At 38.9% G+C, this 60948-nt stretch overlaps 2 protein-coding genes across 5 annotated transcripts; one reads left to right on the forward strand and one right to left on the reverse strand.

The window, feature by feature from the left end:
* Positions 1-18865: 18865 nt before the first annotated feature.
* On the forward strand, positions 18866-48121 carry CIBAR1 (CBY1 interacting BAR domain containing 1). Its single transcript, XM_055303335.1, has 9 exons — positions 18866-18995; positions 19478-19712; positions 22031-22099; positions 22966-23067; positions 25168-25173; positions 27119-27223; positions 37713-37826; positions 43556-43675; positions 45306-48121. The coding sequence occupies exons 1-9, from the start codon at positions 18970-18972 to the stop codon at positions 45393-45395; spliced, it is 867 nt and encodes a 288-aa protein (XP_055159310.1). The 5' UTR covers positions 18866-18969; the 3' UTR covers positions 45396-48121.
* Positions 48122-48214: 93 nt separating this feature from the next.
* RBM12B (RNA binding motif protein 12B) lies at positions 48215-57261 on the reverse strand. Of its 4 annotated transcripts, none has more exons than XM_055303334.1 (3): positions 57070-57261; positions 53607-53654; positions 48215-52958 (listed from the first exon to the last, which is right to left on the reverse strand). In XM_055303334.1, exon 3 carries the CDS (start codon positions 52928-52930, stop codon positions 49946-49948), a length of 2985 nt encoding a protein of 994 aa, XP_055159309.1. In that variant the 5' UTR covers positions 52931-52958; positions 53607-53654; positions 57070-57261; the 3' UTR covers positions 48215-49945. The 4 variants fall into 4 exon arrangements, with proteins under 4 accessions (XP_055159309.1, XP_055159307.1, XP_055159306.1 ...); XM_055303332.1 differs by having other exon boundaries at positions 53607-56794; XM_055303331.1 differs by having other exon boundaries at positions 54395-57261.
* Positions 57262-60948: the final 3687 nt, after the last annotated feature.

Here is a 60948-nt window from a genome sequence, read left to right on the forward strand (position 1 = left end):
TCATCTTTGAACCCAGTACTTCACATAAGAGACGCATATTGAAGACTTGGCAAATGACCATTACCATAACCAACAAGAAAGAGATGAACGTGTGCCCCAGATGTGATACTCTGAGAAGAACACACCATCTACAATGCAATCTTTTTGCCAAGAATGCATAACCTCAGTCTTTTATGAGAAAACATCAGACAAGCACAAAATAATGAACGTTCTACTAAAAATGTGGGACATGGGGGGATTACACCCTCACAAAATGTCAATGTCATAAAAGACAAAGAAAGGCTATGGAAATGTTCCATATTAAAGAAGGCTAAAGAGACATGGTCATTAAATGCAATACCTTACCCTAGACTGGATCTTTTATTGGAAAGGAAAAAATGCTATCAAGGACATTATAAGGTCAATGAACAAATCTGGAATATGAGTGATAAAGTATATCAATGTTAATATGAATTTGATAGCTGTATGTGGTTCCATAAAAAAGTATCCCTATTGTTAAGAAGATAAATATATGATAGTCCTTTATTCTTAAATATCTCTATGCATATTTCTTAAGAATCTTACACACAGGGATCCCTGAGTGGTGCAGCGGTTTGGCGCCTACCTTTGGCCCAGGGCACGATCCTGGAGACCCGGGATCGAATCCCACGTCGGGCTCCCGGTGCATGGAGCCTGCTTCTCCCTCTGCCTGAGTCTCTGCCTCTCTCTCTCTCTCTCTCTGTGTGTGACTATCATAAATAAATAAAAAAATTAAAAAAAAAGAATCTTACACACATAGAGACACACATACATGCAAACATGCACAAAGAGAGCAAATGACAAAGCATATGGAACCAAATGTTAGCAATAGATGAACCTGGATAAAGAGTATATTTATGTTCCTTGTACTGTTTTTCTATTTCTGGCTTTGAAATTATTTCCAAATGAAACGTTTTTTAAAAGATTTAAAAATATATATATTTAAAAAGATGATCAACTTCACTACTATCTAAAGGAATAAACAAAACAATAAGAAGGCATTATTCACTATTGGCAAAAATTTTAAGGCAAGGGTGTAAAAAAAACTAGTACTGTCTCTCACATTTTTAATTAAAAAATAAATGTATGTCATTGTATGTTTTTATACTAATAGAAAAGCAATATGTATTTCTTTTCTGTTGGCTAGAGTTTTAGATGAGATAATTACTACACTGCATATATTTATAAATAGGGATATGTGGGACTTTTAAAAAGCTCCTTAAAAGGGGAACAAAGGGGCAGCCCTGGGTGGCTCAGCAGTTTAGCCCCACTTTTGGCCCCGGGGTGTGATCCTAGAGTCTCTGGATTGAGGCTGCTTCTCCCTCTGCCTGTGTCTCTGCCTCTCATGAATAAATAAATAAAATCTTTTTAAAAGGGGGGGGCAAACCCTTAGGGAAAGACTTTTTGCCCTTCAATACCTCCATAAATTGTTGGAAGCCAAAAATCTGTATATAATGACTGGACTGCTGTCCTGTTGCAAAGAAAGAAAGAAGTGTGCATTCTAGATAACTTTATTTATCCTCCAGACAAGCCATGGACTGTCTACCTTGGTACTTCTTTTATGTGAGAGAAAAATTAATTTCTATCTTGTCTGAGTCACTCTCACCCCTGTTGCCTGCTGCTTAATGCAATTCCCAGAGCAAATCACCAGGATTTTTTATTTTTGTTTTTAATTGAAACTGTTTTCATAGGGCAGACTTGGCAACACAGAGATAGCTGGGAGTTCAAACATGGCCCAAAGCTCAGTGATTGCTCTCACTGTTCTGGGCAAATTCAACATTTCTGGAGCAAAATGTGCACTAGTAAAAAGCAGGTATAGGGTCAAGAACACTTTTGTGATTTAGAATTCTGGTTCCATTCCTAGACACATATTTTAGAGAGGCGTCCTTGAGACCAATAAGAGAAAAAGAAAAACATGGAGCCCCAAGTCATCAGAGAAGGCATGTATTAAATCAATGGTACTGGGTAAAATGGCTAATTAGACATACTGGCCACACTGGCATTTAACACTGTTCCCTCCCAACTTAGAATTAAAGAAATTTTTAGTTTTAGGTTTTTTAAAGATTTTTTATTTATTTATTTGACAGAGAGAGCACAAGAAGGGGAGCAGCAGAGGGAGAGGGACAAGCAGACTCCCTGCTGAGCAGAGAGCCGATGTAGGGCTCCATCCCAGGACTCCAGGATCACAACCTGAGCAGACACTTAACCAACTGAGTCACCCAGGTGCCCCGAATTAAATAAATTTGTAAATGATTCAAGAGTTAAAGACATAAAATGAAACCTTATAAAAGCTATGAGGAAGAAAAGGTGAATATTTAATTGATCTCAAATTGGAAAAGGGCTTTCAAAATATGAAAGTAAATTACAGTGATAAATACTGCTAAAACGGACCACATAAATGTAATTACCTGCTCTAAAGCATAAATTTAAGAGGCAAGTTACAAATTAGAGAAAAATATTTTTAGCAAATATAATTTGTTCAACAAAAATCTATTGACCGTCTATTACATGTACGACAACATTCTAGCTCCTGGGCACGCAGTGGTGAATGACATAGCGTGGTGTTTGCACACATGTAGTCTATATACTAGCAGGACAGACAGACACAATAGTACCCATTGCCCAATCAAGTGTTTACTTATAATTGTGATCAGTGCTACAGAGCAGTATGAGGTATCAAATAGAGAATGATTAACAGTCATTCTGCATCTTACAGGCTATCTAATATATATATATATATATATATATATATATATATATATATATATATGAATATAGTAGCTTTTATAATAATAACAAGGCAATAAATATGTAAGAATTTTTAAATAAAATAAAAGCTTGGGGTACATTCTTCTTTAATATTAAAATATACATTTTTCTATAATATTATCTAGATAAAAAGAAAATGTGTCTGAAAATTATTTCAGTGCTTCAGTTACTTCCTGAATATAGATCTGGACATATTCTCATAAATGACTGAACTTTTCACTCCACGGTATTTGTCATAGAAACACTGCATTTATTAGATTCTGCTATCAAAATAAGAAGTATTTCCAAACACTGGTGTTCTGAAGAGACATTACTCTTTTTTCCCATTAGGCTAGGCCTGTTAAACTGCACAAAATTGTCTCTAATATAAATACAGTCTTAAACAGACTATTTTAAAATTTTGCTTCTTTAGGTTGAAAGTATAAGAGCACAATGAGTTATGATTGAATCTATATTTTGACTATGATATTCTTTGTTAAAAAGAGAAACGTATTGTTTCAGTGACCATTATAGTTAATAGTCAAAATAGATACTCTCGATTCTTCACTCAGCAGGTGAGCTATTCCCAAAACAATCTCAAGAAAATGCTTCAGTAAGAAATTTGGAGTTTTCAGGGGTTTTTTGTTTTGTTTTGTTTTTTGTTTTTTAAAGATTTTATCTATTTATTCATGAGAGACAGAAAGAGAGAGAGAGAGAGGCAGAGACATGGGCAGAGGGAGAAGCAGGCTCCATGCAGGGAGCCTGACATGGGACTCGAGGGCGGGTCTCCAGGATCACGCCCTGGGCTGAAGGCAGCACTAAACTGCTGAGCCACCTGGGCAAGGCAGCCCTGGAGTTTTCAGTTTAAAGGGATGTCTAGCTGTTTCGTGGAGAACTGGCTGATTCCATGTCTGGAGAAGAGTAGGCACAAGGTGGGTCTGGGACGTCTTGTGCCAGAACCCAACACATTTAAGAAGAGTGGGGACATGTCAAACATAGGAGCCAGCTAAAAGGGCTCCCATTGACCAACTCTTGGGTAACTGGAAAATCAAAAAGAATAATGGCTGCAATCACTTATAATTTGACTAAGTAAAATCCAACTGCTCATTAAAAATATCTGTGAAGACTCAGAAAAAAACAATATCAACACTAAAAACCAATAAAGAAAAAAATTCATATGGACAGAAGTATGAAGCTAATATGTGAAATACAACTGGTTACTAACATATGCTTTTATGGAAGATAATCTTCCAGTCTAAAGGACAAAAAAATAGTTATAAAGTATGCCCAAAATATAGTAGTTTGAAAATGTTTAAATTTATGTCAGAAAAAAAAGGTAATTTATATTTAATTTAACCTTTTAAAAAGTTAATAGGGCCAAGACATGAAATTAATGGGCCATGAGTAGAATATAGCTACTATCTTCATATTCATGGGTGATATTTAATATAGAGCAATTATTATTAGCTAACAGTCATTGAACACTTACTTTCTAGGCATTGTGCAAAATGTCTTACATACATTCTTTCATTTAATCTCCACAGCAACATATGAGGTAGATACCAGTATTGTCTCCTTTGTGTGGCTGAAGAAGCCTAAAAATCTATAAAATGAGGAAATCTACTACTACAGTAGTAATAGTAGTAGTTGTTGCAACAACTACTTCATAAGGTCATTGTGAAAATTAGAGAAAATAGTATAATACAATAAAAAATGTAAGGACTTCCAGGAAAAGATGACAGAATAAAGTTGAATCGCAGAATCCTTTTCCTCCAATATCTGACTAAATAAACATAAACAAACAAACAAAGGTTGAAAACCTAGCCAAAAAATTACAAGCAAAATGTAAAACACAGTAAAGGATACTAAATCATGTAATAAACCTTTAAAAGTTTCAGCCATGCCTGGATCATAATCCCACACCTTCTTCCCAGGAATAGTTATAAGGGGAAATACTGAGGTCAACTAAGTCCTAGGAATTCTCCCTTTTATCCACAAAGTTTTAGAGAAGTGAGAAAAGACAGAAGGGGGCAGCTCAGAGAAGCATCAAGGAAAATCAATGAGTAGAATGTGCTACTTTTCACTCAAGATTTCCCAGAGATTGCAACCTAATTCACATTAGAATCACCTGGGAAGCTTTTAAAATGATCAAATCCAGGCTGCATTCCAGTTAAGTTAAATTACTATTTTTATTGGTAGGACACAGGCATTGGAATATTCGATAGCCACTCAGGTATTTCTAACATGCATCCAGAGTTGAGCACCACTACACTAGAGGAATCTCTTACAGTAACTGCATCTCATGGCCATATGAGGAACTTGATTTCCCCCACCACAGGCATAGGATCTACAATTGCATGGAGAAAGCCCTGATACAGGATATTAACAAAGACATCAAAAAATAACAGGATCTAGGTCTTCCAACAAAGGAGATATGGAATATATAAAAAACAACTAGCAAATGGTAGATTTTGATATGACTATATCAATTATTACATTAAATGTAAATGGTCTAAATAAATCAAAAGCAGAAATTATTAAGTGGATAAATCAAAACCTAACTATAGAAGAAACTCATTTTAAATAAAAATATATAGATAAGTTAAAAGTGAAAGGAAGGGAAAAGTTATACCATGATAACACTAATGAAAAGTATATTAATATCAGACAAAATAGTCTTCAGATTAAGGAATAGTACCAGGGATAAAGAACGATATTATACAATCATTAAAGGGTCATTTAATCAAGAAGATATATCAATATGTTACATATCTAAATATATATGAAACTAACAACACAGATGCAAAATGAATGAACAAAAGCTGATAAAACTGAAAGGAGAAAAAGACAAATCTATAATTACAGTTAGAGACTTCAACATTCTTATTTCAATAAAGGGCAGAACAAGTAGAAAGAAATTCAGGAAAGTTATAGAAAATCTATAATACAATGCTACTAATTACTTGACCTAATCGACATTTATATAACATTCAACTCAACAGCAGAGTACAAATTATTTTCAAAAGCATATGAAACATTCATCAATATAGATAATATTCTGAGCCATTAAAAAATCCTTCAGGTGTGCTTGCCTAGCTTAGTCAGTAAAGCATGTGACTCGATTTCAGGGTCATGAGTTCAAGCCCCACGTTGTGCATAGAGATAGAAATTACATTTAAAAAAATCCTTCAACAAATTTGAAAGAACCAAGATCATAAGATGTATATACTCTGATTATAACAGAATTAAACTAAAAATCAAAAACAGAAATAGAACTGGAAAATGTGAAAATTATGTAACATACCTCTAAATAATCTGTGAGTCAAAGAGGGATCCACAAGGAAAATTAGAAAATATATCTAATAAGATGAAAAGAAAAACACAACATATTAAAATTTGTGGATATAGCAAAAGCAATGCTTGAGAAAACTGCATACCATTTATATAGCATTAAATTCATATATTAAAAAAGAAGAAAGGTCTAAATATCATGATCTAAGCTTCTATTTTAAGAAACTGCGGGGGGTGGGAAGCAAAACAAATTAACCCTGTAACAAGCAGGAGGTAGAAAATAAAAAACGAAAGGGAGAACAGAAAGATAGAGAAAAGAAACCAAATGGGACCAAAAGCTAGTTTGAAAAGATCATTATAATTTATATACCTCTAGCCAGATTAATCAAGGAAAAAAAAAAAGAGAAGACACAAATTACAAATCTCATAACTGAAACAAGGACCATCATTACCTGCCCCACAGACATTAAAAAACTGATAGTAAAATATGACATCAACTTTGAGCTTATAAAGTCAGTAACTTAGATGAAATGGACTGATAGGGAGCATTGAGTCAATGTAAATGTACAACCCAGACTAAGCCATTGTATGGGTTATAGTTTCAAACATATTATTAGTAATATTGATAATATAAAATAATAGTATTATCAATAAAAACAGAATGTGGGGAAAAGGGAAGTGATAGAAAGTATAAAGATGCTAATTGCGGGGATCCCTGGGTGGCTCAGTGGTTTGGCACCTGCCTTTCGCCCAGAGCGCGATCCTGGAGTCCCAGGATCGAGTCCCACGTCGGGCTCCCTGCATGGAGCCTGCTTCTCCCTCTGCCTGTGTCTCTGCCTCTCTCTCTTTCTCTATATCTATCATAAATAAATAAATAAATAAATAAATAAATAAATAAATAAATAAATAAATAAATAAATAAATAAATCTTTTTAAAAAGATGATAATTGCTTTATTTTTTATAGCAGAGTTAATCATAGAATCTGAAAATGAACCACATGTTTACAAAATATAAAAACTTCAGTTCTTAATGACATCTGTAATATTCCCTTTTCAAATCTTAGATCTTTTAAGAGCTAGCATCTTGTGGGATGGGAAAGTTATTTTCTAAATCAAGACATCCTTATGCTCTATTTTTTTCCTCTCTCATTAAATTCAATAAAATTAAAGTTATTTTAATTAAAAACCATATTTTAAAAATATCCTATTTTCCCCCAATTTCAAAACTTACAACCACAAAACTTACTACAAAATTGTAGTAATCAGCACAGCACAGTAACGGCATAGGGATCAAGATATATATCATGTAAGTCAACATAAAAATAAATGGAAGAGAACTAAGATCCAGAAATAAACCCTTATACTAATGGCCTGTTGATTTTCAACAGGGTGCCAAAATAGTTCAGTAGGGAAAAAAATAGTTCCTTCAATGATGTTCTCAGACAACTCGATATTCACATGCAAAAGAATAAAATTCAACCCCTTCCCTACACTGTACTAAAAATTAACTCAAAATTGACCATAGACAGAAATGTAGGTGCCAAAACTATAAAACTCTTAAAAGAAAATATAGGAGTGATTCTTTATGACCTTAGGTTAAACAAAGTTGTCTATGTTAAAAAACAAAGGCAACAAAAGAAAAATTAGGTGAATTGGATTTCATCAAAATTAAAACCTCTTGTACTTCAAAAGACACCATCAAGAAAGTGAAAACACAATCCATATAGTGGAAGAAAATATTTGCAAATCATTTACCTGATAAGGGATTTGTATCTAGAATATAAAAAGAATATTCGTAATCCAGTAACAAAAAGAATAACCAATTTTAAAAATGGGCAAAGGATCTACAGAGATATTTCTCCAAAGAAGATAAACAAATGACCAATAACATCCAAAATATATTAAGAACTTACACAACTCAATGCCAAAAACAACAACAAAAAAAAACTGCCCCAATAATCCAATTAAAAAATGGGCAGAGGACCGGAATAGACATTTTTCCAAAGAAGACATACAGAAGACCAACAGACACATGAAAAATGCTCAACAGCACTAATCATCAGGGAAATGCAAATCAAATCAAAACCACAATGATATATCACCATATGCCTGTCAGAAAGGCTAGTCTCAAAAAGACAAGAAATAACAAGGATGCAGAGAAAAAGGCACCCTTGTACACTATTGGTGGGAATTCGAATTGGTGCAACCACTGTGGAGAATAGTAGGGAGATTCTCCCAAATATCAACAATAGAATTACCATATGATCCAGTAATTCCACTACTGGGTATCCACCCTCTCAAAAATGAACGCACTAATTCAAAAAGATATACACACTCCTATGTTTATTGCAGCATATTTTATAACATCCAAGATATGGAAACAGCCCAAGGTCCATCCATAAATAAATGGATAAGGATGTGAGATAGATAGATAGATAGATAGATAGATAGATAGATAGATAGATATAAGGATGTGAGATATATATGTGATATGTTTAAAGATATGAAATATATATGGAGATATAAACTATATATGGTATCATGTTATTCAGCCATAAAAAAGAATTGGGACCTTGTCATTTCTAACAACATAGATAGACCCAGAGGGTATAATGCTAAGTGAAATAAGTCAGACAGACAAAGACAAATACCATATGATTTCACTCATATGTGGAATTTAAGAGACAAAACAAATGAACAAAGGAAAAAGAGAGAGAAGCAGACAAAAAAAAAAAAACAGACTCAAATACAGAGAACAAATTGGTGGTTGCCAGGAGGAAGTAGGTGGAGAGATGAGTGAGATAGAGGGGAGTAAGAGTACACTTCTTGTGATGAGCACTGAGTACAATACATTGCTCTATACTGAGTAATGTACAGAATTATTGAATCATTATCACCTGAACCTAATACAACACTATGTTAATTATACCTCAATTTAGAAACTCCAAAAAAAGAAAGACAAATGGCTAATAAGGACATGAAAAGATGCTTATTATTAGCCATCAGGCAAATGGTAATCAAAACCATTATGAGCTATCATTTTTTTCCCCGCTAAGATGGCTAAAATCAATAAAGTCAGAAAATAACAAATGTTGCAGGGTTCCTGGGTGGCTCAGTTGGTTAAGCATCTGCCTTCGGCTCAGGTCATGATCCCAGGGTCCTGGCACTGCCTCAGCGGAGAACCTGCTTCTCCTTCTGCCCCTCTCCACCCCACCCTCTCTCTCAAATAAATAAAATCTTAAAAGGAAAATAACATATATTGCAAATCATGTGGAGAAATTGGAGCCCCAATGCACTATTAGTGGGAATGTAAAACGGTGCAGCCACTTTGCAAAACAGTCTGGAAGTTCATCAAAAGGTTAAATGTACTGTTACCATATGATCCAGCAATTCAACTCCTGGGTATATACTCAAGAAATACAAACCTATGTCTACACAAAAACTTGTACAGAAATGTTTACAGCAGCACTATTCATAATAGACAGAAAGTGGAAATAACCCAACACCTATCAATCGATGAATGGGTAAATCAAATTGGTATATCCATACAATAGATTATTACTCAGCAATAAAAAGAATAAAATACTAATACAGGTTACAGCATGAATGAACCTTGAAAACATTATGCTACGTGAAAGGTCAACCACAGAAGACCACACATTGTATAACTCCATTCATATGACAGGTCAAAAAGAGGCAAGTCTCTAGAAACAGAAAGTAGATTACTGATTGCCTAGGGCTGGGAGGATTGAGAAGAAATGGAGAGTGATTGCTAATGTGTATGGAGCTTCTTTTTGAGGTGATAAAAATGCTCCAGGATGGACTGTGGTAATGATTGCACAAATCTGTGAATATACTCAAAGTGATTGAATGGCACACTTAATTTTTTTTTTACGATTCTACTTATTTATTTGACACAGAGATAGAGACCATAAGCAGAGGAGCCCCAGAAGGAGAGGGGGAAAGCAGTCTCTCTGTTGAGCAGGGAGTCCAAAGCAGAAGTTGAACCTAGGACCCTGGGATCATGACCTGAGCTGAACACAGACTCTTGACCGACTAAGCCACCGGGGGCCCCTGAATTGCACACTTTAAATCAGTGAATTATATGCTATGTAAATTATATGTCAATGAAGCTATCTAAAAAAGGAGGATTAGGAAAATAAATTGTAGTCACATCCATTAGAAAAAATTTTTTGTCACATTAAGGCCAATTTAATCTGTCTTACAGATCTATAGGCAAGTTTCTCTTGGTTTCAAGTAATTTGACCCATTCAAAATATTCCTAATTAAATATATATATATATATATATATATATATATATATATATATTCCTAATTAAAATGGTTTAGAATTGGCCTGGCTATGACCAAATAGGTCAATGAATAGAATGTCTACTAAAGGCCAAAATATGTACGGGAACTTGGCATGTGACACAAGTAGTAATAAAAATCAGTTGGGATGGGGGTAGGGGATAAATAATTCAATAAATTAATCTGGTATGAGCAGTTATCCATTTGGAAGAAAATAAAATTAGATCCTCCCCTCTAGTACATACAAAAATAGATTCCAACTAGGTTAAAGGCCTAATATTCAAAATTTTTGTTCTGTAAAAGTTATTGCAAACAACATGAAAAGGTAAGCCATCTCTGCATAGATACTCTAGGGAAAATAAAATACATATACAGTGCAGCATGAAAAACTGGAAACAGCCTATATTCACCAGAAGAATACAAACACTGTGGTTTATTCATACAATAGAAACCTACACAGCACTAAATGTAACAATATGGATAAACCTCTGAAACATAATGTTGTGTTAAAAGGTAAATTTCAGGGACGCCTGGGTGGCTCAGCGGTTGAGTATCTGCCTTTGGCCCAGGGCATGATTCTGGGATCCAGGATCGAGTCCCACATCTGGCTCCTTGCAGGGAGCCTGCTTCTCCCTCTGCCTGTGTCTCTGCCTCTCTCTCTCTCTCTGTGTGTGTCTCTCATGAGTAAATAAATAAAATCTTAAAAAATAAAAGGTAAATTTCAAAAAGGTATGTAAATATTATACCAATTACAAAAAATTTAAAAACATAAAAAATACCGTATCATTGATGAATACACATATAAAGTAGAAGTATATAAACAGACATGGAAAGAATATGCACCACTTTGAAGATAGTGATTATCTTGAGAAAAAGGAAAAGAGAGGACAAGATGAAGGAGTAGGGCTTTAACTTATCTGGAACTTCTGTTTATTACAAAAATTTTGAAGCGAATATGGTAAAATCTGCCCAATGAACATATAGAGGTCAGTTAATTATTTTCTGTGTGCTTGATATGTTTCATAATGTAAAAAAAATTAAATAATGCCTGAAATAAAAATCTGAGACACACAAAGATTCTATTTCTATATGATTATTTGCCTTCATGTCTACTCTATATATGTAATGTATATATGTATGTGTATGCTCGACCTCTACCTATCAATAGCTAGATAGATTAATCAATCTAGAAAAATAGATAGATCTGGAAAAATGTTCACCTAATATTAACATAATATTTTATCATAGAACACTGGCATTTTTATTATACTTCTCAAGTTTTGATGGAACTTTTAATAATGGATATGTATTATTTTTTTTCTAAAAGTCAAAGACCTTTGCTTAACTTTTTTCCATGTTTTATTCAGACTTCCTTAGTTTTTACTTTTTTACCTAACGTCCATTTCCTGTCCCAGGATCCTATACAGGATACCACATTACACAGCTTTTGGCTGTGGCAGCTTCTCAGACTTTCCTATTTTTAATGACTTGACAGTTTTCAGGATATTTTGTAAAATGTCCCTGTACTTGAATTCCTCTGCTGTGTTTCTCACAATCACCCTGAGGTTACGGATTTTGAGGAAGAAGGCCACAAGTGTACCAGTGCCAGTAACATTACACCACGTAACAGGTGCACACTTGTAACAGGACTTATCACTGTCGGTATTGACCTCAGTCACCTGGCTGGGGTGGTGGTTGTTCACTACTACTTTAAAGTAACTCTTTTTCCCCTTTGTTTAGAAAGAAGTCACTCCGGGCTGCCTACATTTAAGGAGTGGGCAGGTAGGCTTCACCTCTTTGAGGACATACCTTGCTGTCCTCCACATGGGGGATCTGTCTCTTCTTCCCCCCCGTGTACTTATGCACTCCTTCCTTCTTTCTTTCAATCGTTGATCTCAGCTTGGACTCGGGGATGTTGGTTTTTCACTGGGGTTATAATCTAATACTACTGTATTTCATTGCTCAAATTTTTCCAGCTTTGGCCATTGGGAGCTCTTTCAATTGGCCCCTGTATTCATCTGACATGCCCCCCTTCGGTGTGTGGTTTTTGTTTCATTTTATCAATTTTTCAATGCAATATGCAGAAAGGCTAACATATTAATAATGAGAGAGATATTAATAGACCTATTAATAGTGCTTAGTACAGTGTCAAGCACAAAGACCTTAATCATAAGCAAAATCACGGATATAACTTAGTGACAATATTAGCTCAACAATATTATTAAAAAGTTCTACCTATTGTTCAAATTCAAAATCGTTGACGGATCTCTGATATCCATAGGAGCTAACTTTTGTGGAGCACTCACTCAGGTACCCTGCTAAGCACTTACCATCTCCTGCCCCATTAATCCTCACAACAACCCTGCGGTTAACCTTGAGAGACGTAAGGCTTAGTTTCATCACTCAGGGAGTTAAGGATCATGCTTCTCAGAGTGTGGGGTTTGAAAGAGGACTTGACTTGCTTTTTTCCCTTAGTCTATGCTTTCTAACTAGTTCAGTTCTTCCCAACTTAAGTTTTAACTCAGGCAAAGCACCTCATGACGGGAACCGAAACTACCCCCTCAAGCAATAAGGCCTGCCCTGGCACCAGCAAGACCCCCAAGGTCAACCCCAAGACAACGACTGACCCGACCTGCACTGCCCACCTACACGTACCCACCGACCTCTGTCCCACATTTCCCTACATAAACCTAGCAGTCTTTTCAGCACTTTGGAGACAGTCTTTGGGATATTAGTCTGCTGTCTTCCCGGTGTCGGCCTCAGTGATAAATCATTTCTTATTTCACCACATCTCATTTCTGTGCCTCTGGATTTTGTCAGCTGGGAGTGGTGACCCCTGGAGCCAGGTGTTCTAGTACCCTTGGGCCCTGGCTACAGTCCCTGGATCAGCAGCATCACTCCTGAGAATTTGTTATAAGTGTACATTCTTGGCTCTCACCCTAGACTTCCTAAATCAGAAACTCAGGCGGGGGGCCTAGAAAGCTGTGTCTTAACGTGCCCTCTAGGTGACTTTGATGCATGCCAGTCCTCAAGAGAGTGATCAAGCCAGCCTTTAAATCGAGGTGTGAGGCCTCAGAGCCTACCAAAGCCCATGTGCTTCATCACTTAATGATATTCACTCCTCAAGATACTGGGAAGGCCAGTTATAGGAGAATTCTACTCAAAAACTGATCATAAAGAGATAGGAGTCTGGGCCCGTTTCATCCTATCCCCTTGGCTTTTAGGGCTTGATCAAATGATTTTAACTACTACATTTACCACTAGAGGGAGTCCTTATATCCCCTCAAATATTGAATCGCCAAGGAGTAAAAAAATAAAATAAAATAAAACAAATAATAAACAAAATCATTTGCTAGAAAGAAGTTTGGTTTTTTTAAAAATCAGCATTAAAATAATTTCCTAAAGCTATCTAACATGAAACTGCTACATCTGAAGGTATATTGCTTAGGCATTAACGGCAAATACAATAGATCACGGTTGTTCACTTAACATCTTCATTTCTAGAATGGGACAAAGGTGGAGGGGAGGGGAAAGCTAAGATTAAGAAAAGAATAACACAACTTAAATAAATTAAATAAACATATCAAACAATCTAAACTATATCATCCATCACCTCGAAAGTTCCAAAGAAATATGATTGGAAAAAAAAAATAAAAAACTGATCCAGTTATGTGTATAAGTTTTCTGTCTCCTTCCACCTCATGCAGGGCATTTGGGTTAAAAAATGGTAAATCCAGGGGTGCCTTGGGGGCTCAGTTAAGCATCTGCTTTCAGCTCAGATCATGATCCCAGGGACCTGGGATCTAGCCTTGCATCGGGCTCCCTGCTCAGCAAGGAGTCTGCTTCTCCCTCCCCCTATTCGTGTTCTCTCTCTCTCTCTCTCTCTCTCTCTCTCTCTCTCTCCTCTCAAATAAATAAAATCTTTTTTTTTATTTATTTATGATAGTCACACAGAGAGAGAGAGAGGCAGAGACATAGGCAGAGGGAGAAGCAGGCTCCATGCACTGGGATCCCGACGTGGGACTCGATCCCGGGTCTCCAGGATCACGCCCTGGGCCAAAGGCAGACGCCAAACCGCTGTGCCACCCAGGGATCCCAATAAATAAAATCTTAAAAAGAAAAAATCTACCTGGTAGATTTACTAGGTAAATCTAGCACCTGGTACAGGACAAGTTCTCAGTAAATAGTGCTGAATAAACGAGTGAATGAGGTTAATGTAACTCTTTGCCTCCACTGGACTTTTCTTAAACCAACCTAAGTAAGTTGGAATTCATTCAATGTTAACGAAAAATAAGATTGTGCCGGTTTCACCATAAATATACAAATATGTAGTAGTTTAAGAAAAGCCACTAAAAAGTCAGGTTACACTGGAACGATAATTCCCAAAGATTTTGGAATGCTACACCCATGATGGACTGACCATGGGCACATACGCTCCTTATCCCAAATATGGAATGACATACTTAAAGTAATTTAATTTTTACATTTGTTTAAGAACTTTGCAAAAAAATCATAACGTGTGTTGTGTGTGTGTGAGACAGAGAGAGATGTATATATCTAAAGATAGTGGAAAGAGCACTGGAAGGAGCAGACAGAGGTAATTCCAGCTCCTCTACTATTTCGTCATGTGTTAATGGCCAAAGCACTTGGCCTTCTCAGGCCCCCGGCTGCTCTTGTATGAGATGATAGGTACCAGGAGAAAGTATAGCCTTTTATATAAAAGTTCCTCCAAGTGTTGACAAGGTTTAAGAACAATTATGTTGATACATGTTTTGAAATGTCTGTTGACAAAAGAGTAAAGAGTAAGACCAAAGAAGAGCCCAGAGCTCAGGAGAATGGTTCCTAGAACATATTCATTCCGTATGTTCGGTGGAGGCTGGAAGAGTACAATACATATTCGTTCAAAATTTTTACGTGAGGCCTTTGCTTAAAGATTTAAAAGTTTGGGGCACTTGAGTGGCTCAGCGGTTGAGCATCTGCCTTTGGCTCAGGGTGTGACCCTGGGGTCCCGGGATCGAGTCCCACATTGGGCTCCTCGTAGGGAGCCTGCTTCTCCCTCTGCCTGTGTCTCTGCCTCTCTGCATCTCTCATGAATAAATAAAATCTTAAAAAAAAAAAAAGATTTAAAAGTTACATGATGAATAAGGTAGTTGCTGCTGTAAAATACTAAGATAAAGACTGTGATCCTTAATTTGTGTCAACTTGACCGTGGCCACAGGATGCCCAGACTTTTGGCCAAACATTACCAAAATGTGTCTGTGAGGTGTGTCTGTGAGGATGTGTCTGTGAGGATGTTTCAGAGTGAGATGACCCCTTGAACCAGTAGACTGTGTAAAGCAGATTGTCCTCCCTAATGTAGGTAAGCCTCATCCAATCAATTTAAGACCTGACCAGAACAAAAAAATCTGAGGGAGAAGAAACGCTTTCCACCTGACTGCTTAAACTTAAAATAGCTTAAAAAAGCTTAAAATATTGCTTTTTTTTTTTTTTTCTCTCTCCAGCCTTCAGACTCAGCCACAAGTACCAGGTCTTGAGTCTGCCAGTTTTGAGCCTGGAATTCATCCCATCAGCTCTCCTGGGTCTCCAGCTTGCTGACCTCCCGTCTTGGGACTTAGCCTCCATGTCACATGAGCCAATTCTTTATAATAAAGCGCACGGATGGATGGATAGATGGTAAGAACGCGGACGCACCCCCTATCTGGTATGTATACGTATACACTATCGCTTCTGTTTCTCTGAAGCCCTCTGATGCAAGGACCAAATCCTTACTTGGCAGGGCTGAAATGCCTTCTATGACCTGACCCCTTCCCGCCACTCCAACTATGTCACCTTCATGATGCCCGCCGCCTCCACTCCAGCTTCATGGATTTTCTCCTATTTCCTCAAACACCCCTTGCTTTCGCTCTCATGGGGTTTTCACTCATCCATTTTTCCTTTGGTAAGTTCAACTAATTACTGAGTTCCCACTACAAATCAAGGACTTTGGTGGTGCAGAGAGCACAACGTGAACAAGATAGCAAAGTGCCTAGTTGTGTGCAGAACACAAGTTGTGTGTATTCTAGTCATGGGAGCCAGAAACGGCCTATACACAAATAGGTCAACGTCCAGAGTGGCATGTGCTTCGGAGGAAACAAAACAGGGTGATATGGTAATAATTTGGTGGTCAGAGAGCACCTGACTCTGTGCCTAGGGAACTCTAGGGACCAGAAGGGGGCAGCCATGTGGAGATCTAAGTGGAGAGTGTTCTAAACAGAAAATCACAAACACAAAACTGAGTCTACAATGAGCTTGCTGCATGCTAGGAACAGAAAGAGAGATACCGTAGCTCTAACATAGTGGCGCAGTGAGAGTGGATGGGTAAGCAAGCCTCATGGCCAGGGTCAAGATTTAAAATTTGATTTTATGCATAGTGGGTGTCTGTCTTAGCCATGTAAGCTGCTATCGCAAGCAAACAAAGAACCCAAAACCAATAACAAAAAAAACAAAAACAAAACCCCATAAGCCAGGTAGCTTATAAAAAGCAGACATTTGCTTCTCACAGTTCTGGAGGCACTAGCCGTGAGCCGTGAGGGCCTCTTGCTCCTCCTCCCAGTGTAACAAGGCAGGAGGAGCCCCAGAGCTCTCTGGAGCCGCCTTTACAAAGAGCACTAACCAAGGGCCCCCTGCGCCCCCCACCCCGGGGGCCTCACCTCCTAATACCATCACCTTTGGTCTTAGGCATTCAGCATCTGAATTTGGGGGAGACATAAACATTCAGATGATGGGGCAGAGGCTTTGAAAGGCTAGCAGGATCTGCTCTCCACGTTCTGCATGGCAATGTTCAACTGTGGGTGCAGAGACCCCAATAAGGGGGGCTGCGGTGAAGGTGAAGGACGGCAGTAGCTGGGATTAGGGATGCAGGAGAGATGGAAGGAATGGAGGCAGGGGACGTGGAGGTTAGGGGAAACGGAACCGGAACGGGGCGGGGGTGGGAGGGAGGGAATCTGCCTCTACCGTCCCTCCTCCCACACCCAGTCAACCCCACCGCAGTCCTGGGGCCTCAGCTCAAATGTCACTTTTCAATGAAATACTTTCCCCCAAGTAGTTCTAAGCAGACTTCTGTATCAAGTACGGGCGACCCTGGCACCATGCACTTTGCTTAGTGCCCGTGTGGTAGTGTGCAAGAGCTCACTGGCTGCTGACAGCCTTCCCACCCCGACACTTGCCAGCGAGGCCATTCTACCACCCAGCCACCGGCTGACCCCCAGGTGGCCGGGAGGCTGTAGGAGAGCCCATCGGAGCAGAGCAGAGCAGACGACCCACGCAGCCCACTCGTGGTGCCGAGTCAGCCGAAGGGCCGGTTCAGGCCACCGCCTTAGGCCGCGGGTTGTCACCTACAGGGGGACGCAGGTCGCGGTGACCTCATGTGCGTTTGTCTGATTGGTGTCCATCCGTCCGAGGAGACAGCTCTGAGAGCGTCGAACTGTTCTGATTTTGCTTTACCGTCGGTGTTCGGAGCTCAGCCCAGGACCTGGAACCCAAGGGGCGCCTGGGGAAGCAGTGCAACGGGGAGCAGAAGGGAGGCCGCAGCCACGCGAGGGCCACCGGGGCCCAGCGCAGGAGCACAGGGGAGGCCGCAGGAACTGGAGGGCCGCCGGGGCCCCGCGCAGGAGCAGAGGACAGGGGAGGCCGCAGGAACGGGAGGGCCGCCGGGGTTCAGCCGAGAAGCCGACGGGAGGCCGCAGCCAGGGGAGAGCCGCCGCGTCCAGGGCCGGCGGTGGAGGGTCCAAGAGGAACGTCTGTCATGGTAAAGCCTCGGGAATCCAAGGCCCAAACCAGGCGGCCTCTCCCCAGGAGCTCAGGGTAGACGAGGGGCGACAGCGCACAATCCAGACGAGACAGCACGGAGGGCAGCCCCGGCGCCGCCGTCAGGGAGGCAGAGCCCTGAGCGCAGGGCTGGCGGCCAGGGCCCGGGAGGCTCAAGGCCAACCTGCGAGCTCCTGCCTCGGGGCTCGCTGCGCAGCAGCCTGGTGGCTGTCAGCTCGCGGAACTCTCAGGGCCCTCGGGATGGGGCTCCGTCCTTCCTGGCTTTGTAGGAGCCCGGTGTCGCACCCAATCTCGTCCAGAAAATGGGACTCAACAAACCCCCGCAGGAAGAAGCCGAGTTCAGCAGGAGCCCCAGGGCCCGGGTGCCAGGTTCCTCGCGGGGTCCACCCAGGCCTCTCGGCAGGCTTCCCGCTGGAGGGGGGGGTGGGGGGGGCGGGGAGGGGGGGCGGCGTCCGGGGGACGGAGGGCGCCAGGCGAGCGGCCACCGCGGCTCGGGCTCAGCGTGGCCCTGGCCCGCGCCCCCCGCCCCGCGCCCCGCGCCTCCTCTCCTCGCCGCCCTCCTCTCCTCCTCCCTCCGTCCCCCTCCTCGCCCGTCCTAGCCCCTGCCGCCGCCGCCGCGGGCCCTGAGCGCGGGGACGCGCCGCGTTGCCGTGGAAACGCCGGGGCCGGCGCGGCGGCGCGCGGGGCGGGCTCTGGGCTGCAGGAGGCGGCGGCTCGCGGCGGGGCGCTCGCTCCGGCGCCGCGGAGCCCGGGTCGTTGGGCCCAGGCCAGGGTCCCCGGCGGGCGCAAGGCGACATGTTGAGGCGCAGCTTGGAAAACCGGTAACGGCCCCGGGGCCTCGGCTGACCGGGGGCCGACACGCGGGGGCTCGGGTGGGGGCAGGGCGGCCCGTCTCCGGGGGCCTCGGTGGGGCCTCGATGGGGCCTCCGCGCCGCCCCCGCCGCGCCCTGGGGCCTACCTCCCCGGGCGGCAGCGAGCGCGGAGGCGCGGAGGCCCGGAGGCCCGGAGGCGCGGAGGCCGGGGCTGGGACGGGCCCTCCCGGGGCCGCGGGGCACCGCGCGGAGCAGCCCCAGCAGCGCCCCCCGCCGCCCGGCACGGAGGCGCCTCCGTGCGCCTAGGCTGTGGGGCACCGAGGCCAGGCCCCGAGAGGCCACCTGGAGGGCCACCGCCGGCCCCGCCGATGGTTCGCGCCCCTAAGCTGCGGCGTGCCCCTGGAACGCTGGCCTGTCCCGGGACCGTGGAGATGAAGCCACCTCCTCTCTAATGAGAACGATCCGCCTTTTGTGTCCCCTTTTTTCCCCAGGGACGCTCAAACCAAACAACTGCAAGATGCTGTCACAAATGTGGAGAAGCACTTCGGGGAGCTGTGCCAAATCTTTGCTGCTTATGTGCGGAAAACGGCCAGGCTGCGAGACAAAGCGGACCTCCTGGTGAATGAAATCAACGCGTACGCCTCCACAGAGACCCCAAATTTAAAGCAGGGCCTGAAAAACTTTGCTGATGAGTTTGCCAAACTCCAGGATTACCGACAGGCAGAGGTATGGAGGTCACAGCGTCATTGTTAGGAATGAGCCCTGAACTGGTGCATGAAGGACCCGTGAAGACTGTCACTTGTAATCCACCTAACTGCAGTGGCGAACACACACTTGATGATAAACCTACATTTTCATGTAACATTGTGTGAGTCTATTAAAGGGAAGCTTCCTGTGATTTGTTGATTTTACCGTTTTCAAACTAAACTGTTAGGGTGTCCTGAAGTCCTGAAATTTCCCCACTTCATTTGCCAGCTTTTGGCCAAGGGGTGGCTATTTACAGGGGGTAGTAAACGTAGTGCCCGTGGGGAAGAAAAGGAGCGTGACTGGTGTCTTGTATGCACGTAAGTATATTTTAAAGTATGTCTGCAGATGAAGCATGGGGAGAGTGGTAATGTCAGTGATTAAGTAGTAAACGGACAAGAGATCTATGCTGCTTCAGTGCTCGGGGAAGTGACCAATATTTCATTGACAAAAAGAAAAGCAGCATTGATTTCCTGATTTATATCATAGATACTGGTAATGAGACTTCCTGGAGTGGTTTTGGGGTTTGTTGTTGTTTTTTGCTTTGGAAGGGAGGGAAAAAGGTGGTGTTGTAACTGTTTTCTTTCTAAAAGCTCATTTTCACTTTTAGTATCTCATAAGCATTTTCACTAATAGATATTTTAGGTTTCAAGATACAGGTTAAGTATTAGAAGTTGCCCAGTTAGAAGCCGCAGCACTGCTTCTCTTGTACTCCTCTCATCAGTGCTTTTGGTACTTTTTAAAAGCCTTGTACAGAAATTTCAGTCATTAAAAAAAAAAAAAAAAAAACAACTCACAAAACAAAGTGAAGATAATGATCTTTGAACCTCTACTTGCTATTCATACAGAAATTTGAGTAGTAATTACATTTTGGGGGTACTTTCGGGAAAAGTTGAGTTCTTGTCATGTGATAGTCTACAACAAACAAGCAACTCTCAGTTACACGTAACTGGGGACTTCAAAAATAATTTATACTCACTGATATAACCTTAAAAACCCATAAGACAATAACTTCAATGCCCCTTTCTAGAAAACCTTTATGCTATTAAATAGCAAAGTGAATTTGATTTACATTTGTTCTCCTTTTTTATTTCCCTTGCTTACCAAATGGTGGAGGTGCTAATGAACAATGAACAAAAGGTAGGCAACAAAAAGGAGAACAGGAAAAAAAGACTTGGATAATCCTTGCACTGAATGGTCAGCGTATGGATTATCTGAAATGGTACAGATTGAACTATTCTGATTATTCGTGGTTTTGATTTAGGATTCCTAATATTTAAATGCTCAATGACAACTTATTTTTTTCATTTTCCTAGAATCTTTTAAAGTGAAACATTCATCTACATTTTGTTTATATAAAAACCAATATGAAATGAAACATACTATATAAACATGTATCCTCAAAAAAAAAGCCTTCTTCCTGCTGCTAAAATAACATGTTCATTTTAAACAATTAGATAATGTCATCTTGTATTACCTGTCCTGATAAGGAAAATTTGAACATCCAGGAGTTATTTTTCTTATGCTGTATCTGCCTTTAAAAACCCCATTTCTTCAGTGTCTTCTACTAGCGCTATTAATTGAAGGTGTAATTACTCAAAATATGATAAAAATGATAATGTTTAAGAAAAGCAGTTTAATTCTAAATAAAAGATCAACCATGCAGTTTCACAGCTCAGCAACACTGAGACCATTTATCTTGTTCTCCAAACATTGGTAATTTACAAATGGCTTCCCAGAAAAGAATTGCACCTAATACAATGGTCTTTAAGCTTCTTTTGCTTTTAAGGATTGTCACTAATTTTTTCCAACATGCTGCATCTTTCAACTTCAATTTTCTTATCTGGAAAGTTGGACTATTACATTTTGGAGATAATATAATGTAAAATATCCAACACTGGGCCAATCACACTGAAAGTGGTAGCTGTAAAATTTGAGATGGCTTAAAACTTACCCAAAAGCTACTATAAGGAAGAAAAATAATAAAGAGATGATCTTGTGGCAGAGATAAGCTTCTTAGAAACCCGAGAGGTTTTCTTGTCAGATTGCACACTAGGTACTTTTCTGCTTTGTTACTCTACGACTTAGCAAGTTTTATTGTGTTTAAGATTCTGAGTTTTATCAATTTCTAGTGATTATTCTTTTACTTACAAAGATAAATTCTAACATTTTAAACATTTTAAAACATTACTCTGTGTATTAATTATGTTTGGGTTAAATAGCCCAGGTTTTATTTCAGAATTTAAGTTTTGATATATCTATGTTTCTTTTCAGTTATATTTTATAATAATTTTCAATAGGTTGAAAGACTTGAAGCCAAAGTAGTTGAACCTTTGAAAGCTTATGGAACCATTGTAAAAATGAAACGAGTAAGTAAATTCATTTTTCCTACTATTATTAACTCTGGTGGCAAAGAGTAATTGTCCTCTTAATAAAAAGTACAATGTAGTGTTACACTAAGTAATAACATGAAGCAGTATTTTATTGTAGAAACTTTAAGATATTTAATATTTGTAGTCATGAAGAATATATGGACGGAACTTATTTTACTAAATGAATGCTTATATTTTCATTTTAAAGTAGGCAGTAACATGTAGATTAAAAGTGTGACAAAGTTGTTGTTTTTTTTTTTACTGAGGTGTAACTGACTAGTTTCAAGTGGACAACATAATGATTGAATATAAATATTGTGAAATGATCACAAGTCTATTTAACATCCAACACCATACATAGCTAGAAATGTTTTTTCTTTTAAGACTTTTAAGATAAACTTTTAGCAACTTTCAAATATGCAGTAGTGTTAGTAACAATAGCCACCATACTGTATGTTACAACCCCAAGTTCTGTTTTTTCAACCAACTTTGAGGTATAATTTACAGGCAATAAAATTCTCCTGTTTTAAGTGTTCACTGAAATTTGACAAATGTGTATACACATATAACCACCACCACAACCAAAATTATATATATATATATATATATATATATATATATATATATATATATATATTTGGTTATAGGTTTACATTGAAATTATCTGTATCATCATTTGAGAAGGTATTAAACACACACATGCACACTCTCACACAAGACACACACTGATCCTGCAATAGTAATAATTCCTCTGGTAATGATGCCTGGACCAAACAGGAGTGTTCTCTCATTCTTAAAACAGAGTGTATGTATTTTATTTCTTAAATCAGAGATTTTTGTTAATCAACAATGCTTATTTTCAGGATGACCTCAAAGCAACGTTAACAGCAAGGAATCGAGAAGCTAAACAGTTAAATCAGTTAGAAAGAACACGTCAGCGAAACCCATCTGATCGACATGTTATTGTATCCTTTGACTTTTGATCTTTAAAAAAATGTTTTGTAAGGTATGCTGTACAAAAGTAAATATATATGGAAAATATGCATTTTACTTTTAAATGTGCTGAAAATTTGAATATAAAGGTTGAAAAGAAACACATTTACAAATTATCATTACAGAGATAAACTAATTTTAAACAAACTGTACCACTAATTCATTCCCCTTTTGTTTTCCATAATAGATATTCAAAAAATAAAACACTTAAAAATGTTGATGTTTTTATAGAAAGTTCAAAATTCTGAGTTGTTTTTCCACATGATGACTGAATATTAATTATAAAATCAATTTAAACATCTATCATGAATCCTAATATATGAATGCCCTGTCTGCCCTGCTTTTGAACAAAGGAAGGAAAAGTCATTTTTCCCCAGTATAATTCCCTTCACCTTTCAAAACAATAATGTGAAACCACAATTGTGACTAGCAGCAAAAGACCTTCAGAGTCTTCTAGAGTAAAACTGAGGTCTGTAGCTGGACACAAAAGAATCTAGATAGGGCTGTCTCCTGTAACAAGGCTTTTCTGTTAAGGTTGACCCTTAAACTAGAATGTGCCTTGATGATTAAAGAAAAGGATAGAAAATAGTGCCTGGCTAATTCCCAGCAACTGGGATAGGTGCAGCTGTAGAGAAAGTACTAATCTATCCCGCTGCCTCTCTTTCCCGTTCCTTCTTATGTCTCCTTCCTACTTCCTGAAGGTTTTAACTGCCCAGCTCAGCCAGAAACCACATGAGGAATGGCTCAATGGGGGCATTTGAGGTTCCAGAACACCTCCATTCCTGAGGGGAATCCCTCGAGCAGTGATTTGGGGTTGCATCAAATGCCTGGTCCTCCTTCCTTTGGACCAAAGGTACATATGCCCAAGCACGCAATAAAGAAAAATAGGCAGCCATAGGGCTTGGGAGTGCCCACTGGAGGCTGGGACGGGAACATCTCATTGAGGCTTAACATCTACAACTAGATTACAGAACCTGGCTTTTAAGCAAGTCAGGTAAACCAGAGAATGCTGGAAAATTTATGACTGACAACTAGGGTTGTCACCAGTTTTTAAGAAGTAAACCAGAGGTCAAAATTTTATTGTTTAATTTGGAGGAAAATACTTAAAGGCAGAAAAAAATGTCATGTCTGTAGGATTGAATCAGGGGTATTAGTATGGAGACTCAACACAGAGATGAATATTCCTAAGGTAAAGGTGTTTCTGACTGAGATGGTCTGTTGTGAACACTGCTATGGAAGAGGTAGTCTTAAACTGTAGATGAAATCGGTCTTTGGGTTCACATGGGGGGAAATAAAATGCAGCAACAGGATAGATCATTGCTGTAGGTGAACTGCTGTGCTCAATGGGAAAGTGAGTGGGTTTTGACAACTTAAGACTAGAAGATAAAGGATATAAATGTATTTAATATAAATATAAGAATATTCACTCATAGCATTACAGAACATTTACCAGGATGGACCCTTAAAATTCATCTGACAATTCAAAAGAAGGATGTTAAAGTCCAGTAAGTAAAATAACTTGAGTAGCCCTGATACAAGAGGATGGGGTAAAAAAGAATCTCAGGGCTCTGTGCTCATCCTGGAAGACTCTGGGGGGCCCCTGAAAAAGCTTCCTGTAACACGGTTTGAAAAACACCAGTCTGGCTCACTGTTTTACAAGGCATTTTGCATTCAGGACTCATTTCGTTAAATATACTGATACCTCTCCTCATAAAGTCGTATCATAGTATTTTAATTAAAAGCATTTCCTACTCGAATTGATCCAATATAGAATTTTGAAGAATTTTCAGAGAAAAAAAAAAAGAAGAAATAGAAACCTATATCCTCTTTGCTAAAAATAGCTGTATGACTTCGGGTGAGTTGCTATGCCTCAGTAAAAGGATATGAGACTTTCAGAAATGAATACTAGTTGCTGGAGGGCAGTAGAAGATTAAGATGTCCCAGCTGTTAGCTTTTGCTTCCCCTTCCCGTGGTTTAGGCAATTCTATCTACTTATCTAAATTAAAAAAAAAAAAATTGAAACTACCAATAAAATGGGGAGGGCAAAGACATGATAAGTCGAAAGGAAGTAGTCACAAGTAAAGAATCGTATGAGTCAAGTGTAATAGTATTAGTCTACTTGGGTATTCTCAGTAGTGGAAGGTTAACATGCCATCAAATAGCTGTTAGACATGTTTTCATACAAATCTATAAAGGGGCTCTATTTTATTTTTGAATTTCCATGATAGTTATATTTTTAAAATCTCAAGCCCAGTAATATAGAAAGTTACTTTTGATCACTGGGTATGATTAAAAGTTAAAAGTTTATATGGTTTTTAAAAACTTTAAACCCTATATGGCAAATGTACACAGACACACACAAATATTTTTTTATACTTAGTATCTTAAAATCATGTATTTGAATTAACCTAAATGTGAGAATACATAATCACTATAAAGTTATAATTAATGTATAATCTAATTGCAAGATCATATAATTCCATGAGTATATGATTTTATTTTAAAAAATATTCTCTTTGAAATGTATTTTTTCCTTTATGAAAAATTTCAGTCACAGGTGGGTAATAAAGTGGTGTGTCAAGAAATGGATCCTTATAGTAAACTCTTTTACTTATTTCAATTTATACATTTTCTTGAAAAAAGGAAGCAAAGGCTAAATGTCAGATTAGTATGTGTCACTAGGCTTTGATGAGAAATGTACATTTTTCCCATGGATTAATTATTAAATGATGATATGTGATACTTTTGAGCAAATATACTACTAGGATAGGAAACAAAACTATTGGAATTTAATCAAAATTAGGCTATGCTTTTTAAAACTTGTTTAATAAAATATTTTAAATATTTTAAACATAATTTATAATAAATATTTTAAATATTTATTAAATATTTGTGGGCAACTACTATTCTAAAGTAAGAGTTTTTTTTTTAGAGGAATACATAAGTAGATTGGAAGTGTTTTGCACTTTACAGTAACCACTACCAATATATGGCTGCTGAGCTCTTGAAATGCAACTAGAGTAAATGACGATACAGTTTTTAAATTTTCATTTAATCTTAATACAAATAGCCACATGTGGCTACTGTCCACCATATTGATCATACAACACAGATCCAGGTAGTACAAGTACTTGTCATTACAATATATGAAGCTAAGCACTAGATTTGTCATCTAATTTATTACCTGTATATATATTTTTTTGTACTAAGCCTTAACTAAATGGTAACAATGTAATATTATTTAATATTATTAGCCTCTAAGAAGAATATACATATATATATTATATACATGCTGAAATAAATATTTGTAGTGTATATTCTACTATATCTGATGAGGATATTACAAGATTAGAAACATTTAATGCAGGGATCCCTGGGTGGCTCAGCGGTTTGGTGCCTGCCTTTGGCCCAGGGCGCGATCCTGGGGTCTCGGGATCAAGTCCCGTGTTGGGTTCCTGGCATGGAGCCTGCTTCTCCCTCTGCCTGTGTCTCTGCCTCTCTCTCTCTTTCTCTATCATTCATAAATAAATAAATAAATAAATAAATAAATAAATAAAATCTTAAAAAAAAACATTTAATGCATTTGAAGAAATAGAAAACTGAAAATACTTCAGTCACAGATCTTTTTTTGAAGAGAAGGTGTTAAAGGGGAAAGAATGAGAAGAAAAAGAATAGAACGATAAGTGGAACAGACAGTGAAATACGTGAAAGCAGTAGAAAATATAGAAAATTGTTTTACAGTAAACAATCCAAGGACGATATAGGGGAAAAAATTGTTTTGTAGAAAGAGAGGGTTTTCTTTGGTTTGAGGTCAAGAATCCTATCACTTAATAGATTTAAAGCTCTTTATTTCTGCACGTGCTTATTATACAGATCATCTTATTTTATGTGATAAAATGTATTATTGAACAGTTTACAGTGGCCAAAAAGCCAGTAGTGCAATGGTAACATTTACAGATAGGCTCAGTTGATTGGATTCTAACTTGAACTTTTTATATCTTTGATTGGGGAATACTTTTGCAGGCAGAAACTGAATTGCAGAGAGCTACGATGGATGCTACCCGGACAACTCGTCATCTAGAGGAGACTATTGACAATTTCGAAAAGCAGAAAATAAAGGATATAAAGGTAATAAAGTAATTGTTAAAGTTTGATACATGTTCCCTAATCTTATTTTTTGTTTTATTTAAATGTATGAAAACTTGGGGTGCCTGGGTAGTTCAGTTGATTAAGCGGCTGCCTTTGGCTTAGGTTGTGGGATTGAGCCCTGCATTGGGCACCCTCCTCAGCGGGCAGCCTGCTTCTCTCTCTCCTCCCCACTCCTGCTCTCTGTTGCTACCTCTCTCCCTCCCTCCTTCCGTGTCTCTCTCTCTCTCTCTCTTCCCCTCTCAAATAAATAAATAAATACAATCTTTTAAAAAATAAATGTATGAAATATTTCCTGATTTTTTTAGCCCATAGTCTATATGAAAAAGATACTATAAATAAAAAGTATCAAGTGTTATTTTCCTCTTTCCTCAGATATTCAGCTTATTATCACAAGTACTATTTAATCAAAGGAAACTAACATTTACTATGTTTTTGTGCACCCAGGCTGTTACAGGCACTATATATGTATTATCTTTTAATCTTTACAGCAACCTCGTAAGAGGTGGTGTTATCCATATATTATATGAAATTTAAGCAGAGCTATAATTTACCTAAAGTATCATAGCCAATAATCTGAACTATAAACCAATTATATGTTTAAAAAATCTAAAAAAAAATCTGTTTTCCATTATGATGTATTCTCATTAAATGCTCTCTAGTAACTCCATATTATAAATGAATAGGCAAGAGTAGCCAACCACATAAACTTGCACCCACCATGATAGGATCTCACAAGAATTGCCTTATTTTATTGTAAAATGCTTCAGAAGGTGTTCAGTGACTTTTTCATAGGCACCTGGAAAGATTTGGAGGATTGCTTATGACCATATTAAGTCCTTTAAAACAAATCATCTAGGAGATGTTTTGGCTCACTGCAAATTTTCCAGGAACAAGCTTCAAAGAAAAATATTCTTGTCATTTTACAACCATTAACAACCATTAACGAAAGCATCCTGCTTTCAAAAGTTATGTTCCTTTTTTTTTTTTTTAAGATTTTATTTATTTGAAAGACTGAGCCTGAGTGGGGGTGCTCAGAGAGAGGGAGAAGCAGACTCCCTGCTGAGCTGGGAGCCCATCACAGGGGCTCCATCCCAGGACCTGGGTTCATGACCTCAGCTGAAGGCAGATGCTTAACCGACTGAGCCACCCAGGGGCCCCTAAGTTACATTCTTAATAAAATAAGCAACATCTGACACAATATTATCATCATTCCTCTTTACAATCCACAAAACAATATTCATTTGCACCCCACCCCCATCACAGGTTCAAAGGATCTCAGAAATTTGATTTTTCTGATAGCCATTCTCAGAAGTCTCTGGTTTGGTCCTGAAAACCAAAAACCTTTTTTTAAAAGCCTCTCAATTCACTTTGTGCTCTAGTGTGTAATATAGTAGATTGCTACTCTTGAAGAGAATCTCAGAAAGCTGCCCTGAGACAGACTCCGTTTACTGAGTTGGGAGTGTGGGCAGGATATAACGTTTTACACCTGCTGACACCATCTCTTCAACTGAGGGAGAAAGGAAGGAAGGTTATTAAAATAATTAGCTTTAACCTGAATGATGAAAATGGAGACTTGTGAGGTATGCTTGATTCCATTGCCACCGTAAGGCTACGTCAGTGATGGCAGCCTGATTTCCTTGCACCACTCCAGCTCCTCATGCCTACAAAATTTTCTTTTACATGTGGTAATCTGGGTCTCTCATCTGTGGGTTCAGTTCAGCGGCAGACTACCTCTATAGAGGTTTTTAATGCCCCAAGCAACCACCCGTTACAAAATGGGCAGAGAGAGTGGAGAATTCCCAACTGCAATTCCTACTACCTGGGATTTCCTGAAGCATTAGGACAGAGAGAGAGGGACCGCAGACGGGAGGGTGCGCAGAGAGGGAAAGGGCTTCCAAGCTTTTCTCTTTGCCTACTTCATCATGCCCCTGGAAGGAAGTCTCTTGGTAGTCACCAAAAGTGTAAGACATGAAAAAAACCTTTTTTAATAAATTGAGATAGAATTCATACACCAATACAATTCACCCATTTAAAATGTACAACTAGTGATTTTTTAGTGCCTTCCAGTAGGTGCAACCATCACCACTCAATTTTAGAACATTATCATCAGCCACAGGAAGACCTACTACTTTGTTGCTTCCCACACCCCTACCCACCCTGCCCCAGCCCTAAGCAGCCACCACTAATCTGAAATCTCTGGATTTGGCTCTTCTGGCCATTTCACGTGAATAGAATCATAACATGGTTTTTGTGACTGGCTTCTTTGGCTTAGCATGCTTTCATTATTAGCTGTATATATGTGTGTGCTATATGTTAGCTATAATATGCTTTAATATAGTATGTGTTCTATCAGTGTAATTCATTCTTTTTTACGGCCAAATATCCCATTGTATGGATATAACTTCATTTTCTTTATCCATTCATCAAGTGATGGACATTTGGGTTGTTTTCTACCTTCTGGTTATTGTGATTCATGTGCAAGTTTTTGTATGGACATAGATTTTCATTTTTCTTAGGTATATATCTAATTAAATTGCTGGACCAGGGCCCCTAGGTGGCTCAGCGGTTGAGCATCTGCCTTTGGCTCAGGTCGTGATCCCGGTGTCCTGGGATCGAGTCCCTCATCGGGCTCCCTGCAGGGAACCTGCTTCTCCCTCTGCCTCTCTGTGTCTCTCATGAATAAATAAAATCTTTTAAAATGCTGGATCATATGCTAGCCCTATATTTAATCATTTGAGAAACTTCCTGCACCATTCTGCATTCCCACCAGTAAAAAACAAGGGTTCGAATTTTTCTGCATCCTCACCAGTACTTGCTGTTCATCACTTTTTCAGTACAGCCATTGAAATGGCAGCTCGTTGTGGTTTCGAGTTGCATTTCCCTGCTAATGCTTATTGGCCATTTGCATATCTTCCTTGAAGAAAGGTCTATTCAGGTCTAATCCTTGAAAGAAAGGATTCAGATCCTTTGCCCATATTTTAGTTGGATTGTCTTTTTATTATTGAATGGCAAAAGTTCTTTATTCTGGATACAAGTCCCTTTTCAGATCTTTGATTTGATATTATTTTCTCCCATTCTTAGGGTTCTTTTCAATATCTTGATGGTGCTCCTTGAAGCAGAACAGTTTGTAATTCTGATGAAGTCCAATGTTTCTTTTGTTGCATGTTTCCAGCGTAATATCTAACAATCCACTGCCAAATCTGAGATCTTGAAGATTTATCCCTGTTTTCTTCTAATAGTTGTATAGTTTTAATGTTTCATATAATAAGCCTTTGATCCATTTGAGTTAATTTTTATGTATGGTGTGAGCTGAAAAATAAACTTCATCTCTTTGCATGGGACTGTCCTGTTGCCCAAGCACCATTTATTAAAGATGCTATTCTTTGCCATTGAATAGTCTTGGAACTATTCTTGAAGATCAGTTGACATAGTTTTGTTTCTGGACTTTCATGATCTACAGGTAGGTCTATCCTTATGCCAGTACTACACTATCTTGATGAGCATTGCTTTATAATGCATTTTAAAATCACGGTGTGTGAGTGCTTCTACTTTGTTCTTTTTATTTTTTTTTAAGATTTTATTTATTCATGAGAAACACAGAGAGAGAGAGAGAGAGAGAGAGAGAAAGAGGTGCAGAGACACAGGCAGAGGGAGAAGCAGGCTCCATGCAGGGAACCCCACCTGGGACTTGATCCCAGGTCTTCAGGATCACACCCTGGGCTGAAGGTGGCGCTAAACCACTGAGCTACCCGGGCTGCCCCTACTTTGTTCTTTTTAAAGATTGTTTTGACTATTCTGGATCTGTTGCAATTCTATATGAATTTTAGAATCAGCTTGTCAGTTTTTTTTTTTTAAGGTTTTATTTACTCGTGAGAGACACACACACAGAGAGAGGCAGAGGCACAGGCAGAGGGAGAAGCAGGCTCCATGCAGGGAGCCCAGTGTGGGACTGGATCCCCAGATCCCGACCTGAGCTAAAGGCAGACGCTCAATGGCTGAGCCACCCGGGCTCCCCAGCTTGTTAGTTTCTATAAAGAAGTCGGGTGGGATTCTGGTAGGGATTGCCTCCAATCTGTAAATCCACTTGGGGGAGTACTGCCATCTTACAATTAATTTTTCTATTCCATGAACATGGGTTATTTTTCCATTTATTTAAATATTCCTTAATTTGTTTTAACCACGTTGGTAGTTTTCAGAGTATAAGTTTTGTTCTTCTTAAAGTTTTTCCTAAGTATTTTATCATTCTTGATGCTATTATAAATGGAATTGTTTAATTTCATTTTCAGATTGTTCGGTGCAAGTGCACACAAATATAACTGACTTTTGCACAATGATCTTACGTTCTGCAACATGGCAGAACTCCTTTATAAGCAATGACAATTTTTTAGTAGATTCCTTAGGATTTTCTACATACAAGATGATGTCATGTGTGACAACCTATACTCTAAATGCAGACTCCTATGATCTAACAAACTTCCAGAAATGGGTTCCAGAGGTCAGTATCAAACAAGGCTCTGAAACCTCATTTTCTACATCTTTCCTCCTTACTATCAAATTGTTTCTTTTCCAAGTCAGGCCTCATTTGAGATCTTTTATGATAAAGAGGGATGGACAAATCTCATACTAGAAGCCTTCTGACAAGTTAAAAAAGAGTTAAATTACTGTCACCCTATGTTGAGGTTAGCATGTCTCACATTTCTGTTTATGAGAAAAATTCTTGGAAAAGTAAGAATCATTGATGCCACTCAATTTTGAGAGAAACAAAGGACCTGTTATCAGGCTACTGCTTCAGATGGGGACAGAGCTTCTGTCTCCTTCCTTAACCTCTGTGGGGGCAGAAATGAGTGAGCACTACTGATAACCGTACTACTGTGTTGTTGGGTTTAACTTACAAGTCCATCTGAGTTTTGGTAGCAGCATTAATCAGCAAGGTAGCACAATTTTTAGATAAAAGACTTCACAGGAACCTTGCAAAAAATTTGAGCAAAGTTGGTATGGAACTTACTGTACACAATGTGAATGAAAAATCACAACCCCTGGGGCGCCTGGGTGACTCAGTTGGTTAAGCAGTTAAAAATTCCGACTCTTAATTTCGGCTCAGGTCATGGCTCCATGCTGTGCTTAGAGCCTGCTTAAGATACTCTCTCTCTCCCTCTCCACCCCTCCTCCCTCTGTCCTGCTCATTCTTGTTCTCTTTAAAAAAAAAAAAAAAAAATCGTGGGGTTCCTGGATGGCTCAGTCGGTTAAGCATCTGGCTGCAGCTCAGGTCATGATCCCAGGGTCCTGGGATGGAGCCCTGCATTGGGGTCCCTGGTCAGTGGGGAGTTTGCTTCTCCCTCTCCCTCTCCACCCCAATCATGCTCTCTCGGTCTCTCATATAATTTTTTTTTAAATCCCATTCATTTCCCATGTTAATAGGAAAAGTCATCATTTAAATGGTGGGTGTCAAGGGAATTTCAGACCTTCAGAAAGGATCTTGACCAGGGGTCACTCCTAGAACAGAGGGACAGGAATGTAGTATGTGGCAAAGTAGCTGACATGAGCAAGAAACATCTAAATTAATTTTTAAAAGCTTTATTTTTCTTATAGCTAAATATAAAGTCACCATAGTTTGTTTTTTTTAATACAACCATTGAGAAAAATGTAATCCTACTATTCAGAAATAATCAGCACTCTGGTTTATATCATTCTGATGTTCTTCTATGCACATATACACAAGAGACATGATAGTAACAAGTATTTCTTAGGTGTTATGTCACATATCCTGTGTACTTTATATGGATATAAACTCATACTCCTCACAACATCCTTATGAGGAACATAGTATCATTACCCCATATAGCTATATTGAAGTGGACCACACTATGTATAGCATCTCTTTTTAAAATTTAATATATCCTGGACATATGTGCCAAGAAACAGAGATGGAGATCATCCTTTTTGGTATCCTCATAGTATTTCGCTATGGCTATATCTAACCAGTCCTTATGTGGTTATTATCTAGGTTATTTTTTGCAATTATAAATCTCACCGCCACTAAACATTGGCCTTTGTTGATCCAGCTATTCTTCTGAGATAAATTACCAGAGTGGTATTTCTGATTCAAAGAGCATACACCCTTTAAAGTTTGATACTTTCTATCCACAGATCTTTAAACTTCACAAAATTTTAACAAGTTTATATTTCTACAAAACTTTGCATGGGCTCCCCAGTGTACCAATGAAGAGTAGCAGTATTTTTAATAACTAATCTGATAGGTGAAAAAATCAGTGTCATCTTAACTTGCAGTTACTGCAGTTAAGACAGAATATTTTCATATATTTAAGGACAAATTTCTTTAGTAAATGACCCACACTTGTTAGCCTATATTTTTATTGAATATTGGCAGTTTTCTTATTAATGTGTAAAAAACTATATAGAGAAAATTAACCCTCATGTTGCGAAATGTATTTTCCCATTTTGTTGTTCATGGTGTGTTTTTGCCCTAAAGTTTTATTTTTTTTGCCAGGTCTATTAATGGTTTTCCCCTTTTTGGTTTCTGACTTTGTGTCATGCTTAGAAAGGTTGTTTTCATCCTAAAGATTGTATACTTGGTTATATTTTCTTCTAGTAAATGTGATATTTAAAATTTTTTTAAGTATTTAAACATTTTATCTAGTAGTTGTGTTCTGACATGGTATGAGGTAGGTATTAACTTCATTCTTTTCAAGTAGATAAATTTCTCCTGACATCATTTATTGGAGAGACTCTATTCTGGAGAACATGATTTCCCCTTTATTTGCCAAAATGTTAGTATGACCTTTTATGACTTGTTAAAAGTCTTGCTTGCTAATTAAATCAGATGGAGGCTTTAATATTAGGAAAAGGAACATTTTCTAACTTAGCAAGTTTACTTCTTGAGTAATAAAAATAGCTAACGTGTGTTGAGCACTTACTCCAAACCAGTTTCCATACTATACCTTTTCTTGGATCATCTCATTTAATCCTTGAGGATTAATCCTGTGAGGTTGACACTGTTGTCATCCCCATTGTACAGATGAAAGAAATTAGGAGAAAGAATAGGTGAACTGCTCAATATTTTATAGCTCTTAGGTTTCAGTCATGATTGGAACCCAGATTTATCTTAATCCAGAGCCCATGTTCTTAACTACTAAATTAAGAACTCTCCTGCTTTAGAGAATACTTGCCAACAGGTAGAGGATTTCAGATTAGCTCCCTCAGCCCTCAGATTAAAAATTAAGCATGCACCCAAATTGTCTTCTAGTCACACAAAATAAAAATTGAAAGGGGGGGGGGAAGTAACTCATTAATGCTTCTGTCCTTGATTATACTGACTCATTCCAGATAAGGTTACATGAGATCCCTGAAAGTTAGCTGTATTTATTTGAGGAAAATTATTTCTAAATATGACTGGTTCCTAGAAAGTTCCGCCACCCTTCTAGTCATTCACTGAAAATATTCTATTTCAAAAACATGCATTTTATATTCTTTCTTATATTAGTCATCACCTAGCTTTTATGTTCCTTGCTATTATTCTTCTTCCTTCTGCCTATTTTCACATATTTTATGATATTCTAACTAGGAAGAGCATAATTGGCAGTATTGTCTCCTGACTCTACTCAAGGATACAACTCTCCTCTGTGATAATCTTTAGGCCTCATGACTCTTGGGTCAGAGATTGTAAGTCTGGGATACTAGGTTACCAGAACTACTGATTTCCCATTTCCCATTCTGATAGAAAAACAGTATAAAAAAACAGTAGGGCCATTCTCATCTTATTTAGTGAGTGTGATAGGTTTTGTCAAGAAATAAAAATTCAAACCATAGACGACTAAACCAAAGTATCACAAAACTTAAGACTGATTTCCCCATCTTCCAAGTAGTAAATAACAGACGTTGATACAGATAATTTGTAAAGTACTTGTCACTAATTGAAACTAAATTTTGAGATTGGGAAATGGTAACAGACTAAAAACTGATCAGTGTCTTAAAATGAGGATGCAGTAGTTTCTCTTAACAGACGATATGAATAAATAAAAATAATGTATCTTTCTTCATTGACAGACATATCTACATATTTTTCAGGGCTTATGAGCTAAGGGGAATGTAAATCCTATAAAATGTTGGTATTAAATAAATGTTAGTTCAGAGATGACACATTGAGAGATTTTTAACCATCAGAAATTTAATAACTGGGCAGCCTGGATGGCTCAGTGGTTTAGTGCCTGCCTTTGGCCCAGGGCCTGATCCTGGAGTCCTGGGATCGAGTCCCACGTCGGGCTCCCTGCACGGAGCCTGCTTCTCCCTCTGCCTGTGTCTCTGCCTCTCTCTCTCTCTCTCTCTCTCTCTCTCTCTCTGTGTGTGTGTGTGTGTGTGTATGTGTCTCTCGTGAATGAATAAATAAAATCTTTAAAAAATTTAATAACTATATTCAAATATTTGAAAAATATTTAAAGAGGTTTGCATATTCCATAAAGTTACCACAGTGAAATAGACTTGAATTAAGCCTAAATCTACAGATTTAGGTGTAATAACATTGTAAATGTGTGGATTCCACTAGTTATTAGTGTGCCAGTCTTAAAGATTTAGAATATCCATCTGTGGAAATATTTAAAAACAGGAATAACACCTAACTCGAGTGTTGAAACTTAATTCCTTATTTGAGGCTCTTTATTTCTTAGGTACTTTTATAGCATGCCTTCTCTTCTCTCTCCACATAAGTAAACAGATGGTCTGGAAATATCCAAGGAAAACTAAAACAGAGTTGACTATGTAACATTGTAAAATACAATTCTCTACCTCCCTCTGTACTTAACCTGAAACAAGTTTAAGGGTTTACTGTAGAATTCTAAGCCTAAGTAAATGAAAAACTTTTCTGTTTCAGCCTTGAATAAAGTCAAACTATGTATTTTTTAACATAGTTCCTTACTTACTAAATGTTGAAAAATCCCTAAATTTAAGATTCAGAAGAAAAGATGTAAGCCGTGCTTGACTGTCCCATTACCTAAAAAGAGCTGCAGACCAAGAAGCAAGTAGGAGTCTTCAGTGCTCTGCTGCTCTTCTAACGGGCACTCCTTTCTAGCTCACCAGCTCTCTTAGGAAGACTGAGAACTAAGTAAGTCCCAGTCCTAATCAAAAGCCAGTTCACCTCTAAGATATTTCCTGAGTATCTGGAGATCCTTAGGCATAATGCTGCATATTAGTCAGGTGCTGTTCCAGTAGACCAGAATCCTCTGTGACCTATATGAACTGACAGTAAGGGTCACTGTTGAGTCATAGCTGCCTCTCATCCCAGAGCCCAATATTTGCAGGCCAGAAGGGATCCTTTTCAACTACAGATCTGCTTACATTGAGTAGTGATCAGAAGCCTATTCATATTCCCATAAATATTCTTGTAATTCTGAAGAAAGAATGGAGATGGGGGCAGGAGGAACCATGGGACAATAGGGATACCTGTAACACTGTCTTCCAAAGTGTAGGGTCACTCCTATCTGGGTGGTTAACACAGGAGAGCAGGAACGAGGAGAAAGGGACATCTGACTCTTGTCTTCTATAACCCATCTCTTCTCTCTTGCCCCTTGAAGGACAGTGAATGAGTATTTTCTACCTTGTTCTTATTCTGCCTACTTCTCTCCACTTTAATGCTCTGATTTATTTTGATGAGGAACAAGATAACAAAAGGAGAAGATCCTATTTTATGAAACACTTGTCTGGTTTGTATCTTTTCTTATACCAATTATCTCACCCCTGCTTAGATCAACATGTCTATCCTCATTCTCTTAACCCATGATTTTACTTGTCATACGTTGTCATCATGCTCAGAGTCTACGTGCAGTTTATTTGTGAGAGAAATTATTGATTCCAGCAAGAATAGCACAGTACAAGAGCTATAGCCTTTGAAGAATCAGACCCAAGTTTCAACATTCTAGCTGTGAGCGACACTTGCCAAGTCCTATGCAAATGCACGATGCTATTATCAGTGGTAACAATATAATTACTAATTCCTTTGTGGTTAGAGAATACAAGTAACACATAGAAATAGGACTGAATATAATTCCTGTCTAAAAGACATTGTTGTTTAAACATCAGTTTGAATTACTAAAACACCAGGTTTAGAACTGACCTGTTTTACCTAATAATTATAGGCATATGGCAACAGGGTACATAATGGTATACATTTTAATCGGATCTTTTCTTTTTAAATCACAAATGTCAATTCCAAGGTGTACAAAGAACTAAATAAGAGGAAGTAAATGGTAAGATAGGAAATACTGTGTGTAATTTCAAGGTTGTGCTGCCAAAGGTCTTTGCAACTATTTTTATACCCGTTATCTTTTGTACTTCATTTGCCCTGTGGAAAAAGAGATACCTCTATATTTCATAAAATGCCAAGACTATAGTAAGCAATAAATTTACTAAATCCACAGGTTCATATGATTGTTTAAATTCCAATCTGTTTTTTTTTCAGACTATATTTTCAGAATTTATCACTATTGAAATGTTATTTCATGGCAAAGCTTTAGAGGTCTACACTGCTGCCTACCAAAACATACAAAAGATTGATGAAGAAGAAGATTTGGAGGTAGGACTATGTCTATCTAAATTCAGTTCTTCTGTTAAGATGGAAACGGTTAAAAGAAAGCACTGGTTGTGTGGGCAAAAATATCTTTTGACTTTGAGCATTACAGTGGTTTATATTACTGTATGCAGTCCCAAATAGTTTAACTTTCATGATTTTCTTAAGTAAGCATTTTTGACTTTTCAGATTAGCCATAGTAAAGTTTCAAGGATTAATTTATTAATAGCTAGTTAACAGGGTCATTACATGAAATAATGTGTCATTTTGACTAGTGATGTAAGCCAGTGTGCTAACCATAATACTGATTTGTGCTATGCAAAATACTCAGAGCTTCACATGCATTTTCTCATTCACTTCTCACACAATCCTGTAAGGTACAAGCTGTTGTTATTCTCATCTTTACAACTACAAAAACAGGTTTAGAGGCTTTCAGTAACTTAGCGTGACCATGGACACTTAGCTGTAAGTAGCAGAATCAGGATTCTAACCAGTTTTGTGTGACTTAATCAGGCTTGTTTTGTACTGAGAATTCAAGTCCAGCTGGCCAACTAATGTTAGAGCACCTAAATCAAAACCTGGCTTCAACAAGCATTATCTGAAGAGTGAATAATGTCATACACCCCTACCTTCTAAAAGGGAGGAAAAATGGCAGAAAAGTATTTTTGCTGAAACAGCTAGAATATTGGAGACATACTTTGTCCATATTATCTCTATAGTAGAAGTGAGAAAGGCCAGGTCATCTCAAGATAGAACCAGAATTCTTTATTGATAGAATTTGAGAGTATCTGCCACTTGACAATTGTGAAGAATCCCCAAGTTGTTTATTTATTAAACTGTCCATTATAAAGTGACCCCCGGGGCCTTCTCTTCTCACTACCCCATTGATTCCAAGAAACTTAATTGAGTAAAATCAGATTACAGTTTGACAAAAATGAAGAAAGGTACGTGTGTGTGTGTATGTGTGTGTGTGTGTACATACATATATTTTCCAACGCCAGGAATCTCACAGTTTTCTATCAGTTATGCATACATGATATTTCTGCTTTTTGTTTCTCAATAAATGGCTTCCTAAGGGACCATTCCTTCCAAATACTAAAGCTAAGATTTCTTAATTTTCACTATTTTCATGTACTCTGTAAAAAAAAAAAAAATAGATCGAGCTTTTGTCATCTGTAAAATGAAAAAATAACAAATGTTTATATAGTGATTACTCTGGGCAGCTACTGACCTACGCATTTTAATTATATTTTAATTCCTCCATCTACTTTGATAGAGGTACTTAATTGTCTTCATTTCTATGGAAGAGAAAAACTGAGGCAGAATGAGGTTAAGAAACGTCCCAGAGGGGCCCACAACTAATAAGTAATATAGCTGGGAGCCAAACCCAGAAGTCTGACTACTGACACGGTGTTTGTATCCTCTCTATCCTGTGAAAAATGATGTTCAGATTCCCTCCAAGAAACATCACAGCATTCAGTGGCAGGTTCAGAATTTGTCCCCCACTTTTCGTACAAGACTGGAGTCCTCATTACAAGCATTTCCATTCTCCTTTTTCTGATGCCCTTGACATGCCATTTGTTAACAGTCACCAAAGTCCCTTCACTTCCTCTGGACCCCAACATTTTCCTTCTCATCCCAGTGGTCCCAGCTAGGTGTTTGGTCACACCACTTCTCTTACTGCTATTCTTAGGCAACACACTAGGTAGCTCATGAGAAGAGAGATTCATAAAAAAAAACTAAAGATCTCAGGGCTGTGTGGTAGATATGTTTTTTGACAAGGTATCAACTTCCCCACTTTGTCGTGGGGCAATATTAAGCAAGTTCTTCATAATTCAGCTTCCTTATCTCTAAAATAGAGATACAGCATTTACCTCATAAAATGTTCATTCAGCAACTTTTTATTGAGCGCCTGTTATATGCCAGGCACCATTCTAAGTTCTGAGGATTAAACATTGTAAGTCAGAAATGGTCTGACTTAAGCAAAAACTTAAGAAATCTAGTTCAGATATTAAAAACATATACAGGCATACCTCAGAGAGATTGCAGTATTCCAGATCTCTGCAACAAAAGGAATATCACAATAAAGCAAGTCAAATGAATATTTTAGTTTCCCAGTACATATAAAAGTTATGTTTAAACTATAGTCTATTTTTTAAGTTTATTTTAATTCCAGTATAATTAATATACAGCATTACATACTATAGTTTAAATGTGCAATAGCATTTTAGATCTTTAAAAAAAAGTGTACATATCTAAATTAAATATTTTATTGCTAAAAGATGCTAACCATCATCTGAGCTATCAGTCATAATCACTAATCGCAGGTCACCATAACACATGTAGTAATAATAATAATGAAAAAGTTTAAACTATTACAATAATTACCAAGATGTGACACAGAGACACGAAGTGAGCAAATGCTATTGGAAAAATGGCATCAAGACTTGCTTAAAGCAGTATTGCCACAAACCTTCAATTCATAAAAAAACAGAGTATGTGTGAAGCACGATACAGTGGAATACAATAAGACCAGGTATGCCTACACTGTGTAACTATTTTAAGTTTTATAATACGACCAGTCTCATAAAGTATATAGTGTGCTATGAATGTATGTTTTGGAGAATTCAAAATAGTCTGGAGAATCAAAGAATGGTTTCTTGATTAGAAGTTTGAGGGATGTGTTGGAGGACCCCTGGCAACACCCTTTAGGCGAAGGATACAGATAGATACACAAAGGTCCTGAGGCATGAGGAACTACTGACATAAACTGTTACTATTATGCCATATAGAGATTATGGAGAGGAAGGGAGTCCAGGGACAGTTGTGGGACCAGGGGACATAAAATAATAAACAGGTATCAAAAAGGAAAAGGATCCTTTAAATACAGGGTTTCTTGGAAACAAGTAGAGAAAATATGAAGAGAGGAACAGAAATAGAACTTGTTGCTCTTAGGTAGTCTATGCTTTACGAGAGCTGCTGAGACTTATTCTGGCAGCAGCTAATTTTTTTTGCAGTTAGGTATCTAGTTATATCACAAACCATCTTACCTTATTTGTTCTTCATTTAAAAAAGCATTGTCAGGCTCATTTCCCCTTCAAAAGATCACCTCTGCGCAATCACTTCAGAACATCTCGAGACTCACTCCTAGAAGAGATCTTGGACCATATTGGGAAATGGATTATTGCCAATAAATATTCCTCTAAATCTGTTGCCCTGCATTGAGATTAATTTTAATATTTAACTGGTTTAGAATTTTATCTTGTGGGTGTATACTGTCTTCCATTTTCCATTTTTAACCTCATCTTTGCTGGAACAGTTAAAAAAAGAAATGTTCTACCAAAAATGTATCCTTTCCAAGTACCAGCTAATTAATGAGTCATCTAGTCTTTATATCATACTAGGATGCCAGTGTTCCATATCTGGCACCAGAACATAACTGAGTCCTCAGTAACATGTTAAATAACCTAACATGCTAAGCATGCCTGAATTGCCCTACAACACAAGTCTCACCTGTAGGGTTAAGTTTCATCTCTCAATTTCTTTTGTGTCTTGCACTTACTTCTCTAAGGTTTAAAGGAACGTATAAAGACATCCCTTAGTGGAGTCTTTTTTTCCCCTAGAACATAGGGATTAAGATCATGTTAACGTCACTTATCATGTTACTGTCTTAAGGTGGAGGAGTTGCAAAGATAAAACAGGGCTCCTTACTCTATAGGAACTTAAAACTGGGAGGAGAGATAGATGTGTAATTACAGAACAATGAAATGAAAGCTGTATTGAGGGTATGGACAACAGGAGCTACTGTTGACATTTGACTTGTCTCTTGGAATTTTGCTGGAATTCCAGGCTGAGGAATCAGCACTGCAAAGGGAGAGTAGTACATGTTCTACATACAGGGACATTGGCTAGAGGTGAAGAGTGGTGGGCAGGTTTGAGTGATTAAGATCATTTGATGACATGGAGGTCACCTAAAGAATTTGGACCCTGGGTAGTCAGGAGCCACTGAGTTTTTTAATAACATATTTTGGTCTTCAGTAAGATAATTCTAAGTAAGCTACAAAGAAAGACGCGTGGAGTCAAAAAACTAAGAAGTACCTCAGATGAGAAATTTAGGGGACAATGGCCAGGGTTTTAGTTTTTGGTCTACTAAATTGTATGGTAACATCATTCATTGGTAAGGTGAATGCAGAGCTACACTGTCCAATACAGTAGCTAGCCACTGTGGCTAAAATAAAAAATTTGAAGTTCCTTATTCACATGAACCACATGTGAGCCCTTGAAAAGGGCTCAGGAACCACATGTTGCCTTTTTGAACAGCACAAGATAGCAAGCATTTCCCTTATCTTAGAAAATTCTACTAGACATTATTGGTCTAGGAAAACAGAAGGTAGTTGGGCACGTAAGTATGGCTATCAAGAGAGAGCCTATAGAGAATTGGTTGAAAGGTAGCCATTAAACACTGTATTTATCTTAATCTTTCAGAGAAAGGTATAAATAAAACAACCACCCATGGCCTAAGGGAAACCCTTTATAAAAATATTTAAGGTATAAGCAGTAGAAAAGGAGATGTGAAGAAATAGGGCAGCTAGCCCATGAACGGTTTAGAAATGGCATGCGTGAAAAAGAAGTTTCATAACAAGGTCAGTAAAGACCAAGACAGAAAGATGACCTTGGTGATTTTTGGCAAGAGCAATCTCAGTAGAAGGTGAAAGACTACTTGTGGGTTTTTGACAAATGGAGATGAAGTAGAATATTTGAGAAGTTTTTTAAGGAATAAAGTTATACCTTGAAGTAATTTAAAAAAAAAAAAAAAGATTGATCTTGGCTTGTTTGCTGGGGGAAGGAACTGTGGAGAAAGCAAGCTTTTTGTTTTTTAAGTTTTGGTTATAGGATATATGTACCTTGGAAAATATCAGAATGACATTTGACCCTGACCATGACAGGGTGAAGAGCTGAGGGAAAAAAAGAGTGAAGTTATCACATCTGATAATCTTACCAGTTACTAGTCTGTATGTTAGAGAAATGGGGGAAGACAAAGATACAGAGAGGCTTAAGAGAGTGGTATTTGGAACTGTTGCTTTAAGGCAAAAAACTGACAAAGGGATTCTAGATTCTAGTGAAACTGGAGTGCAACTTACTCTTACGTGATGTACTATCCACAGTACTGCAATGAAGTTAAATTACTAATTGTTGAGACTGGCAGAAAACAAAGAATCTAAGGTATGAGTGACTTGTAGGCTCCCTCCTGGCCGGCATCCTCTTTGAGGGTGGTAGCAACTTACACATATCCTCAGCAAAACTCTCATCATCACCTCACTTGGTGTAAATAAACTTTTTAGCTTTCATCTTTACAACTTAAAATATTTTTCGTACGGGGGTGCCTGGGTGGCTCAGTTAAACGTCTGACTCTCGATTTCAGCTCAGGTAATGATCTCAGGGTTGTGAGATTGAGCCCTGAGTAGGCTCTGCCCTGGGCATGAAACCTGCTCTGGGTTCTTTCTCTCCCTCTGCCCTTCCCTTGCTTGAGCATGTGCTCTTTCTCAGATAAATAAAATGTTTAAAAATATGTATTTTAAATTTACAGTAATAGAAATTTTGTTCTGGGAGGTGGAGGTGGGTGACTGGATGTGGTTGCTTTAGAAAAATCTTAACCAAGAGAAACTTAATATGGCTTTCTAGATTATTCTAGTGTTTGATATCTACTTTATAATATTGCTTTATCATTGCAACAGGCTTTCCGAAATTCTCTGTATCCACCAGATTATTCATCTCGTCTAGACATTGTAAGAGCAAATTCAAAGTCACCTCTTCAGAGATCACTGTCAGCTAAGTGTCTATCTGGAACAGGACAGGTAAGCTAGAAATCATACATATTTTAAAGGAACTTGAGCAGCTGCCTTTGGTGTCATTCAGTACTAAAAATGTTTCCTGTAAGTCCTGACTTCATATAACATACCCTCTTACATAAAATGATCATACTGGGTGCAGCTGTTATTTCCTGTCTTCTATACTATGGCATATAATACTCTCTAAAGCAGAACATTTGAGAGCAGAGGTGGAAAGGGCAAGGGAATGCTTATCTAGGTTTGTTCTGCAGTATAACATGAAGAGCATATTCTGAAGTCAAACTGCTTAGGGTTTAAATTCCACTACCATGACTTACTGATTATACCTAAAAAAGATCTTTTGCTGAGCATTATCTTAGATCCAGATGCACATTATCTTTAGGGTAGGAGTCAATTTTCTCACTTCTTCAGTATCCAGAAAGCCTGAGTTACTGGTATCTAGAACTGGGAGGGTGAACAACCTTGTTTTCTAAGAGGCCATAGAGAAAAGAGGCCATATAGTCTATATCCCAAGTTAAGGGCAGCCATAAACAATATATTAACAAGTCAATTTGGCTGTTATAATTAAACTTTATTTACAAAAACAGGAGGCAGACTGGGGTATAGCTTGCCAACTTCTGATCTAGAGATCTATACCCCTTTTTTCATATCTGGCATTCAGAATTTAAAATTGAGCAAAATATTTTCAAAATTTTAACTTTTAGGTAAATGGGACCCAATACCACCTATTTTCATTTGGTTCTCCTCTAGGTATTTTTTTACTGCTTTATATGTATGCCTCTCCCCCAACCAGCTTACAATTTTATTATTCCAGCATGAAGTGCTTTGCACATAAATTCCATACATCTAGTATCATAGTACAAAGTTTGTTTCTATTTTAGACTTAATGTTACCAAAATTAGCTAACGTCTGTGTAGTACTTTAAAATTACATCATCCTAGGGTTTCTTGACCTCCACACTATTGACTTTGAGCTAGGGAATGGGGAGTAATAGTATACTATGCATTCTGAAGATGTTCAGCAGCATCACTAGCTTCTACCCACAAGATGCCAGTAACACACACACACTCACCCCTCCCTTGGTGTGACAACGTCTCCAGACATTACCAAATCGCCCTCAGAAAGGTCTGAAGCAAGATGACCCAAGTGCCAATGGTGAGGACTTAAAGCCCAGTAGTGAATTCAGATTCTCAACTCATTCCATTTAAATCACAGTATTAAATTTAATTATATCATCTGCCTAGTAGAAATGTTCTTGGGAATTTTTGCTATGCATTTGATGATTCTCATTCCAATGCCTATTTTTATGGTCAAAGAATCACTTAACCTAAAATATACTTGACATAATATCCTGAATCTGTACTTCTCTTTTTAGTATTCTATGTTATGGAAGTCCTAGTATATCCAACTGGAATCAAATGATTAATTTCATATTTTTGCTCAAAAATAACATAAATGAATGAAAACCCTATTTTCAACCTTAAAATACAGTAATTCATAGGGAAATTTCATTACTAGAAATGATCTTCCTGAAATATATGTTCTATGTGCTCTTCTTTGTAAGGACATATTAAGAAGATTCCAAGCACATAAAAATATTAAGTTAGTATTTTTTTAATGTGCTAATTTTTAACAGGTATCCACCTGTCAACTAAGAAAGGATCAACAAGCAGATGATGATGATGAAGAGGATGAAGACTTGGATGTTACAGAAGAAGAAAATTAATTTTCTTAAGTAAACTTCACATTTCAATTTTCATCTTAAATGACTTGGAATCCAGAATTACTACATTGTAAAACTTTATACTGGCTTCAAACATGTTAAACCTCAAAAAAATCCTACTGGAAATGAAAATTAAAGAAAATGTATGCTGACCAAAATTGAAAGTTTTAAAAAATATTATACAGCAGTCATTTCAACATCCTATCTAACAGCATGTGATTTTTCTATAGGTTCCATTTAAAAAAAAATACGTATTTCAAAAGTATTTCATATTACTGCACTATACCTAGTTGAGGTTGCAATATAAGTAGATGACAAAAACAGATCTAACAATTCTACTTGCTGCTTTTGCTTTCATTGCCAAAAAAGGGTCTTTAGTCATTCTAATTAAACAGAAATTCTATTCCATAAAGCCTTAATCAAAAAGACAAGGGTTTTTTTTTTCCCTTTACTTTTTATCACTTTTACTACAACCTTAAGTTTCATGACTTGACACATAATTTACTTTTCAACAAGTGTTATTACTTTTGATTAAAGGTAATGGGACACTAGGGACACTGTCTTAAATTTTAGATTCAAATTTAGCATAAATTTTAGATTCAAAAAGAAAGCCACATTCAGCCTGAATCTGGTTTAAAAATGAAAAGTGCTATCATACTAAAGCATTATACACAGTACTACAACTTTTGGAAAGCTGTAACTTGGTGGAATGTTGCCTAAGAAATTATCATGAAAAACCCTAAGTCATTAAAAGTATAAAAATTGTACCAAACCACCATCTAATTAATGAAAGAGGATATAGTTACTTTTATTCCTTAAAATAATCAGTTTAATCGGAACCTTTCAGTATGTCCAGTTCTTTTGTTTCTTTGGATGAGGATTGTACTTTTGACATTTCATCGATACCAGTTAGGCATATAAAAATTATGAAATTTATAAAATCATTTGGGATAACCACAAGAAAATTATTCATAACAGAAAAATAAAGGCTTTCTAGAAAGCTTTTTGACTTTGTTATTCATGATTCTGTTATCAACAAAATACTGCTTCCTGAGAATAGTCCTAAGTGATAAAATTACTTCAGTACTTTTTAAATAAAATATGCAAAATGTTTTAAAACCCTAAATGAATTAAGACACTGAAGGTATCATTGCATTTTTATTTTCTCAGTATTTAACTGCGGTGTTGTAGCTGGGAGGAAAAAAATAAAACAGGGTTAAAGTACTTCTCTTGTTTACAATAGCAGCTCACTTAAGATTAATTGCCCTATCTATAGAGTTAAAACAGTGCCTGATACATAAAGCAGTCAGCAAATAGTTTTGATATAAAATGTATGCTCTGGGGCACCTGGGTGGCTCAGCTGGTTAGACATCTGCCTTCAGGTCATGATCTCCAGGTCCTGCGATTCAGGCCGCATTGGGCACCCTGTTCAGTGCAGAGTCTGCTTCTCTTTTTCTCTCCCTCTGCTCCTTCTCCCTGCTCATTCTCTGCCTCTCTCAAATGAATAAACTCTTAAGACAAAAGGATTACTACATATAATACTTTCAGCAATGTAAACTTTCTTTTAGACCAGACTTAGGTCAGCAAACTTTTCCTTAAATGGCTAAAAAGTAAATATTTTTATAATTTGTGTGCTGAAAAAATCAAGGCTATTACATAGGTACTTATGTAATCATTTAAAATGTGACCACCTTTAAAAATGTAAAAACCTCTTTCAGCTTCCTTGTAAAAAAAAAACAAAAAACAAACAAACAAACAAAAAAAAACCAGGAGACTCGACTAGTTACTTAGCCTATAGGTCTCCATTTCTTACCTCCAAAATAGGTTTATTAGGGTTTTGAAAATAAATGATATAGTTAATTCATAATTATAAATCATAAAGATATAGTATCTAATGCAGCTCATGAATAACTAGCATTTAATGTAAAGATGGAGGTGACAGTCACTGCTTAATAGATGATCTGTGAAACAAGAGCTAGACAATATTATCAGTAAGTGATAAAGGTACACTCCCAAAGATTGTTAACCATCTCTTGGTTTGTGGGATTATTTTTACTTCCTAGACATGAACTATTATTTTTCAGATACATTCTGACAAAACTGTTTGGCTATAAGACAATTCAAATGCTGCTGGGTATTAAACTAAAGAACCAGTATTGCTCCTAGTAGATCTGGGAATAGGAGAGAGGAGGCAAAACTGGCTGATACAGCTGACCCTTGAACTATGCCAGGGTCAGGGGCGCTGACTGCTGTGCACTTGAAATCTGTGTTAACTTTTGATTACCTCAAAACCTAATAGCATACTGTTGATCAAAAGCCTTACCAATAAGTTAATCAACATATATTTGTATTGATAAAATCATAAAATATTTAATGTTGTCTTTATTGAAAAAATTCTATGTTTAAGTGGACAGCTGCAGTGCAAACCCAGGTTGTTCATGGTCAATCAACTATGTTGATGGGTGTAGGAGAATTTAGTATTCTGTGTGTTTGAAATTGGTGATATGCTTGGTTAACTGGCTCTCCAACATGGAAAATGCCGATTTACTGCATTTGCCTACTTCCACGGCGTAAGTAATCCTATCATGGCCATTTTAAGTTATTAACATGCCACCGAAAGCAGAGCTGGGAAAAGCTGTGCAAAAATATGGTCTTTTTCAAACCAAATTACCAGTTTATTTATTGTACTAGCAATTATATTCACTGTAATTAAACACACAGAAACTTGAGTTGGTTTCTCTTAAATCACTGAAGATTCATCCAAAATGATAACAAATGGCTAAGTACTGACAAAGTATTCTACTTCTGCAATATCCTGTTAAATGACTAAACTACCACATATAGATGCAAATTCTATTCTTATTTGCTCAAAATGGTAAACTTCTGGATCACAGAACTGAGGAAAATCTTTAAATTAGCTGGTTTTAGGTAAACTATAAAGGCCAACCAAAGTCAAATCATATTTGATAAAATAAATAATTTTTAATTAGAAGTCTATTTATAATGTTATTATCCAAGAGAAGCCCTGGATATATAAAAACTTTTAAAGTCACTTTTTTGTCTTTTATGAACAATGAGCATACTAATTTTGTTTTTTAATGGTACTTTTAAAGCAACAATGGAGGTGAAGAAAATACTGATTTACTCTTCAAAATATTTTTAGCATGATCTTACTAAGATTAGAGGTACGGTTTAACAAAGTTAATAAGCAAAAGCGTTAAGAGCATGAACTGGAGTCAGTGGTCTGTCTGGCTGGAAATTGCCTCCATGATTTCCTAGCTAATCAGGCAAGTTACTTAACCTCCAAACTTCATTATCTCACTTGTGAAATAGACATAAATAATATTCCATACTTCTTAGGGAATATTTAAATTGAGATTATGCATGTAAAAGCACTTTTACTGCACAGCACACAGTAAGTGCCCAATAAATGTTAGCCATTAATATTATTATGGGTATTAAAAAAGTAAAATCTAGTACTTGTAAAACGCCCACACTAAATATCAAATAAGTCAAAATTCATCTCATAAAAGTCTGATTATATCTAGTTATTGAGCCTCTGGATACAGAGTCTTCAAATTTAAAATTGAAAACCTAATAAAAAACACAAGTTAAATGAATCATCACTAAATTCTACGTAAAAACAAACTATATCCATTTATCAGATTCTTCCCAGCATAAGCCTGAATGTCCCTGGTACCTGTAATTACTTTTTGTCTTTTAAGTATTTTGAGTTAATCTCATCAGTTTGGTTGATGAAACGTGGAAGAAACCACAGAACTACACGTAGCACTCTATGCTATTACAGTAGGCTGTTTGGCCGATGCAGTCATAAATACTGTCTAAGGTAGCTGTTGAAAACTTCACAGAAGAAGCTATAATTCTTTTTTCTTCTTACACAAATACAAGTAAAGTTAACTGGTTGGTCTATCCAGTTGCATTTTATTATTATTTTTGTGAAACTTTCCAAAGTTATGAGCATGGAAACTTCAAGAATCTCCTAAGCTTTTTTACATAAGTAAACTTGAAATTCACAGTCTGTCCATTCTGAGCTATGTATAATTAATGGGAGGCTTAACACAGTAAAATCTCAGACAAAGAAGAGGGCATTAGTTCCGCAGGCAGTTAGCAATAAAAATGCTAAACCTGAACAATGAGTCACTGACCATTTCCTTATACAGTAGAAGATGTAGACTACAGACTGGAAACAAAGGGAATATAAAACTCCTCTTCCCCCAGTACAGCTCTGCTATACAAGTCTTGAGGTTTACCCATGACATCAACAAAAATGAACACGCTCGGGGAATTTTCTCCCCCACTGTCCAGAAAAAGGGCATATATAATTTTAAGTTAGAAAAAAGCGAGTGGCAATTTGCAAGCAAAAGAAAACCAGATTCACATTCTAATATTTACATTTGTTCTATTCACAAGTCGTAATTAAAATGCTTTTCATCAGATCATTGAAAATAAACACTTAAAAAAAAAAAAAAACCAAACAAATGCATTTTACTGCATCAACACTGCGGGGAGGGAAGTGAACTCAGAAATGCTCCCTAGAGCAACATTAACTTAACCTTGCGAGGGCCCACTGGCCGGTCATTGAGATCTTTGATAGCAGCCATGGCTTCGTTATAGTTTATCATGGCGACAATGGCCTCCCCTGTAGGTAATCCTTGCTCGTTATACTGTATCGAAACGGAATCCGGCAGGATTCTGTAACCATGAAAAAAGTCTAGGATTTCATTAACATTAGCTTTAAATGGAAGATTCATTATCTTAATAGGTGTCACTCTGCCTGAACTACAATTTAATTTGGGGTCAGGCATAAATCTCCCCTCAGGAAAACTTCCCAAACTGCGCTTTCCAAAATCAAACTTGCCACTTTCTGGGCGACCAAAATTCACAAAAGGGCGATGGCTTCTGAAGTCATCGGGTGGATTCCGGAACTCCTCACCGGGAGGCCGGAAGGGGTCGGGAAGTCTCGGGTCCTCCTCCGGAGGTTCCCTGGGGTCTTCTTCCGGGAGCCGCCTGAAGTCCTCGTCAGAGGGGCCCCGGAAGTCTTCCTCCTGCGGGCTCCGGAAGTCCTCCTCGGCCGTCTGCCGAAAGTCTTCGTCAGGAGGGCCTCGGAAATCTTCATCCGGCGGGCGCCTGAAATCCTCCTCGCGGGGACGCCGGAAATGCTCCTGCGGCGGCCGGCGGAAGTGCTCCTGCGGCGGCCGGCGGAAGTGCTCCGGAGGAGGTCGGCGGAAGTGCTCCGGGGGCGGCCGCCTGAAGTGCTCCGGGGGCGGCCGCCTGAAGTGTTCCGGGGGCGGCCGCCTAAGGTGCTCCGGGGGCGGCCGCCTAAAGTGTTCCGGGGGTGGTCTCCTGAAGTCCTCCTCAGGAGAACGCCTGAAATCCTCCTCGGGAGAACGCCGGAAGTCCTCCTCGGGAGGTCGCCGGAAGTCCTCCTCAGGAGGCCGCCGGAAGTCCTCCTCGGGAGGTCGCCGGAAGTCCTCCTCGGGAGGCCGCCGGAAGTCCTCCTCGGGTGGTCGTCTCCATTCACCCTGGGGAAGCCGCCTGAAGTCGTCCTCAGGAGGCCGCCTCCAGTCCTCCTCAGGTGGCCGCCTAAAGTCTCCCTCGGGGAGCCGCCTCCAGTCCTCCTCGGGGGGTCGCCTGAAGTCGTCCTTGGGAGGCCGTCTGAAATCCTCCTCGGGGGGCCGCCTCCAGTCCTCCTCTCTAGGGTACCGGAAGTCCTCCTCTCTAGGGTACCGGAAGCCCTCCTCCCAAGGGCGCCTGAAATCCTCCTCGAGAGGCCGCCGGAAGTGCTCCTCCCGAGGGCGCCTGAAGTCTTCGGGAGAGCGCCTGAAGTCCTCCGGGGAATGCCTGAAGTCTTCCGGAAGGCTCCGGTCAAGCTGCCGGAAGTCCGCCTGGGTTTGCTTGAAACTGTCCAGCTGCCTCAAGTCCTCTTGCTGATGCCTGAAGTTTTCTGAGGGGCCAGCGGAGTATAGTGGCGGGTCACTGGAGTCAAATGAACGGGAATGGTCGTCTCTGTCACAGGACTGCGAGTGGCCTTGCATTCTCTCCGTGGACATCAAGGAAAAGCTTACGCCGAACTCCTGCATCTGTGCCTCAGATATCAGTCTTAACAATACCTCTGTCCCCAAGAACCTCCGCCGGTTTAAACGCTCAGCTTTCATGGCCTGTTCTTCTGTTTTGAATTTCACCAATGCTTCTCCCAGACCAACTCCTTTGTCATCATAAAGTAAGTAAATATCATCCTCTCCAAGAGAAAAGTCTGCAAAGAACTTTTGCACTTCAACTTTTGTAACATCAAAAGGAAAATTTCTTATGTATATACACAGTTTCTGGCCGGGATAGCCTTCTTGAGAGTATTTCTGTGAAACATGTCCAAGCCTCTCTTTCTCCACGGACACTGGTCTTTTCTTTTCATAACATTCAATGAACTTCAGCATCTGTTTTCTAGAAACAGGATCAATATGAACTGGACGATATTGTAAAACAGTCTTATGTAAACCCAAAGCACTGTTATAATCTTTCAGAGTTTTGAACATCACAAAGGCGTATCTCGTTCTTCTTTCATCCTTATATAAAAACCTAATCTGTTCATTAGTCAGATCAGTATCTCTAAAGAAATTTCTTAAATCTCTCTTGTTAATACTTAGGGACAGATTTTTTAAGTGAACATAAAATCCAAGAGGAGAACGAGAACGTGTTCTTCTGGGAGATTTTGAATGAGATCGTTTTCGAAAATGCCGATCATTAATTCCTCTTGGCGGAGAATGTTCTTCAGTTCTCATAGGAATGTCAACCTCCTTAACTGCATTACCACCAAACTCAATCCACTGTTGTTCTGAGCCTTGCATTACTTCTATGAATCTTGAACCCATAAAACTTCTATGACACTTAAGACCACCTGAAGCATCAATACATGAAGCAAATTTTACTATGGCATCACCATTATTTCGGCCATCATGATGTTTTAAGAAAATTACGCCATCCACACACAAACCAGAGAAAAAGACACGTACATCATCTTCATTTACTAAGTAAGGCAAACCTCGCAGAAACAGGTAAGGATTCTCGGCCTTCAATGGCCGTGTCTTTCTTGGCCTTAAATCACCATGTCCTGTACCGTTAGTATGAAACCCAGCATCTTGATTAATTGGAGAGCCATATCCAGAATTACTTGCTTCTTCTTTAATAGCCTCGACAAAGTTAGATAAGCTGCCAGCCCCTGACGCCCCAGATCCCGGTCGCTCTCTTCCTATGCGATCAGTTCTTCTCATTTCTATAGTCTTCTGCATTTCTGCCTTACTACTAAGAAAGAGCTCTACAGATGAATCCTTGATAAACCCTCCTGAACGACTTATGGCACGTCTTGCATCTTCATCTGTTGCAAAAATAATAAAAGCCTCCCCAATTTCCCCTCCAATTATATGCACTCCTCCATCAGGAATAGTCAATCCCGTGAAGAAGTGACGAATATCCACAGGCCCCGCAATAAAAGGAAGCCCCAGTAAACGGATGACTACAGCCATGCTGAGCTCAAACCACAGCAATAATGACCTGCAGACAAAAAGGTACACATAATAGCAAGTCTTATTTTTGAAGTACCTTATCCCCAACTAAACTTAATAATTACTTGGTTCCTACCTTCTTCAGCATTTATAAATGAAAATAAGGTATGATAAATACCTTATTATGTAAAAATATGTAAAATTTTTATTATAAATACAAAAAAATATGTAAAATTATGTATATGTAAAAATACAGTATCTAATCTCTTAAAGAATAAACTTCCCATCTAAACATACAAATAAACCAACTATTTCAAAGAAGTATTTCATATCACCTATCCTATACAATATAATCATCAAAAATATCAAATAATCTTTGTAAGCCTGCCAAGCACTGCTTCACAACAAGACCAAACTATTTTCAGACTCACTTAGAAACCTACCTTCTCCTAAAACATGAGAGAGTGCTTTGTGGGTTAAAGAATTTTACTAACCAACAATGAGTTGTACATATTCAAAAAGCCATCTATGGTCAGTACATAATTTTTGCTTATGATAATAAACTGTCTACCATTAGTATACATCACTGGCCACACATAAAGTACAGAAGCCATGTGTATGTACCTACATGTCCTATTCTACTTTACATTTTTTTTGTCAAGCTTCTGTGAAAAGCCTTAAGCTCTGGATATCTTACCTTTTTATAATTTCTTGGAGACCTGTTAATTCTGTAAAAGCAACTTAACTGTGGAAAGAAAATGAAATATAATTAATCCTTGGACCCCGTAATTGATCTTAAACGACGCCAGATTAGGATATTCCCTTCAGAATCACCTACTAAGAAGCAATATAAGGAACCACGACTATGGGCATTACAAAATGGTCTTCTTTGTTTCAAGGGAAATTAATCATCCTTCAGCAAAAATGAAGTTCAAATTCCAAGTAGGCATCTGCAAATTATTTAAAAACAAAAAAAACTTCTGGAAATTGAATGGCTCCTTGATTGGAAGTGGCACGAGGAAAAAGGTGTATAAAGGTTATACATTTTTATTAGTGTTGGTTACATGGGTGTATAAACTTATCAAGACTAAATGAATACTATCCTTAAGTTCTGTGCATTTCACTGTATATAAATTTTACATGCACTTGCACTGTTCTACAAGTAAAATGACAACTTAGAAACACCAAAAATTCCCAAAAGCCTTCTATCACTTCCACTTGTGAAATGGCCAAACACTTAGCTCATTAAGTGCAACTCTCTTGCAATTTTCCACCCTTTTAAAACATAAGGCCAAATCAAACTAATAAGGCAACCATTCAAAATGATACAACAAAAAAGACACTAACGCTTTGAATTCAAAAACCGATTTCTAAAGCAATAGACTCAAACCAATGGCTACAGCTCACACTTCCAAACATGGAACCAAGTTTCCTGATTCTAATATAATCAAGGCAAATACTAAAATACCCCTAAAACAGGAGTACCTGGGTGGCTCGTTGGTTAAGTATCCAACTCTTGGTTTTGGCTCAGGTTACAATCTCAAGGTTGTGAGATCAAGCCCTGCAATGGGCTCAGTGCTCAGCACAGAGTCTGCTTGGAATCTAACAAATAAAATCTTTAAAAAGTAAAATAAAAATAAAATACCCCTAAAATAAAATAAAAACTCAACTACTACTACTCCTTGTCCCAAACTTCTAAAACAATTACTATTAAAATCATCTGAAGCCAAATAGGGAGTGTTCAAATATAGAATCTTATTACACTAACAAGCTTATTCCATTTCAAACTGTCCTGCATTGAGAAAACCCAAAAGACAATGTAGAAAATAGAATAAAAACACATTTATTTAGAATGTTTAGGGATTATCAGTATTTACTGCTGAACAATCTTAACTTAGTCTTTCGTTAAGGAAATTTACATCTATTATTTTCAGAGATACCCAAAGTAACAATATTTAATACAGTCTTCCTGAATACGTTTTTAAGAGCTGCTAAATTAATAATTATAAATTTGTGTTTTTAATGTGCCAATAAATGTTGTTTTAATTCAGTATTTACACTTATGTAAGACATATTCTTTCAGGTCTGCAAGGTTTATTTTCCTTTGAAAATGGTCCACTGATTATAAACTTTTTAAACTACAAGCCAAACTAAAATATCAAGAAATTACCTGGCATATTTTTATACCTGAATTATCAATGCCAAATTGATACAGAAAATATTAATGACATTTACTATTATAATATTTACATGGTACATTGTGGGGGTATATGGGAAATCTGTTTCATCTGCTCCATATTGCTATAAACCTAAAAAACTGCTCTAAAAAAATGGTCTATTAAAAAAAATCCGCACAGTACCAAAAATATCAACTAAGTACAAGCCTGGTTCTTTCAACAAACCAATATCCACACCAATATTTAAAGAACTACAAATGGCTTTGGAATAGTTGTCCCCACTAAAATTCCAAGATTCCTTCCTATGCAAACTGACTTGGCTCCTTTACTGTTAAAATATTTTAGAAAGTAAGATACAGTAAGATTTGTCTCTCCCTAAACTTTTTCAAAAATATAAGAGATTTATCCTGAGAACATAAATATATCTACAGATACTCAAGGATATTTAAAGGAATAACCTGTCAAATTCAAAAAATTTCTAATTTATTCTCCCTCGCTTACAAACAGTATTTTAACTAAATGGTTCCATGAGTACAAATGTTATGAATTCCAATTCAAGCAATTTAAAATATTTTTTTTCTAGTTTGCCACATATTAACACTTCTCTGTCCTTCATAGGGACAATGTATCATTTTATCCCTCAACATTGACACACCTGAGAGACCACCAATAAGAGACTAGTTCTCAAAAAGAACTTTTCCTGTGGTTCCCATGTTATTTCCTTAAGTAAATTCCCTAGAAATTCTACTCTTAGCACATGACACAACAACTGAAATACACAAAATACACTAAAGTACACTGCAGTTAAATTTCTTTCCACTTATGAATGCAACACAAGTATTTTTGCTACTGTGTTGATATGAAGACAGGGATGTTAGAACTTCTAACCTGTGAAAAGATGGGGGTGAGTCCTTAAAAACTCCTATAAGGGCAAGTCACTGAAATTAATAAGCTCAATTTTAAATCATTTTGCTGATTTTAACCACGACTCATCCCACTTGGTCACCATTATCACTAAACACGAAATCTGCATCTTCTAATCAAGCCTGATCGGGAAAGAGATTAAACTCAAATAGGTATTATCTCAGATCCGTTTGATTTTAACTAGCAAATAACAAGTCATTTTCCAGATATGGTAGGGGGAAGAAAATGACTATCCCTTAAAACCCAGAGTTATGGTGAAATTCTAAATGCAGGAGTCTCCCCTGCAGAAAATAATCTAGCCCAGTCCACGATTATGTGTTTATGAAGATCTGCCTTTTATCCTTTTAATAATGTAGGTGGTTAAAATAAAAACCAAAGGCATGATGACGACACCGAGCCATAGTCCTTAACGGGAACTGTAAACGAAGACGAATCCACTCGGCACAGGATTTCCCAGAACATCCATCATCGTCAAATGGGGATCATCCGCAGGCATCGCTTCTAGAGCTCAAAGCCTTTGTCCGTACTCCCAGGGGTCAGGGCTTCCTTCCTCCGCGCCAGGCCGAAGTTGCTACGTGGGATCCGAAGCCGTCGCCAGACCTTCGGCCAGCATCAGCCTTCCAATTAACCTGGACCGCCCAACCTCCGTGCCCTTCCGTCACGCCGTCCCAAGGGCACACTGCACCCTACCTCGCCCGGCGTGGACCGCCCCGCTCCTCACGCCAGCACTGGCCGCTCTCACGCCAGCGGCGCCGGGCCTCCAGCGCTCCTCCGCCACCACTGACTACGATGACACAGCAAAGAATAAAAAACCACCTAGGACATCCTTCGGCGAGCTTCGCTCGCAGTTACACTGGGAAGCGCGCCCTCCCCGCCACACGGAGGCTGCTGCCGGGAGCCGGGGTGCGGCAGGGAACGAGGTGCCCTAACGGCACAGGCTACGCCAGCTCCTGGCGCGGCGCCGGCCCCGCCTTTCCCTGAGCTTCCGTCCCGGCGCCAGCCCCTCCCCAGCCCGACGCCCCGAGGGGAACTGCTCCGCGCTCGGCAGTAAACACACACCGCGGCTGCCGAGTCGGACGCACGCGGCCGGGCGCGGGGGGCGCTCCTCGTCGCAGCAGCCTGCCCGGCACAGGTGGAGCCCTCAGTGAGCCGAGAAGAAGATGGCGCCCACTCTCCCCTCCGCTCCGGACAAACGGACGTACAGTCTGTCTGCCCATGCGCTCTCCAGGCGTCCCCCCACCGCCCCGGCGCCCCGGCCGCGTCTGCGCACGCGCCCTGCCGTTGGCTCGCTTCCCTTCGTCAGGGCGAGGGAGGCGGGACCCGGGGGCGCCCCGGCCCGCCCCGCGGCGGCTGAGCTTCTGCGCATGCTCAGGCTCCGCCAATCCGGCGCCTCCACCGGGGAGAGGCGAGGCTCTCTCGGCGGACGCGGGAGCCCGCTGAGGCGGTGGGCGGCGGGCGGACGTTCGCGGGGCGCGGGGCTTCCGGCAGGAGCCGCGAAGGCGGAGGGGGCGGGCGAGCCCTTCCTGTCCTCACCTCTGCCGTTACTGTGCGACGTGAGCATCTTCTGAGAGGCCCTCACGAGACCTGCAGGGCACGGAAACGCCAGTCGGCCTTCCGTGTGGGGCGGGTACAGGCCTTCACCCAGGGGGCTGGGACGCGCGTGCACTCTAACGCAACTCATAATTGTATGCGCTCTAGTAACTGTGAGGCGCTCTTTTACGTTTGTTCCTACTTTGCAGTTTTTTGCAACATGAGGACACACCACCCTTGAAGAACTGCTAAGCGGAAAGTACAAGTACAGGCGTGTTCTCTGGTGCTGACGTGAGAGGAGGTGAACTTCGGCTTGATTTGATGCGACTCGATTCTTTTCGCAAATAACAAAGCACCCCGCCAGTTTTGTGACTACGTGGTCTATTTTTGGGTGGAGTCCAAGCTCACTAAGAAAGCAGAAGCTAGGTCTTGAAAATACTGTCAGAAGATGGGGAAAAAAATGAGTCTTTAATCCCTCTGATACGAGTGTGAGAAAGAGGAAAAAAGGTTCACAAGTGAGTAAAAGGTAGTTCCTGGAACGAGAGCCAGCATTTACTCGCTCGGGCAAATTATTAAGCGCCTCTCCATGCCTCAGTTTCCTCATCTGTAAAATGGGGATGATAGTAGCATCTACCCCATGGAGTTGCCATAAATATTGAATGAGTTGATGTATCTAGAACCCGAGACTAGGTAAGTATTAGTGGCTTGTTTCAAACGTCAAGGCGATCCATACACAAGCAGAGGATGGCACTCTGGGAACCTGGGCTGATTGAGTGGATAGCACTTACCTTGATTTTTCCCCACAGTTCATGGTTTGGCCCTAGGGGAACCTCACCTCAAAAGCTAAAGTTTATGGAAGGCCTGCTCTGTGGCAACGCCTGCGCATTATCTCATTGTATTCTTACAACTACTTTCAGAAGTAGGTGCTATTATTTTTCCTATTTTACAGATAAGGGAAACTGAGACATAAAGGATTGCATAGCTTGCTCAAAGCTATGGAGATAGTGCAAGGTACAGCCAGGAATTGAACCCTGGTCATTTGCTCCGAGAGGCCGTGGAGAGGATTCTGTCCTTTGAGGCAGGCTCCCTTTAAACAAGTACACAGAGCCAACACTCCAGAATGTCAATATTGTCAGTATTAATTCACAAGAATAATGGTAATTCAGTGGTAAAGTTAACCTGAGATCAACTCTGGCTGACCAGCCACTTTCCTGACCTGTGTATGCACTCTCTCTGAAGTCAGATGCTCAGAGTTGTTTGCTAATCATGGAAATAGAACAAGGAGGTACCTAATCTCAAAAAGTGGTTCTCAGGGATCCCTGGGTGGCGCAGCGGTTTGGCGCCTGCCTTTGGCCCAGGGCGTGATCCTGGACACCCTGGATCGAATCCCACGTCGGGCTCCTGGTGCATGGAGCCTGCTTCTCCCTCTGCCTGTGTCTCTGCGCCTTTCTCTGTGTGTGTGTGTGTGTGTGTGTGTGTGTGTGTGTGTGTGACTATCATAAATAAATTTTAAAAATTTAAAAAAAAAAGTGGTTCTCAGCTAAAGGGCACCTGGAAGCATCCTCACCTACGTTAACAAAAATAATAGCTGTCATTTAATGAGCTCTTACTGTAAGGCTAGTCTGAACAGGTGTGCTAAGATCAGGCTCCCTCTTTAGGACAAGCTTAGGTATTGCCAGCCTCTTACTGTTTGGGATGACCATCCTCTTCTTTTTTTAATCTGCATGTCTATTTTCCATTAGAAAAATACTATCTATTAAAATTGTGGTCACTTTATTCTCCTTTACCTCTACCATTCAAGTTTCATGTACTTTAATTTTATTCAAGTAAAAGCAGAATTATATAGCTGAGGTGAGGATTAATTATTTCACATCATTAAGTTAATAGCATTTAACTGAATTATGTGTGCTCTTAATTATTTATTAGGAATGGCAATTCCTCTCTCCCATGATTTAGTTCCCTCTACTTTCATTTATTTGTGTATGTAATGAGTGTCTCTTTCCCCACATCCAGTACCATGAGTGTATGTGTGATTTATGGCACCAGTAACTGGAGTTGTCATCTGATCTCCAATTCATGTTTAATTCCCCTTATTATATGGTTATTTCCAAAATGACCTCAAATGTTTTAGCCAATCATACACTTTCCAACGTCAACGGTAAAAATTAAGATGTAAACTTAAAAACATTGTTACAATTCCAGATAAAATAACACTGGGCCCACTTATAGCGATGCTGTGGTGAGAGGTCCTAGGACAGCCACTGCTTCAATCTCCTCACGGCCTCCTTTGGACAAAGCAGCAACCTGGTAAGCAGCTCTTGCAGGAAAACTACTCTTGAAATACTGTTTGTAGACTTCATTGACAGTGTTGAAGTCATTTATGTCACCCAGCAAAACAGTTGTTTTTTACCACATTAGTGAAGACACAGCCAATTACAATTACAAGACACAATACCATTACAATCAAAAACAGAAAATTCCAGCTAAGGTAATTGGGTTTAATTACTTAGTATTCTGGTTATTGAATAGTTTCTTGAACCTTTAGTATGTCAACATGGAAACCTAATCATTTTAGAGAACAGAAAGAAAAGTAAATTTCTGGAACAGAAAAACAGAAGACACTTATCCATGAGCATTCTATGGCTCTCCTGGGCATTTAGCCTCTCCAAGCTTTTTACCACATCTATCTCACTCCCTACCCTTCTGAATGATTTTGGTATCAGACAGTTTTTAGCTGCCCTTTCCAGCTCCTCAATACCCACAAGAACAGCTTTTCATCACTTGGACTTAAGAGTTCCTTGATCTTCTCACCTCCCAAGGACCCTTATTCCTTTTGCATCCCTTGACTTCCATTCAGTTCAACTGGCATATGAGCACAGGCTATGTGTCAAGCACCTTGCCAAGGCTCCTGAAAGACAGGTAAAGAATTTACAGTCCCTTTTCCTCAAGAAGCGTGTACTATAGGAGAAGAGACAGGGCACATGCCAACATACACAGGAGGACATGTAGAACATGGAGATTAAGACTGGGCTCTTAAATCAGGCAAATTCAAGTTTAAATCCCAGCTCTGCCTTCATGACTGTGAACACATTCCTTATCCTAAACTTCTCAGTTGGTAGGGTGATAATAACAGTATCCACCTTTCGGGGCCATTTTTGAGGACTAAATTATATAGTGCTTGTAGAGCACTTAGCACAGTCCCTAATACACAATAAACTCTAATATAACTTGGAAATCAAGAAGGCTGGCTCAGAGATCAGAATGCCATAGTTCTGAACCTTGCTAACTGTCTCACATTAGTCACTGAATCATTTTGCCTTAAATTCTTCGCCTATCAAATGAAGAGGACAATGACAAAGTAGGGTTGTTGTGTAGGTAAAGCACACCCCCCCCACACACACACACACG

The sequence above is a fragment of the Nyctereutes procyonoides genome, unplaced genomic scaffold (assembly GCF_905146905.1).
Source record: "Nyctereutes procyonoides isolate TBG_1078 unplaced genomic scaffold, NYPRO_anot_genome, whole genome shotgun sequence".
NCBI classification, from domain to species: Eukaryota; Metazoa; Chordata; class Mammalia; order Carnivora; family Canidae; genus Nyctereutes; species Nyctereutes procyonoides.

Bases quoted from the DNA above. Each gene is read 5' to 3' on its own strand.
- CIBAR1 (XM_055303335.1), top strand. From the start codon at position 18,970: ATGTTGAGGCGCAGCTTGGAAAACCG. The intron at 22,100-22,965 runs GTAAGTAAATTC...GCTTATTTTCAG, and splicing joins CCATTGTAAAAATGAAACGA to GATGACCTCAAAGCAACGTT. The intron at 43,676-45,305 runs GTAAGCTAGAAA...AATTTTTAACAG, and splicing joins GTCTATCTGGAACAGGACAG to GTATCCACCTGTCAACTAAG.
- RBM12B (XM_055303334.1), bottom strand. From the start codon at position 52,930: ATGGCTGTAGTCATCCGTTTACTGGGGCTTCCTTTTATTGCGGGGCCT.